Genomic DNA, 72,089 nt, shown 5'->3' on the forward strand with positions numbered 1-72,089 from the left:
ATCATAATTCTTGCTTTCCTGGGTTGGAAATCTTCTGAATTTTCTATATTTAGTGCAGATTTGGTGAAAAAAGCTCAACTTTTTGAGTAATGCAAGTTTTCATACAAGTGTGACTTGCAGGCTGAAAAGCTCTCTTTTACGCGCATCTGCGCCTGAAACGTCCAAAAAAGCAATCATTTAATAATGACAATAACTTTTGAACCATGCATGCTAGAATCATAATTCTTGCTTTCCTGGGTTGGAAATCTTCTGAATTTTCTATATTTAGTGCAGATTTGGTGAAAAAAGCTCAACTTTTTGAGTTATGCAAGTTTTCATACAAGTGTGACTTGCAGGCTGAAAAGCTCTCTTTTAAGCTTATCTGCGCCTGAAACGTCCGAAAAAGCAATCATTTAATAAAGACAATAACTTTTCAACCATGCATGCTAGAATCATAATTCTTGCTTTCCTGGGTTGGAAATCTTCTGAATTTTCTATATTTAGTGCAGATTTGGTGAAAAATTCTTAACTTTTTGAGTTATGCAAGTTCTCATACAAGTGTGACTTGCAGGCTGAAAAGCTCTCTTTTAAGCTTATCTGCGCCTGAAACGTCCGAAAAAGCAATCATTTAATAAAGACAATAACTTTTGAACCATGCATGCTAGAATCATAATTCTTGCTTTCCTGGGTTGGAAATCTTCTGAATTTTCTATATTTAGTGCAGATTTGGTGAAAAATGCTCAACTTTTTGAGTAATGCAAGTTTTCATAAAAGTGTGACTTGCAGGCTGGAAAGCCCATTTTTAAGCTTATCTGCGCCTGAAACGTCCGAAAAAGCAATCATTTAATAATGACAATAACTTTTGAACCATGCATAATAGAATCATAATTCTTGCTTTCCTGGGTTGGAAATCTTCTGAATTTTCTATATTTAGTGCAGATTTGGTGAAAAATGCTCAACTTTTTGAGTTATGCAAGTTCTCATACAAGTGTGACTTGCAGGCTGAAAAGCTCTCTTTTAAGCTTATCTGCGCCTGAAACGTCCGAAAAAGCAATCATTTAATAATGACAATAACTTTGGAACCATGCATGCTAGAATCATAATTCTTGCTTTCCTGGGTTGGAAATCTTCTGAATTTTCTATATTTAGTGCATATTTGGTGAAAAATGCTCAACTTTTTGAGTTATGCAAGTTTTCATACAAGTGTGACTTGCAGGCTGAAAAGCTCTCTTTTAAGCTTATCTGCGCCTGAAACGTCCGAAAAACTAATCATTTAATAATGACAATACCTTTTGAACCATGCATGCTAGAATCATATTTCTTGCTTTCCTGGGTTGGAAATCTTCTGAATTTTCTATATTTAGTGCAGATTTGGTGAAAAAAGCTCAACTTTTTGAGTAATGCAAGTTTTCATACAAGTGTGACTTGCAGGCTGAAAAGCTCTCTTTTAAGCTTATCTGCGCCTGAAACGTCCGAAAAAGCAATCATTTAATAATGACAATAACTTTTGAACCATGCATGCTAGAATCATATTTCTTGCTTTCCAGGGTTGGAAATCTTCTGAATTTTCTATATTTAGTGCGGATTTGGCGAAAAAAGCTCAACTTTTTGAGTTATGCAAGTTTTCATACAAGTGTGACTTGCAGGCTGAAAAGCTCTCTTTTAAGCTTATCTGCGTCTGAAACGTCCGAAAAGCAATCATTTAATTATGACAATAACTTTTGAACCATGCATGCTAGAATCATAATTCTTGCTTTCCTGGGTTGGAAATCTTCTGAACTTTCTATATTTAGTGCAGATTTGGTGAAAAAAGCTCAACTTTTTGAGTTATGCAAGTTTTCATACAAGTGTGACTTGCAAGCTGAAAAGCTCTCTTTAACGCGTAACTGCGCCTGAAACGTCCAAAAAAGCAATCATTTAATAATGACAATAACTTTTGAACCATGCATGCTAGAATCATAAATCTTGCTTTCCTGGGTCGGAAATCTTCTGAATTTTCTATATTTAGTGCAGATTTGGTGAAAAAAGCTCAACTTTTTGAGTTATGCAAGTTTTAATACAAGTGTGACTTGCAGGCTGAAAAGCTCTCTTTTAAGCTTATCTGCACCTGAAACGTCCGAAAAAGCAATCATTTTATAATGACAATAACTTTTGAACCATGCATGCTAGAATCATAATTCTTGCTTTCCTGGGTTGGAAATCTTCTGAACTTTCTATATTTAGTGCAGATTTGGTGAAAAAAGCTCAACTTTTTGAGTTATGCAAGTTTTCATACAAGTGTGACTTGCAAGCTGAAAAGCTCTCTTTTAAGCTTATCTGCGTCTGAAACGTCCGAAAAGCAATCATTTAATTATGACAATAACTTTTGAACCATGCATGCTAGAATCATAATTCTTGCTTTCCTGGGTTGGAAATCTTCTGAACTTTCTATATTTAGTGCAGATTTGGTGAAAAAAGCTCAACTTTTTGAGTTATGCAAGTTTTCATACAAGTGTGACTTGCAAGCTGAAAAGCTCTCTTTAACGCGTAACTGCGCCTGAAACGTCCAAAAAAGCAATCATTTAATAATGACAATAACTTTTGAACCATGCATGCTAGAATCATAAATCTTGCTTTCCTGGGTCGGAAATCTTCTGAATTTTCTATATTTAGTGCAGATTTGGTGAAAAAAGCTCAACTTTTTGAGTAATGCAAGTTTTCATACAAGTGTGACTTGCAGGCTGAAAAGCTCTCTTTTAAGCTTATCTGCGCCTGAAACGTCCGAAAAAGCAATCATTTAATAATGACAATCACTTTTGAACCATGCATGCTAGAATCATATTTCTTGCTTTCCAGGGTTGGAAATCTTCTGAATTTTCTATATTTAGTGCGGATTTGGCGAAAAAAGCTCAACTTTTTGAGTTATGCAAGTTTTCATACAAGTGTGACTTGCAGGCTGAAAAGCTCTCTTTTAAGCTTATCTGCGTCTGAAACGTCCGAAAAGCAATCATTTAATTATGACAATAACTTTTGAACCATGCATGCTAGAATCATAATTCTTGCTTTCCTGGGTTGGAAATCTTCTGAACTTTCTATATTTAGTGCAGATTTGGTGAAAAAAGCTCAACTTTTTGAGTTATGCAAGTTTTCATACAAGTGTGACTTGCAAGCTGAAAAGCTCTCTTTAACGCGTAACTGCGCCTGAAACGTCCAAAAAAGCAATCATTTAATAATGACAATAACTTTTGAACCATGCATGCTAGAATCATAATTCTTGCTTTCCTGGGTTGGAAATCTTCTGAACTTTCTATATTTAATGCAGATTTGGTGAAAAAAGCTCAACTTTTTGAGTTATGCAAGTTTTCATACAAGTGTGACTTGCAGGCTGAAAAGCTCTCTTTTAAGCTTATCTGCGCCTGAAACGTCCGAAAAAGCAATCATTTAATAATGACAATCACTTTTGAACCATGCATGCTAGAATCATATTTCTTGCTTTCCAGGGTTGGAAATCTTCTGAATTTTCTATATTTAGTGCGGATTTGGCGAAAAAAGCTCAACTTTTTGAGTTATGCAAGTTTTCATACAAGTGTGACTTGCAGGCTGAAAAGCTCTCTTTTAAGCTTATCTGCGTCTGAAACGTCCGAAAAGCAATCATTTAATTATGACAATAACTTTTGAACCATGCATGCTAGAATCATAATTCTTGCTTTCCTGGGTTGGAAATCTTCTGAACTTTCTATATTTAGTGCAGATTTGGTGAAAAAAGCTCAACTTTTTGAGTTATGCAAGTTTTCATACAAGTGTGACTTGCAAGCTGAAAAGCTCTCTTTAACGCGTAACTGCGCCTGAAACGTCCAAAAAAGCAATCATTTAATAATGACAATAACTTTTGAACCATGCATGCTAGAATCATAATTCTTGCTTTCCTGGGTTGGAAATCTTCTGAACTTTCTATATTTAATGCAGATTTGGTGAAAAAAGCTCAACTTTTTGAGTTATGCAAGTTTTCATACAAGTGTGACTTGCAAGCTGAAAAGCTCTCTTTTAAGCTTATCTGCGCCTGAAACGTCCAAAAAAGCAATCATTTAATAATGACAATAACTTTTGAACCATGCATGCTAGAATCATAAATCTTGCTTTCCTGGGTCGGAAATCTTCTGAATTTTCTATATTTAGTGCAGATTTGGTGAAAAAAGCTCAACTTTTTGAGTTATGCAAGTTTTCATACAAGTGTGACTTGCAGGCTGAAAAGCTCTCTTTTAAGCTTATCTGCGCCTGAAATGTCCGAAAAAGCAATCATTTAATAATGACAATAACTTTTGAACCATGCATGCTAGAATCATAATTCATGCTTTCCTGGGTTGGAAATCTTCTGAATTTTCTATATTTAGTGCAGATTTGGTGAAAAAAGCTCAACTTTTTGAGTTATGCAAGTTTTCATACAAGTGTGACATGCAGGCTGAAAAGCTCTCTTTTAAGCTTATCTGCGCCTGAAACGTCCGAAAAAGCAATCATTTAATAAAGACAATAACTTTTGAACCATGCATGCTAGAATCATAATTCTTGCTTTCCTGGGTTGGAAATCTTCTGAATTTTCTATATTTAGTGCAGATTTGGTGAAAAATGCTCAACTTTTTGAGTTATGCAAGTTCTCATACAAGTGTGACTTGCAGGCTGAAAAGCTCTCTTTTACGCGCATCTGCGCCTGAAACGTCCAAAAAAGCAATCATTTAATAATGACAATAACTTTTGAACCATGCATGCTAGAATCATAATTCTTGCTTTCCTGGGTTGGAAATCTTCTGAATTTTCTATATTTAGTGCAGATTTGGTGAAAAAAGCTCAACTTTTTGAGTTATGCAAGTTTTCATACAAGTGTGACTTGCAGGCTGAAAAGCTGTCTTTTAAGCTTATCTGCGCCTGAAACGTCCGAAAAAGCAATCATTTAATAAAGACAATAACTTTTGAACCATGCATGCTAGAATCATAATTCTTGCTTTCCTGGGTTGGAAATCTTCTGAATTTTCTATATTTAGTGCAGATTTGGTGAAAAATGCTCAACTTTTTGAGTTATGCAAGTTCTCATACAAGTGTGACTTGCAGGCTGAAAAGCTCTCTTTTAAGCTTATCTGCGCCTGAAACGTCCAAAAAAGCAATCATTTAATAATGACAATAACTTTTGAACCATGCATGCTAGAATCATAATTCTTGCTTTCCTGGGTTGGAAATCTTCTGAATTTTTTATATTTAGTGCAGATTTCGTGAAAAAAGCTCAACTTTTTGAGTTATGCAAGTTTTCATACAAGTGTGACTTGCAGGCTGAAAAGCTCTCTTTTAAGCTTATCTGCGCCTGAAACGTCCGAAAAAGCAATCATTTAATAATGACAATAACTTTTGAACCATGCATGCTAGAATCATAATTCTTGCTTTCCTGGGTTGGAAATCTTCTGAATTTTCTATATTTATTGCAGATTTGGTGAAAAAAAGCTCAACTTTTTGAGTTATGCAAGTTTTTATACAAGTGTGACTTGCAGGCTGAAAAGCTCTCTTTTAAGCTTATCTGCGCCTGAAACATCCGAAAAAGCAATCATTTAATAATGACAATAACTTTTGAACCATGCATGCTAGAATCATAATTCTTGCTTTCCTGGGTTGGAAATCTTCTGAATTTTCTATATTTAGTGCAGATTTGGTGAAAAAAGCTCAACTTTTTGAGTAATGCAAGTTTTCATACAAGTGTGACTTGCAGGCTGAAAAGCTCTCTTTTACGCGCATCTGCGCCTGAAACGTCCAAAAAAGCAATCATTTAATAATGACAATAACTTTTGAACCATGCATGCTAGAATCATAATTCTTGCTTTCCTGGGTTGGAAATCTTCTGAATTTTCTATATTTAGTGTAGATTTGGTGAAAAAAGCTCAACTTTTTGAGTTATGCAAGTTTTCATACAAGTGTGACTTGCAGGCTGAAAAGCTCTCTTTTAAGCTTATCTGCGCCTGAAACGTCCGAAAAAGCAATCATTTAATAAAGACAATAACTTTTCAACCATGCATGCTAGAATCATAATTCTTGCTTTCCTGGGTTGGAAATCTTCTGAATTTTCTATATTTAGTGCAGATTTGGTGAAAAATTCTTAACTTTTTGAGTTATGCAAGTTCTCATACAAGTGTGACTTGCAAGCTGAAAAGCTCTCTTTTAAGCTTATCTGCGTCTGAAACGTCCGAAAAGCAATCATTTAATTATGACAATAACTTTTGAACCATGCATGCTAGAATCATAATTCTTGCTTTCCTGGGTTGGAAATCTTCTGAACTTTCTATATTTAGTGCAGATTTGGTGAAAAAAGCTCAACTTTTTGAGTTATGCAAGTTTTCATACAAGTGTGACTTGCAAGCTGAAAAGCTCTCTTTAACGCGTAACTGCGCCTGAAACGTCCAAAAAAGCAATCATTTAATAATGACAATAACTTTTGAACCATGCATGCTAGAATCATAAATCTTGCTTTCCTGGGTCGGAAATCTTCTGAATTTTCTATATTTAGTGCAGATTTGGTGAAAAAAGCTCAACTTTTTGAGTTATGCAAGTTTTAATACAAGTGTGACTTGCAGGCTGAAAAGCTCTCTTTTAAGCTTATCTGCACCTGAAACGTCCGAAAAAGCAATCATTTTATAATGACAATAACTTTTGAACCATGCATGCTAGAATCATAATTCTTGCTTTCCTGGGTTGGAAATCTTCTGAATTTTCTATATTTAGTGCAGATTTGGTGAAAAATGCTCAACTGTTTGAGTTATGCAAGTTTTCATACAAGTGTGACTTGCAGGCTGAAAAGCTCTCTTTTAAGCTTATCTGCGCCTGAAATGTCCGAAAAAGCAATCATTTAATAATGACAATAACTTTTGAACCATGCATGCTAGAATCATAATTCATGCTTTCCTGGGTTGGAAATCTTCTGAATTTTCTATATTTAGTGCAGATTTGGTGAAAAAAGCTCAACTTTTTGAGTTATGCAAGTTTTCATACAAGTGTGACATGCAGGCTGAAAAGCTCTCTTTTAAGCTTATCTGCGCCTGAAACGTCCGAAAAAGCAATCATTTAATAAAGACAATAACTTTTGAACCATGCATGCTAGAATCATAATTCTTGCTTTCCTGGGTTGGAAATCTTCTGAATTTTCTATATTTAGTGCAGATTTGGTGAAAAATGCTCAACTTTTTGAGTTATGCAAGTTCTCATACAAGTGTGACTTGCAGGCTGAAAAGCTCTCTTTTAAGCTTATCTGCACCTGAAACGTCCGAAAAAGCAATCATTTTATAATGACAATAACTTTTGAACCATGCATGCTAGAATCATAATTCTTGCTTTCCTGGGTTGGAAATCTTCTGAATTTTCTATATTTAGTGCAGATTTGGTGAAAAATGCTCAACTGTTTGAGTTATGCAAGTTTTCATACAAGTGTGACTTGCAGGCTGAAAAGCTCTCTTTTAAGCTTATCTGCGCCTGAAATGTCCGAAAAAGCAATCATTTAATAATGACAATAACTTTTGAACCATGCATGCTAGAATCATAATTCATGCTTTCCTGGGTTGGAAATCTTCTGAATTTTCTATATTTAGTGCAGATTTGGTGAAAAAAGCTCAACTTTTTGAGTTATGCAAGTTTTCATACAAGTGTGACATGCAGGCTGAAAAGCTCTCTTTTAAGCTTATCTGCGCCTGAAACGTCCGAAAAAGCAATCATTTTATAATGACAATAACTTTTGAACCATGCATGCTAGAATCATAATTCTTGCTTTCCTGGGTTGGAAATCTTCTGAATTTTCTATATTTAGTGCAGATTTGGTGAAAAATGCTCAACTTTTTGAGTTATGCAAGTTTTCATAAAAGTGTGACTTGCAGGCTGGAAAGCCCATTTTTAAGCTTATCTGCGCCTGAAACGTCCGAAAAAGCAATCATTTAATAATGACAATAACTTTGGAACCATGCATGCTAGAATCATAATTCTTGCTTTTCTAGGTTGGAAATCTTCTGAATTTTCTATATTTAGTGCAGATTTGGTGAGAAAAAAGCTCAAGTTTTTGAGTTATGCAAGTTTTCATAAAAGTGTGACTTGCAGGCTGGAAAGCCCATTTTTGCACTTCTCTGAGCCTAAAACGTCCGAAAAAGCAATCATTTAATAATGACAATAACTTTGGAACCATGCATGCTAGAATCATAATTCTTGCTTTTCTAGGTTGGAAATCTTCTGAATTTTCTATATTTAGTGCAGATTTGGTGAAAAAAGCTCAACTTTTTGAGTTATGCAAGTTTTCATAAAAGTGTGACTTGCAGGCTGGAAAGCCCATTTTTGCACTTCTCTGAGCCTAAAACGTCCGAAAAAGCAATCATTTAATAATGACAATAACTTTTGAACCATGCATGCTAGAATCATAAATCTTGCTTTCCTGGGTTGGAAATCTTCTGAATTTTCTATATTTAGTGCAGATTTGGTGAAAAAAGCTCAACTTTTTGAGTTATGCAAGTTTTCATAAAAGTGTGACTTGCAGGCTGGAAAGCCCATTTTTAAGCTTATCTGCGCCTGAAACGTCCGAAAAAGCAATCATTTAATAATGACAATAACTTTGGAACCATGCATGCTAGAATCATAATTCTTGCTTTTCTAGGTTGGAAATCTTCTGAATTTTCTATATTTAGTGCAGATTTGGTGAAAAAAGCTCAAGTTTTTGAGTTATGCAAGTTTTCATAAAAGTGTGACTTGCAGGCTGGAAAGCCCATTTTTGCACTTCTCTGAGCCTAAAACGTCCGAAAAAGCAATCATTTAATAATGACAATAACTTTTGAACCATGCATGCTAGAATCATAAATCTTGCTTTCCTGGGTTGGAAATCTTCTGAATTTTCTATATTTAGTGCAGATTTGGTGAAAAAAGCTCAACTTTTTGAGTTATGCAAGTTTTCATAAAAGTGTGACTTGCAGGCTGGAAAGCCCATTTTTAAGCTTATCTGCGCCTGAAACGTCCGAAAAAGCAATCATTTAATAATGACAATAACTTTGGAACCATGCATGCTAGAATCATAATTCTTGCTTTTCTAGGTTGGAAATCTTCTGAATTTTCTATATTTAGTGCAGATTTGGTGAAAAAAGCTCAACTTTTTGAGTTATGCAAGTTTTCATAAAAGTGTGACTTGCAGGCTGGAAAGCCCATTTTTGCACTTCTCTGAGCCTAAAACGTCCGAAAAAGCAATCATTTAATAATGACAATAACTTTTGAACCATGCATGCTAGAATCATAAATCTTGCTTTCCTGGGTTGGAAATCTTCTGAATTTTCTATATTTAGTGCAGATTTGGTGAAAAAAGCTCAACTTTTTGAGTTATGCAAGTTTTCATAAAAGTGTGACTTGCAGGCTGGAAAGCCCATTTTTAAGCTTATCTGCGCCTGAAACGTCCGAAAAAGCAATCATTTAATAATGACAATAACTTTTGAACCATGCATGCTAGAATCATAATTCTTGCTTTCCTGGGTTGGAAATCTTCTGAATTTTCTATATTTAGTGCAGATTTGGTGAAAAAAGCTCAACTTTTTGAGTTATGCAAGTTTTCATAAAAGTGTGACTTGCAGGCTGGAAAGCCCATTTTTGCACTTCTCTGAGCCTAAAACGTCCGAAAAAGCAATCATTTAATAATGACAATAACTTTTGAACCATGCATGCTAGAATCATAAATCTTGCTTTCCTGGGTTGGAAATCTTCTGAATTTTCTATATTTAGTGCAGATTTGGTGAAAAAAGCTCAACTTTTTGAGTTATGCAAGTTTTCATAAAAGTGTGACTTGCAGGCTGGAAAGCCCATTTTTAAGCTTATCTGCGCCTGAAACGTCCGAAAAAGCAATCATTTAATAATGACAATAACTTTTGAACCATGCATGCTAGAATCATAATTCTTGCTTTCCTGGGTTGGAAATCTTCTGAATTTTCTATATTTAGTGCAGATTTGGTGAAAAAAGCTCAACTTTTTGAGTTATGCAAGTTTTCATAAAAGTGTGACTTGCAGGCTCGAAAGCCCATTTTTAAGCTTATCTGCGCCTGAAACGTCCGAAAAAGCAATCATTTAATAATGACAATAACTTTGGAACCATGCATGCTAGAATCATAATTCTTGCTTTTCTAGGTTGGAAATCTTCTGAATTTTCTATATTTAGTGCAGATTTGGTGAAAAAAGCTCAAGTTTTTGAGTTATGCAAGTTTTCATAAAAGTGTGACTTGCAGGCTGGAAAGCCCATTTTTGCACTTCTCTGAGCCTAAAACGTCCGAAAAAGCAATCATTTAATAATGACAATAACTTTTGAACCATGCATGCTAGAATCATAAATCTTGCTTTCCTGGGTTGGAAATCTTCTGAATTTTCTATATTTAGTGCAGATTTGGTGAAAAAAGCTCAACTTTTTGAGTTATGCAAGTTTTCATAAAAGTGTGACTTGCAGGCTGGAAAGCCCATTTTTAAGCTTATCTGCGCCTGAAACGTCCGAAAAAGCAATCATTTAATAATGACAATAACTTTGGAACCATGCATGCTAGAATCATAATTCTTGCTTTTCTAGGTTGGAAATCTTCTGAATTTTCTATATTTAGTGCAGATTTGGTGAAAAAAGCTCAAGTTTTTGAGTTATGCAAGTTTTCATAAAAGTGTGACTTGCAGGCTGGAAAGCCCATTTTTGCACTTCTCTGAGCCTAAAACGTCCGAAAAAGCAATCATTTAATAATGACAATAACTTTTGAACCATGCATGCTAGAATCATAAATCTTGCTTTCCTGGGTTGGAAATCTTCTGAATTTTCTATATTTAGTGCAGATTTGGTGAAAAAAGCTCAACTTTTTGAGTTATGCAAGTTTTCATAAAAGTGTGACTTGCAGGCTGGAAAGCCCATTTTTAAGCTTATCTGCGCCTGAAACGTCCGAAAAAGCAATCATTTAATAATGACAATAACTTTTGAACCATGCATGCTAGAATCATAATTCTTGCTTTCCTGGGTTGGAAATCTTCTGAATTTTCTATATTTAGTGCAGATTTGGTGAAAAAAGCTCAACTTTTTGAGTTATGCAAGTTTTCATAAAAGTGTGACTTGCAGGCTGGAAAGCCCATTTTTAAGCTTATCTGCGCCTGAAACGTCCGAAAAAGCAATCATTTAATAATGACAATAACTTTGGAACCATGCATGCTAGAATCATAATTCTTGCTTTTCTAGGTTGGAAATCTTCTGAATTTTCTATATTTAGTGCAGATTTGGTGAAAAAAGCTCAAGTTTTTGAGTTATGCAAGTTTTCATAAAAGTGTGACTTGCAGGCTGGAAAGCCCATTTTTGCACTTCTCTGAGCCTAAAACGTCCAAAAAAGCAATCATTTAATAATGACAATAACTTTTGAACCATGCATGCTAGAATCTTAAATCTTGCTTTCCTGGGTTGGAAATCTTCTGAATTTTCTATATTTAGTGCAGATTTGGTGAAAAAAGCTCAACTTTTTGAGTTATGCAAGTTTTCATAAAAGTGTGACTTGCAGGCTGGAAAGCCCATTTTTAAGCTTATCTGCGCCTGAAACGTCCGAAAAAGCAATCATTTAATAATGACAATAACTTTTGAACCATGCATGCTAGAATCATAATTCTTGCTTTCCTGGGTTGGAAATCTTCTGAATTTTCTATATTTAGTGCAGATTTGGTGAAAAAAGCTCAACTTTTTGAGTTATGCAAGTTTTCATAAAAGTGTGACTTGCAGGCTGTAAAGCCCATTTTTAAGCTTATCTGCGCCTGAAACGTCCGAAAAAGCAATCATTTAATAATGACAATAACTTTGGAACCATGCATGCTAGAATCATAATTCTTGCTTTTCTAGGTTGGAAATCTTCTGAATTTTCTATATTTAGTGCAGATTTGGTGAAAAAAGCTCAAGTTTTTGAGTTATGCAAGTTTTCATAAAAGTGTGACTTGCAGGCTGGAAAGCCCATTTTTGCACTTCTCTGAGCCTAAAACGTCCGAAAAAGCAATCATTTAATAATGACAATAACTTTTGTACCATGCATGCTAGAATCATAAATATTGCTTTCCTGGGTTGGAAATCTTCTGAATTTTCTATATTTAGTGCAGATTTGGTGAAAAAAGCTCAACTTTTTGAGTTATGCAAGTTTTCATAAAAGTGTGACTTGCAGGCTGGAAAGCCCATTTTTAAGCTTATCTGCGCCTGAAACGTCCGAAAAAGCAATCATTTAATAATGACAATAACTTTTGAACCATGCATGCTAGAATCATAATTCTTGCTTTCCTGGGTTGGAAATCTTCTGAATTTTCTATATTTAGTGCAGATTTGGTGAAAAAAGCTCAACTTTTTGAGTTATGCAAGTTTTCATAAAAGTGTGACTTGCAGGCTGGAAAGCCCATTTTTAAGCTTATCTGCGCCTGAAACGTCCGAAAAAGCAATCATTTAATAATGACAATAACTTTTGAACCATGCATGCTAGAATCATAATTCTTGCTTTCCTGGGTTGGAAATCTTCTGAATTTTCTATATTTAGTGCAGATTTGGTGAAAAAAGCTCAACTTTTTGAGTTATGCAAGTTTTCATAAAAGTGTGACTTGCAGGCTGGAAAGCCCATTTTTAAGCTTATCTGCACCTGAAACGTCCGAAAAAGCAATCATTTAATAATGACAATAACTTTGGAACCATGCATGCTAGAATCATAATTCTTGCTTTTCTAGGTTGGAAATCTTCTGAATTTTCTATATTTAGTGCAGATTTGGTGAAAAAAGCTCAAGTTTTTGAGTTATGCAAGTTTTCATAAAAGTGTGACTTGCAGGCTGGAAAGCCCATTTTTGCATTTCTCTGAGCCTAAAACGTCCGAAAAAGCAATCATTTAATAATGACAATAACTTTTGAACCATGCATGCTAGAATCATAAATCTTGCTTTCCTGGGTTGGAAAGCCTTTATTTGATTGCATAAACGCAACACAATGCTGTGTGCCGTTAAATGTTAGGAGAGGAAGAAATTATTTTTGTTGCACTTTAAGACCTACGGTCTGCTCCACAGTTCGGCTGCCACAGAGATCTTTAAGTTGGGGGTCAGAGCTGGCCCGCTGGCTCCGGTCTTGGTTTCTGGACTTGCCGGAAAGGTTCTTCTTCATATTGCCTGGCAGAAAAGCGGCCAGCCACAGACATTAACAAAAAAAAAAAAAAACACACAAGACAAAATAGACATTAAGAACCACATAATAAGCACATAGATAGCCCCACTCCTATATGATACTTTATTAATAATTTAAAAGTTTTTTGATTGCACAAGGTGCACTTTAGTACAACACATTAGAAATGCAGCTTCCTCAGGACTTGAAGTGCTTTAGACTCACTTTTAGTGAGGAAGTTGGGGCTGCTGTCATAGCCCCCAAAGGTCTCTGCCCTCCTGGGTAGGATTCCAGAGCTGTTCCCTTCAATTTTCTGTGATGACAGAAAGGCATACCTCGCACCAGATTGGAGCAAATTTTGGAGATCTTCCACTGGTTTGACACAGGGAGAACGTTTTGCTTCACATCTTGCCACAACATGAATTTCACGTTGGGGAATGCGTTTAAGAGTTTACTTAGAGCAGTGCTTTACCATCAGTGATGGTTCCTTTAAGCAACGACTCCCCCAGCTTGAGATCTGAGCCGTCGCCTCTTAAAAGAAGCTTGGAACAGGTAGCTGTGTCCTCCACACCTGGCACAGATTCTGCCATCTTGGCAAAAAGTTGCAGTTTCTCGGAAAGTGCTTGGACAATCACCGCATCCTGCTGGCTCAAACATTCTAGGATAAAAATAGAAATCAATTAACTCGGATTCCTGTACACCTTTTTTTGTTGGGGGGGATTTTGCAAGGTTTATTGTTCTATATTCTTTATCAATTATCGGTCAAATCATAATACACTACAAAGCCAAGAGGCTGAAACACTTGCTCTCAGCCAAGAGGCAGAGTCAAGCTCCCAGCCACAGAGCCACGCAGCAATCAGTGCGAATGCAATTCTAGAGTCATAGCTGGCATCATGAATGGAAAATGATACCCGTAATTAACGTATGATGCAGACTTGTAAAGTCCAGGACCCGTTGAAAGTAATCCAAGGAAACGAAATGTATATTTCCAAAGTTAAGGGTGGGAAAAATATATACCCACTATTGTCCGCTGCGACAAGAGACAGATCTACCGGTAACTCAGCTTTACCCCAAATCCCATTAGCCCGCGTGTGCTCCGCCCTTTCTTTTTGATTCGTCCGTAGAACACATAACAGAATAAATCTCAAAAATAAATACATTACAAAAATATACAGTTGCAAATACATATTATACATGGTTACACATATTTACGAAGAAAGACGGTATACCGAGAGAGTTTTCAAAGCTTTAATAATAATAATAATAATATAACTTTCATCCCAAACCGTGCCTTTGAAAGGTACCAACACTGGTAGTAGGATCACGCTCGCAATGTATCAAACGTGCCTGTTAAAAAAAAAAAACATCCCGTAATTGTGAAATTCACGGAAGATCGTCCTCAACTTCCTCCTCATAACTATCGCCATCAAGGGCGTCTTCCTCATTATCGGAACGTACCTTAACTTTACAGACAATGTATGCTTAAACTTAGAAGTTGCAGTCTTTCTTGGCGCCCATATTCTACTGGTCTTAATCTTACCTTTTATATTCTAGCGCCGCAGGTGGCCGTTAGAAAAATTCCATAAATTGGCCGCTTCACTGGATAAGCCGCAGGGCTGAACATTTGGGAAAAAAGTAACTTTGGAAATATACATTTTGTTTCCTTGGATTACTTTCAACAGGACCCGGACTTTACAAGTCTGCATCATACGTTAATTACGGGTATCATTTTCCATTCATGATGCCGACTGTGGTTCTAGGATTGTGTACTATTGACTTTTGAATTGTGTCGGTAGGAGGTTAGGAGGCTAGGACCTTGACTCAGCCTCTTGGCTGGGAGCAAGTGTCTCGGCCTATTGGCTTTGTAGTGTATCATGATTTGACCGATAACGGATAATGGATAATTGCTAAAGAATATAGAACAATAAACCTCTACAAAATCACAATCGTGGAACTAACAGCCTGGTCTGGGTTAAACTTGTGATCGTGTCACAAGTTTTAATGGGTGCGGCTTATAATCAGGTGCGCTCTATAGTCCGGATTTTACAGTACATATAGATTATACATATATACATATAGATTATATATATATATATATATATTTATATATATGCAGTGAAGAATAGGTATTTGAATACACTGCTATTTTGCTATTTTTCCCACTTGGAAATCACGGAGGGATCTGAAATTCTTATCGTAGGTGCATGTCCACTGTGAGAGGGATAAATTAAAAAGAAACATCCAGAAATTACAATGCATTATTTTCACAGGAGGGATGGTGTTCTTTGGATTATACTCTTCATTCTTCTTCCTCCAAACACGCTAAGTGGAATTATGACCAAAAAGTTCTATTTTAGTCTCATCCGACCACAAACCTTTCTCCTATGACTCCTCTGTATCATCCAAATGGTCATTTGCAAACTTAAGACGGGCCTTGACATGTGCTGTTTAAGCAGGGGAACCTTTCAAGCCATGCATGATTTCAAATCATGACGTCTTAGTTTATTACCTACAGCAACCTTGGAAACAGTGGTCCCAGCTCTTGTGGACACTGACCAACTCCTGTCGTGTAGTTCCGGGCTGATTCCTCACCTTTCTTAGAATCATTGAGACCCCACGATGTGATATCTTGCATGGGGCTCCACTCCGATTGAGATTGACCATCATGTTTAGCTTCAACAGAGGACCTTGTTTGCCCAAGTTGCATGGCAATTTCCCCGTGGCCCTTTTCCAGCCTTGTGGAGGTGTACAATTTTGTCTCTGCTGTCTTTGGGCAGCTCTTTGGGTTTCACCATGTTACAAGTTAGTTTTACTGATTGTATGGGGTGGATAGGGTTCTTTATGCAGCTATAAACCTAAAACAGGTGCATCTAATTCAGGATGATACATGGAGTGCAGAAGGACTTCTAATGGGCAAACTAACAGGTATTTTAGGGTCAGAAGATGATACACAGGTGTTCAAATACTTATTTGCAGCTGTATCACACAAATACATTGTTAAAAAATGTGAGTGCTGGATTTTTCTTTTTTTCTCTCACAGTGGACATGCACCTACGATGCAAATGTCAGACCCGTCCATGATTTCTAAGTGGGGGAAATAGCAAAATAGCAGGGTGTTCAAATACTGTTTTCTTCACTGTATATACATGATTCCTTTAAAAAGAGTTGTAATTTCTCTTACTCCCACAAGGTGGTAGCAAAACATTTTTTTCTTTTTAAGAAGGCTCTTGGGTGGACGCCTTTTTACTCTTTGGATGTTTTTTGGCTCAACTCCAAAGCATTTTTTTCAGTTACTTGGATGTCTGTACCTTGAAAATCCTTCAACCTTGATGCCCGATATTCCTCCTCCTCACTGAAGAGCCTCTCTTCATTACGAGGGCAGCTAAGAACAGGACCAAAGTCCGTAATTATCACCATTGGACTACACTTTCACAGCTACATTGGACTAAATGGCTACCTCTCGACAGCTTGCCGTATTTGTGTCATCCAAGTGTTTCTTTCTTCCTTGGAGGCCGTGTGGATCTCGTACATCTCTGGCTCATTGGAGGATGCGCAGATCAGAAACATAGCTCTCTCTGCGTGGGCCACCTCCCGAACAATCAACTTCTGAAGAGAGATGACGGATGGCTTGTTGTCCTAGATGGAATAAAAATCACAAGAAAATGAATCGGGTTATGCTCAAATTAAATTATGTATAAATAAAAGTATTAATTGACTCACCACGGCCGCAAAAACATATCGCTGATCTTTCTCTTGTAGCAGCAGCAACACATCAGAAAGGAGAACTGCAAGAATATCTTTGAGGGGTAAAATAACAGAATGAGTTGAAGAAAAAAAAGTTTCTTCATGGTGTTCCCATCTAACCTTTGAGTCTGCCAGATGCAGCTTTCCAATTGATTGTACCCTCGAGCAGAAGACGTCGTCGACCTTGCGCCAAATCTCCCCTATGAAACACTCGGCCGTCTTTGATTTTGCCAAGCACCTTCGGCTCCATCTTGCTGTGTATTTCTCGAAGGCGACACGTTTTCTCATGAAGGTTGACCAATGAGTCGACTTGAACGATTGTGTCTTTAATCAAGCCTAGTGCACGGGTAAGCTCCATGTGCTCTTCAGTGCCCTCTGGAAAAAAATAAAACAAAAAAAACAAACTTTATGTTGAGAATTAGTCATCAACCCAGCCCCAAAAATGATGGGATTCTCACTGCCCAGTCTAAGGGACATTGCCAGATGCACTATTTTCAGATGTACTAACAATTTAGGACAGTCTAGAAGAAATACCTCATAAATATTGCTTATACATCCTAGTATCCTTTACTTTTTAATCTTATTTTCGTTTTTTTTTTAACATCTAATCTTGCTGAGAACAATCTACTGTACATCCTGACCAATGGGAAAAAAAGACAATTCTATTCTTGTATGAAGAAAATTAATATGACCAGACCTTCAGTGCTGTGCAGGATGCGCTCCACAAGTGCTGGGTATTTGGTGATGCGCTGAGTTACAAGCAGAATACACTCAGGAACTCCTAACCTTCGCACAATGGACAGGTTGCCGATTTTCTGAGACAACAAAAGACAATAACCAAACACAAGGTTAATATTTGGGGATGGGGATTTTTTTAAGGTCCAGAAATGACCTTAAGTGCATTTTCAGTTTTGATGAAATAAAAATGAAATAAAACTGAAACAACACAAGTTTTAGCAATATTAGATTTTCTCAAAGGTTTGTGGGTTTTTTGCCACGCTTTTTTCTTTAGCAGCTTGCTGAACTTTTGCTGCTACTTACATCCTAACATTACGGAGCTGACTCACTAAAGTTTAGTAGCTTCTTTCATAAACACATATTTGTGTTTGTTATTCAATACATTTATGCCTGAAGTAAAATGTCTGGTTTTAAGCGATGTACGGCGAAAGTTTTTGACTATTATTATTTTGCTTTGGAAAATATGAGACAGTGACTCATTTGTTGCATTAGACAGCACCAACTACCGCTAGGGCTGTGTATTGATGAGGTTTTAGCGATTCTGATTCCTTAACGATCCCTGCTTATCGATCCAATTCCTTATCGATTCTCACTGCGGAAAAATAAGCACTATGTGACTACAGATATAGTACAAAGGGTTTTATTAATATAAAAATGATTTAAAGATGGGCTGGTATAGGCAGTAGGACAGGAACATTAAGTTCTGAATAAACAATATTAATCACAATTCAGTAAGAGTTCAACTTAAAGTAATGCAATACCTGAGATCAATTATAAGTCATGTATCCAGTAAGAATATCAGAACATCATGAATGAGAACAAACAATTCTGCGAAAGGAAATTAGAAAATTAACCATTCTTTTTTCTTTAAATTAGCTGGTCAGCTTTGTCAGCAAGGGGGCTAGATCTTTCTGGCGTAATGTGTCTTCAGCTGTGGAAAACACCCTCTGACTTGGGGTAGAGGACGCCTGGACACAAAGATGGGTCGCAGCCAGACCCGACAGCAGCGGCATAGTGTCTCTCTTTTCCCACCACCACTGTGCGGCGTCATTCTTGGTGGGGATGCAGGCCAGGCTTCTGTAGAGCTGGACTTTTTGTTCCACCTTCTCGGCCATGGGCACAGTGGGGACGGTTCCTTGCAGGGACAGAAGCTCAGAGTCCTATTCTTCAAACAGTTCCTCCAAGGCAGTCTTTTTAGAAAACAAACCTCATGTCACGACTAAACTTGGCTAACGTAGCTAGCTAACGTTTGGCTAACGTAGCTAACAGTTAGCAGGCTAGCTACGTTATTTATCTGCTGTGGCTACACTGTCCTTGTGTCGTCGGAGCGCCTCAAACACGGTGCATTCTTTCAGTTTGATGTCATGTTGGCCAGCCAGATGTTTAAGCATGTTGGTGGTCTTACCCCCTTTCGCCGAGTTGGCGTTTTTGCATGTATGGCATACTCCTGCATCGTCTATTTGAGTGAAATACAGCCACACCTTAGAACGTTGACTGCCGGCGACATCTCTGTAGCTGATGATTGGTCGAGCAGCGACAACAAATAGCACGTAGATCGACGTCACCTGATCCTGCATTGGGGTGTGTTTGTTTGCTATGTTCGCACCGCAGCCCTGGCGGGATTGATAGTGCAAGCAAAATTGAATTTTACTACTGATTCCAAGGAATCGTTTGACAGCGGAACAGATTCCAAATTAGAACCGGTTACCGATGCAAGCCCTCATCGTCATCATCATCAGTCATCATTAATCTCTCCCTACATCAGTTTTATTGTCACTATTCACTTTTCTGTCTATTAAAAGCTAAAATACATAAAAAATTATGTACTTACCTTCTGTGTTGTTTCATGACAATTGAATACGTGAAACAGTAAGAATCAGCTTCTAGAACTGGAGTCTCCAATGATGTGCCTCCGGGCACCAGGGTGGCGGCCCCTTAGGATAGCTGAGGTGTCTGACGAACTGTTTTGGAAATTTCTCTCTATTGCTGGGTCATTATGATTTTCTAGTCAACGATTTTTTTTTTAGTAGTTGACAGAGTATATTTAACCCTACTTCCAATAATTAATCTGCTTATAACATAGTTGCAACATAATAACAACAAGATAAGTTGTGATATTAGAAATGCATATAAAACTAAAAAAAGACCCATGATCCATTAATATGCCTGTCAGATATTTATTATCTTATATTGATTATATAAATATTATTATATTTATTAGTGAGTCAGAGCATTTACTATTTTTTGGTTTTGGCTCCTAATTTTCATTTTAGTGCATTCCTGATTATTTGATATAAAACCCGGAAATTATTTAGTTGTCTCACCCGTATGATGCTGTGGAATCTTTTGTTCGTCTGCATCTGTTCTTTATAGTAACTGACAGCCTCCGTGTGGTGACTGCAAAAATCGCCGTAGCTGTCCTTCATCTTCTCACCTGCGTCACCTGAAAACTGGAAGGTTTTATGGAGCAAATTAGAAACAAAAAAAAACCAACAAAAAACAAAAAATAGAAACGTGTTTGTCTTTTCATGTCCTTTCTTTACTTGTGCAATCAATATGTCAGCTATGCTTTCCACTGTGTAGTTTCCCTTTGCAGGTGAAACAATGCTCTCTCGCCGGCGTTCTTTAAGGCAGGACAAAAAATGTGTGTGCATCTCCAGGATGTTTTCCAAGCGCTGGAAAAGACATTCCAGTCGGCTCAAGTCCATCTGAAGGTTTTCCCTCAACTCTTTGGTGTAAACACGAAGCATTATCTTCAGTGTTCGCACGTGGTGCATTTCCGTCTGCATCAGCTCTGTCAAAGAAATTGACATATGACAATCATTTTTTTCTAAATATTAGCTGTGCCAATAACACATTCTGTGTTGTTTACTAGGGCTGCACGATTTTAAGAAAAAACCTAATTGCGATTTTTTTTCAGACCAGTTTTGCAATTTCGATGCAATTTTCGATTTTAAAAGAAAGGTGCATTATCTGTGCTATTTTTATTTTTTTTATTTTCATAAGTACTTAAACCCTTGAATGCATGACAATGAGTGGAGTCGGTTATTAGTGGGGAAAAGTATAAAAACACTCATGGCATCATATCATACACGTTTTATGAGAAATAAAGTACCTCCTCCAAGCCCTCGCCATCTCTCATATCTCAGACCCCTCCATCCTCTCCATTAAATTTTATATTGCGGCCTTCCCCCCTATAAAACCTATACAGCTGATATGGTTATCAGCATGTAACCTCCCAGGCAATGACTTAGCACAGGGGTCGGGAACCTTTTTGACTCAAAGAGCCATAAAAGCAAAATATATAAATTTTATTTTCGGAAAAAGCCACACCATATATTATAAGACAAATTTACTAAATTGCTAAACCCGCGCCCCAGAAAAAATGCTTAGTCTTCAGCACATTTATTTTTCATAATTTGATAAAAATAAAATAAATTAAAAAAATAAAATAAAAAGAGAATAATGCCATGTCTGAACAGGATTAATAGCTCATGTTTTGAAAGAGATGGAGAAAATTTGCATGCAATCAAATTTGTCTCTGAGCCACAGTTACTCACAGAAAGAGCCATATATGGCTCGTGAGCCATAGGTTCTCGACCCCTGACTTAGCAGAAGAGCAGGCCCAACTAGGCTTTGCCTTTTCACAGCCAACTACCCCGCTTGAACCACAAACACGGCTCGCCATTCTTTGCAGGAGCTGTAAATCCCCACCATCATCATATACCTGAATCATCTCTCTTACCTCTTCCCGCGTCTTGGTTTAAGATTTCATGTGAATCTTACAGAGAATAAATTTAAGTTTACAGCGCCCTCTTCTGGGGAGCTTTGTTAGGTTTGCAGTCTATAAATCCTTGTAAAGAAACGGGGTGGTATGCAATTACACAATCGCACTACGTCACATGGCAATGTCGATTCGATTCTGGTTAAACATGAAGCTCTATTGTCTGCAGTCAGGCCATTTCACATTGACAAACAAGACAATGATTGAGAAATATTTGTTTTCAACACTGCTTCTCACTCTTCGGTTTTGAGTTAATCCAGAAGCTTGACTGTTATTGTAATGACCTAATAGCAGTATGTTTTGTATTGTTTGAGTCAGTTTTAAACAGAGTGCATTCAAACAGACAGACCATAAATGACATCCTGTCTCTTCACAGCCTCTTTTGAGTGTCTCTTAACAAACTGTGGGTCGACTGCCCAACTCCAGGACTCTGCTTCCAGGTCCTGCGCATCACACTCAAGATCAGCTCGCACTGCAGCATAGTGATCATCTGGGAAAAATGAGAAAAAAAATGAGTCTTCTTGTTGTTACATTTTCATGCAAGCAATAATCTGCCAGTGTTGCGATTATGAATGAGAACATATTAATCCACCTAAGTTTTCCAACTTGAATGGTTGTGTTCAGGACAGAGGTCAGGGAACCTTTTGGACCCAAAGAGCCATAAAAGAAAAAACAAAAAAATGTTTTTAAAAGAGCCACACCATTAATATTTTAAGTCAATATTCAACCAAACCAAGAAACCCACTCTCTAGCTAATTCTTCAGTTCCTTTTAATACACTGTGGGATGTTTGATGATTAAATAAAATCTATAAAATTATAATAATAATGCCACAGCCTGTGTCCCATATCAACATATATATAAACCACTTAAAATGTGTCTCCCTCCCGCAGTTGTGAGGCCTCTTTATAAGGTTTCTTAATTCCCTCATGTTGAGGTTTAGAGTTTTTCCTTGCCCGCATGTTGGTTTTAGATGAGGGGATGGTGTAATTGTGGCCTGTGCAGTCCTGAGACATTTTGTGATTAATGGCCATACAAATAAATGTGACTTGACTAGACAGCCTCTTTAGAGTGTATAGGCTCATTATAATTATTTGTCCTAAATAATGATTTCAAAACAAGGTGCAAGCAAAGTTATTTTTGTAAAAATGTCAGAAAATACAGCAAACAAGGATACCAGTTTATCTAATTTTAGATTAGAAGGCTCTGTGCAAGAAATAAAGTGTACACGCCCTCTTTATAGGTCCGCCCATTCCTACCACTCATCCAATCAAATTACCCCTGGTGCTTTGTTACGGCTTATAGGTAAGGAGTTGGTTTTCGGTCAAAGTTGGATCTGTAGCTTTTCGTCATAAAGTGTCTCAAAGATGAACATAGATTGTTGTAATGAGCTTCCAAAAAGATAACTTATTTAGTGTTTTACAGCCACATCAGAGTCTGTTAACTGTTGTTAATATTGTGTCCTAAATATGCTAGACCAAACCCTTTACGGTTCAATATTGTCTTGGCATCACATGTGCAGCAGTCGGCTCTACATTTAACAATATATGAATTAGTTGTACACGTTTCATTTTGTCCCTGAGGCCATATATAGTCAATGAAAAAGCCATATATGGCTTGCGAGCCATATGTACTTAACGAGAGAGCCATATATGGATCGCGGGCCATATGTACTTAATGAGAGAGCCATATATGGATCACGAGCCCTATGTATTGAACGAAAGAGCCATAAAAGGTTCGAGAGCCATATTTACTCAACGAAAGAGCCATATAAGGTTCGAGAGCCATATTTACTCAACGAAAGAGCCATATAAGGTTCAAGAGCCATATTTACTCAACGAAAGAGCCATATAAGGTTCGAGAGCCATATATACTCAATGAAAGAGCCATAGGTTCGCGAGCCATATTTACTCAATGAAAGAGCCACATATGGTCCGCGAGTCATATTTACTCAATGAAAGACCCATATATGGTCCGCAAGGCATATTTACTCAATGAAAGAGCCATAGGTTCCCGATTAGACCTTTCATTTTGTGATTACTTGTGCTTGATACGCATTCAAGGTATCGGCTTGTCTATGCAAACACAGAGTGTCCCTGGTCTGGATAATTTTGTGTTGCAAATTCTGGAAAATATAGTCAGTACGGAATGAAACATACAGACTCCAGCTTACTCGCTAAAAGAGCCTCATGTGTATTGGTCGATTTCTTCAGGACATTTCCATTTTATTTTCTGTAACTAAGGTGAAAATCTACCTATAACTAGTGGATGCCAACAGTTTTATCTATCAATATATATAGGCTGTTTTTGGCTACCCACGTATAACCACATCTTGTGACCACAGGGGACACAGGGGCTCACTTTAGGGGCAAGCAAGCGCAGTACTTTGTTGAACTTGGTGAGAGTCACATGAATTAAATGCTCCTTTATATAATGTCAAAAGATAAATGCGTAAAAAAAACGTCTATTTGTCTCGTGACCTCGCCCTTGTCATCGGAATATTCGCAAACGGCATGTTTATGAGGTTATTCGTTTATCTCTAGTCATAAAACCAATTCATTTGGATTGCTCCAGAAATCCAATATTCTGCTTCCAATAGGATTATTGCCTGAATGTAAGCATTTAAAAGATGAGTCGTTACTCCAAACAGTCAGCAAATAGGCAAATCTAATCCCTTTTTCATAAAATGTGCCATAAAACGTATTTATTTTTCAAAAAAAAAAAAAAAAAAAAGGTGAATGTTTTTCAGTCACACAATAAACGAAATAAAGTCAACAAACCTTCAACTATGATGGACTCAGTCATGGAGGGAACGAGGGAAACAGTGTCATCATTGTAGCGCTTTAATCGAAAAGTGTCAGTTTCATCCATCCCCCCGGGAGAGATCTGCGTACATAAAAAGAAGGTTTACAGTCTAAAAAAAGACCCCAATTAATATTCTGATGACAATAATAATAATCCAAGTACGGGACCCTGAGGTGTGGTGGCGCAGGCTGTGGCTGAGGTATGATGCGGGCAGTCCGGGAAATTTTTGTGTTACAGTGGCCTGGGTACTTGTTCCTCGAGGAAACACAGTAATACCAGGAGCTGCAGGAAAAGTTGTGTGGCCATTGAGGCTCTGTGATGAAGTTGTGCCCGACTGTTCCTGCTCTCGATGCCGGCTTTTATTGCTAGAGGCCAAATACACATAATACAAATGTTAGTAACGAAAGGTTTAGGAGATCATCAGGAAAGAAGTCAAAGACAACAAAGTTGTACCCACTGCTCATCAATGTTTGTTAAGACTTTGGGGATTTATTGCTGTGCATGCGTTAAATAATCTGTAGGGACTTCCTTAATTGTTTACTGTAGAACATTTAATATAAGGCTGCGTCAAATTGACCTGAGCCATCTCTCAGTTATGCATAATATCAGATGCAAACGACCCGGACATTGGACTATCAAGCCTCACCCTACCTTAATCTTACAGTTTTTTCTTCTCCCTCTTATTCAACCATGTGAGAAGTGGTGATAAATGAAAATAAATTGACTTATACTTGGGCAGCACGGCGGGGCAGTGGTTAGCGAGTGTGCGGCACAGTTCTGAGGTCATGGGTTCAAATCCAGCTACCAATCTTCCTGTGCAGAGTTTGCATGTTCTCCCCGTGCTTGCCTGGGTTTCCTCCGGGCACTCCGGTTTCCTCCCACATTCCAAAAACATGCATGTCAGGTTAATTGGCTGGTCCAAATTGTCCCTAGGTGTGAATGCGCGAGCAAATTGTCTGTCCCTGTGTGCCCTGCAACTGGCTGGCAACCAGTTCAGGGTGTTCCCTGCCCACTGCCCGAAGATGGCTGGGATGGGCTCCAGCACCCCCGCGACCCTACTGAGGATAAGCGGTGCAGATAATGGATGGATGGATGGATGAATTATACTCCCGGGCCACGCGACGGAGCGAGTTCGGCGGACACGGCGTCACCCTAATAAGGATAAGCGGTGTAGATAATGAGATGAGGTTTTTTTTGTTCTTTTTGAAGGGTCGTCGCTACTTCGCAGATTTTCAATTTTTGCGGGTGGTTTCGGTCCCCATTAACCGGGTCTAAAAAAAAATAATAATTAAAAAAAAAATTTAATTTTTTTTTTTTTGGAAGGTGCGCCGCTACTTCGCGGATTTTCAGTTATCGCGGGTGGTTTTAGTCCCCATTAACCGCGTTAAACGAGGTCTTACTGTACCTGGGATCTACTGTAGGGAAAAAAAATAATAACATTGTTCGTGAGCTGAAAAATAACGAAACAACGTAAATTTGGTACTTAGCTACACATTCTGAGTGTAGGTCAAACAAATCCACTCATTACTATAAAACCTTCGACTTCAGCTAGGTCATACCTCTGGATTCTTTGCAAATCAACTGAAATACTGAAAGCCTTTTATGATTTTAATTTTGCCGATGATGGATTAGAGCCAACGGTATAAATTTTCATGATATGGTAAAACGGTATATTTAAGTCTTCACATGTTGGACATTTTTCTTTATTGTAATTGTAGTACAGAAAAAAAGAAAAATAGATATTACAATATTATAATTTTCTGAGACAGTCCTGCATTTGTCCCAGGTTTTATGGACTGTATTGAAGCTAGAGAGTAAAAAAAAGGATGAGGGGGGGAAAAAACTGAGAAAATGGACAATATATATCAAGTTATTTCGGGAATGGGTGTCCTATAAGCAAGCCCGTGGCTTCCACCAGTCTTCCATTGTTTCTTTTCAGGTGATTTAATATAGTGATGTTATCATGCGACAAGCCTTAAAAGCGAATGTGAATGTGAAATAAAAAAAAAAAAACGTATGAAGCGTTTCTGGCCAATCTTAATGAAAAGTCAACACAAGACGGCTTCTGAATAAGTCTCAGCAGCAGTCATTACCTGAACTTTTATAAATTGCTCTTGTAATACTCAACCAGCATGCGTTGAATTTATAGATTATTCATTTAGTTTAGCTGAAAAAAACAAAACTAATATTAACATCAGTGTCTTTGGATCACAGACACCGGAGAAGTTTTAGTCCTTCTGAGTAGATTCAACAGCAACATGGAACACCCAGATTGAGAAAGTTAATATTGTTATTCCAGGAAGGTAGAGAAAATACTCGAGTCTCCAGTTAACTATAGCAACATTATCTTGAACAGAATCCCCACAACAGATAAACAATTTAAAAAGAAAAACAAAGATAAAGAGACCGTGGGAATTTAGAGGTAAGCTGTGCCACACAAAAAAACATTGAGACATAAATTTCAGCGTCACCCATGACAAGCCCAAAACGTAAACTAATTCACTTCAGGAAGATGAAGAGGACAGTACACAAATTACTACGACGGGAATTCCAGTTGCTCCAAGATTAGCAAAGCATAAGTGAGGACAGGCTGTTTTTTTCTTTTTGCTGATATCACAGCTCTTATCAGCACACAGACCACTAGTTTTTGCATACTTAGATGACCCACGCAGGAAGCTCAACTGGCTAAATAAAAAAATTGAAACAATAAATCTGTCACTTTTAAATATAAAAAGACCCATGTAGATGTGTTGGCTCATTTACTACGAAAAATTGCTTAAAGCCAACCAAAAAGTTAAATTGTATATTTGATTAACATGAAGGAAAAATTTGCTACAAAAGTAAAGTTTTTCAAGAAATGGCAACAAGAGGAAAAAAAGTTGACCATTGTCATCTTTACCTACTTAGGTGGGCTCAACAGCTCTCGACATAAGGAATCCCTTTTTATGAGCGAAACTTCACTGTGATGACATTTGAAAGATTTTTCTTTCTTTCATTTTCCTTTAATAAGGTAAATGAAACGTTCCAGGTCTGAAGGAAAAGCCGCAACAAAAACGGCATGCAAGTCCTAACTTATTAGCGTTTTTTTTCCAATTTAAAAGTAACGCACATAAATGTTTAGCATGTGCCAAAGTCCAAGTGAGACAGTAGACCGTGGGATATGGCGTCCCCGCCTTACACCTTTAAAGTCGCCAATATATGTTTTTCGGCCCCTTGTTACAGCATTTTCACAACTATGCGATATGTGTTGCATTAGGGCTACACAATAAACCGAAATCTAATCGTTATCACCGTAATGTAGTGCGATAAGCTAACTGCAAAACACAGTGGTTTTTTTCAGTGATTCATAGTTACAGTTTATATTCTAGTGATGGAGTGTTTGGCCAACAAGAATTGTCACATTTCATGGTTTTAACAGCGCCAGGCAATGAGAAGCAGGTTTTAATGGAGGTCACCATAAAGCAGGGGTCGGGAATCTTTTTGACTCAAAGAGCCATAAAAGCAAAAAATATTAATTTTATTTTGGGAAAGAGCCACACCATATATTATGAGACAAATTTACTAAATTGCTAAACCCGCGCCCCAGACAAAAGCTTAGTCTTCAGCACATTTATTTTTCATGATTTGATAAAAATTATGAAAAGAGAATAATGCCAGAGCCCCTGTCCCAAAATCAACAAACATACCACTTTAAACTTGTCTCTTTCTTGCAATTACTCAAGATCGGTTAAACTCCTTTTGACCCTTTTTTTCATACATATTGGTTTCAAAACCAGATGCAAGCAGTTATTGTGTAAAAACGTCACAACATTCTGCAAATAGGGAGCCTGATGAGCTCACTTTTGGCGCAGACGGCGTAGGGCGAGAGATAGGAGGGAGTGCTTGCACTTTTTGCATAGCTCCACCCATCCCTCCCACTCACCCAATCAAATGACTAAGTTCTCTTCCGGTGTTTTGGCGTATTTACAGTTCTGTGGATTCATCATAAGCTATCTGAACACTGAACACAGATTGTATAGTGAACTTTTATATAAAGGATTCTTTAGCGTTGTACAGCCAAAACGAGGTTTTTTCCCCCCCTTTTTTGTGTGACACCTTGACTGTAAATTGTAGTGAAAAACGTGCCCTATATATACTGCGAAGTAATACCATATTATTTAGCTTTGGTTTGGCTTTGCGTGAACCTGAACAGGATAGACAACTCAACTTTTGAACAAGATGGAGAAATTTTGCATGCAATCAAATTTGTCTCTGAGCCACAGATACTCATAGAAAGAGCCATATATGGCTCGCAAGCCATAGGTTCCCGACCCCTGCCATAAAGTGAGGCAAAGTTTGCAAGACATGTTTGCACGACTTGCTGGTGTAAGCTGCCAGTCAGTCAAACAGCCCTTGCATAAATGGCCACCAAAACAAAAACCACAGCTCGTAGCTTTAGAGGCTCGTTACATTGAAAATAAATTCATTTAATTAAATTGGACGCTGAGGAAAGACAGAAAAGCGCAAAGAAAAGCTGATAACCAGTAGGTGCTGCCTGGGTTTGTATTGCGTCCGGGAATTGGCGACCGTGGCTAGTCACCAACAGACGACTTGGAGCTACTACTCGTGGAAACCCACTACCTTTGTGACTCTGGTATTTTAATTATCACAAAGACCTTGCAGAAGTCACTGTTACCAGTTACTAGCGTGTAGGTAGCTAACCATCCGCTCACTAAATCTCTTTCTTACACTGAAAGGAGAAGCCCTCCAATTTTGTTGTCCTTTTGTATACTGACAATAAAGACAATTTATTTAATTGCAATTCTGTTTTTATTTGTGGATCAATAGTTGTTATTTTATTACAGTCGTATACTCTCAGTCTCTAAGGACGTCATCTTGAGGTAAGTTTGCATGTCGCTATGTTTAAGTTCTCCCTAAAAACAAAATGAGCACAGAAATGCACTTTTCTTTTGAAATTGAAAATCCCATCAAAATTGCAATACAGGTCTGAAAAAAAAAATCGCAAGTAGGTTTTTGTCCAAAATCGTGCAGCTCTAAACAAGTCGCCGATACAATACCTCTATTATATTGTATTTATTTACGATTGGTGCAAAGGATTGCAGTGATGTTAAAGGAACAAAAACCTGATAACTCGAGGAACGAGTACCCAGGCCACTCTAACACTAAACTTTACCGGACTGCCTGCATCACACCTCAACCATAGCCTACACCGCCACAGAAGCTAAGGGTCCCGTGCTTGGAATATTTTTATTGTGATCAGAATATTAACAGATAAGAAAAGTGAGGAATCAGACCGGAACTACACGACAGGAGTTGGTCAATGACATGAAGGGAGCTGGGCCCTCCGTTTCCAAGGTTACTGTAGATAATACACTAAGATGTCATGATTTGAAATCATGGATGGCATGAAAAGTTCCCCTCCTTAAACCAGCACATCTCAAGGCTCCTGGTACCTTAAGTCATGTGAGAACGTTTTGCGGTCAGATGAGACCAAAATAGAACTTTTCGGTAATGATTCAACTAAGTGTGTTTGGGGGGAGAAGAATGAATAGTACAATCCGAAGAATACCACCCCTACTGCGATGCATGGAGGTGGTAGCATCATGCTTCGGGGGTGTTTTACTGCACATGGGACAGGACGAGTGCACGGCAATAAAGAGAGAATGACTGGGGCCGTCTATCGTGAGATGTTGGGGGACAACCTCCTTCCCTCAGTCAGAGCATTGAACATGGGTCGTGGCTGGGTCTTCCAACACGACAACGACCCGAAGCACACAGCCAGGAAAACTAAGGAGTAAGAAGCATAGCAAGGTTTTAGGATGGCTAAGCCAGTCTCCAGGCCTGAACCCAATCGAAAATCTTTGGAGGGAACTCAAACGCCGTGTTTCTCAGCGACAGCCCAGAAACCTGACTGATCTCAAGAAGATCATTCCTGCAAAGTATGCAAACCTGGTGAAAGACTACAGGAAAACGTTTGACATTCATTTTACTGACTGTTGAAATACTTATTTGTAGCTATATAACACAAATAAAGCGGAGTCCCCCCACAGAACCAAGTTAAAAATTACAAATACATCTCTCTGAGTTAAAAACTTTATGCTAACTCATAATGCTAACAACTCAGCGCTACCGGTTCTCTACCAACATCTGCCAGATCAATCACAACTCTTACAATTGCCACGGGAATTGTTTAGTTACTATATCTATCTTCTGACAAAAAAGTTTGTCGGGTAACTCCTCCCAGAGCTTTTGGACTAGCCCAACGATTCATATACCCAAAATTCCGGCCCGGGACTCTTGAGCGACAATATGGATAAGCGATACGGCGGGGCCCCGGAGACCAAAAAGAGTCCCCATCCGGACTAATGTATTTTGAGAATCTCCCATCCGGAATACATTGGCCCATTCAATTCAATGGGTAGCCTTGGAAACGAGGGCTTTGCCAGAGGTAGTAATCAGGGACTGTCCAGGGTGGCTTGAGGGGGCCCGACCTACATTACCTTTAACCATGGGTAAATGATGAATTCCAAAGTATTCGCGCAAGCAAGCTGTAACACTGTCGGCAAAGGGTTGGTCTGGCACAGCCAGCCCAAGTATTAGCGCAAACTAGCTGTAAACACTGTCGGCAATGCTAACTTATTCATAGTAAAAAATTTTGGTAATGGCTATATTTTAACAACTTAATATTTACAAATTATGCTAATGGACTCATGTTAATGAGTTATGCTAACGGGTACATGCTAAAAAGTGATGCTAACGGCTAAATGCTAACTTCTTCATGCTAAAATTTTTTGGTAATGGCAATATTTTGAAGACTTCATATTTACAAAGTATGCTAACGGATACATGTTGATGAGTTATGATAATGGGTACATGCTAAAAGGTGATGCTAACGGCTAAATGCTAACATATTCATGCTAAAATTTTTTGGCAATGGCTATATTCTAACGACTTCATATTTACAAATTATGCTAATGGACTCATGTTGATGAGTTATGCTAATTGGTACATGCTAAAAAGTGATGCTAACGGCTAAATGCTAACGTCTTCATGCAAAAAAGTTTTGGTAATGGAAATATTGTAACGACTTCATATTTACAAATTATGCTAGTGGACTCATGTTGATGAGTTATGCTAACGGATACATGCTAAAAAGTGATGCTAAGGGCTAATTGCTAACTTTTTCATGCTGAAAAATTATTCTAATGCTAACATGCTAACGACTCAGCAAATTGAATGGGCTAAATGCAGTCCGGATGGGCCAATTCAAATAGAATGGCTCATTCCTTTCGAACATGTACATTTTAAATTTTGTAATGTGTAATAACAGTGATATTACTATGTTTTTACCAAGAATGTGATTTTTAGACCTCCACAAGGCATATCCTTGTTGCTAACGGTTGTGGGCCGATCTCAAATGAACTTGCCAGTACCGGGGGTGTGTGGGGGGGGCGAAGAAATTACAAATACATTTCCTGAGTTAAAAACTTTACTCATAATACTAACAACCAGGGTTATATATACATCCCGGGATCATCTTCCAGATCAATCACAATTACAATTGTCTAGTTTCTTTTAGTGTTTCTGAATGCCTATATGTTGCACTTTTGAATCACCTTGCCATTGTTTCATGTTTGTGATCTGAGTTTTTTCTACAGAATGAAATGTCTGAGTGAGGGCTTTCCTGAAACTGGTGATTTCCTACAATTTGCTAGGGGTTGTATATTGGAAGTATGTTGCTCCTAATGTCATTTCACTGTTGTTATGATGCACCTGTAACTTTAGCCCAGTCTACAAGCACTACCATATAAATATTTGCCTATCCATGATAATATTCTTTTTTCCCCTTACAGTATTTTATTGCATGTTATCCTGGAGTACCACTTCCAATCTCATTATAAACACTGTATACTACAAGTTTTAATCAATGATGACAAGTGCAATTTTAGTCCAACCTAAATACAAATTGATTGACTACGGTTAAACTGCCAACAAATATAATCAAATATATTTCTAAATTGTTAGTTATAGAGAAATATGTAAAGTAATTCATTACAAGCTGATTTAGTATCAATATAAAGGAAAACGGCAACAAACACCTATTGATCTTCAAGCTGATAAAGTTGCCAAGAACACTAATGACACAAAAATGACTAAGGAATACTTTGACAAAAGCAACTCCAACAGTAACTTTGTTGACACGAGTCCAGATTAAATATAAAAAAATATGTTTGCTGCAAAAATTGAATTGCTTTTGAGATAGCTAGTTTGCTTGCAATAAAATACTAAACAAGAATAGAGTACTAGTGTTATTGGTTACTGGGAGCAGTAACTGTCAAGATTTGGGTATTGGTAGGAATGTCATGAATATGACATATTCATCGAATTGTGAATATTTCCCATATTTGCGAATAGTTTTCAAATTCCCGATTAGTCTTTTTTTCTCTCCACCTTTTGTTACCACCCTTGAATGAAATGAATACTGTAGACATTAACGTGCAGCGACGCACACATGGAAGTAGACAACACTGGTTCTCTGTGTGTGGTTTTCACTACCCGGTCTGTTTTTAACATCACTTCAGTATTTTGGACACATTTTTTATTTACACCGAACAACAGCACTAATCCCTGAAATACCGAAGAAGTGGTCTGTTGTTTTAATAAAAGGAACAGAAAGTTGAGTTAATAATGATTTCTTGACTATTAATTAAATTTCTCTTCTTTATTAAGGTGTCCAATGATATCTATTAGTATCATGGTTGGTTGGTTCCCTCAACCCTAAGGTCGTAGTAAGGACACCATTAACTGCGGTGTGTCTTTGGCAAGCACAGCCTGGTAGAGCCCACGCAGAAGGGGAAAAATTGCCAACATATCGGTCACTTTTGACAATTTGCGTGACAATTAATCATATCCAGAAATTCTTAATCATAACAGTAAGTATCGGTATCATAAGTATCGGTCTGTCAAATGTTTGTGTCAAACATGCTCACCGCAAACCTGTCATCTTGGCAAAGAGCGGGACAGCCTAACAACAGTAGCTGAAAGACGAGCACTGAAAAAGCTGAGGTCAATCATGGACAATCCATCGCATCCACTACACAGCATTATCTCCAGACAGAAGAGCAGTTTCAGCGACAGACTGCTGCCACTGTCTTGTACTACGGACAGACTGAAGAGATCTTTTCTTCCTCATGCCATGAGGCTCTTTAACTCCACCCGGCAGAGTAAAGGCCCACATTAAACCACACCACCTACATTGGATATTACCGAATCTTACTGCAATATGTATTCTGTGTAGCACTATTTAGTTACTCTATATAACACGCTACAGTGGGCATTTGCACGTCACACTGGGTATTTGTATATTGTATTCTTTTGGCTTTATTATTGTACTGTTCTCAGCTCAGGGATGCTGCTGGAAATGTGAATTTCCCTTCGGGGATGAATAATGTATCTATCTATCTATCTATCTATCTTATACGTTTCAAATTGTGTACACTGTAAAGCCATTTTTGTACGGATTTTATTAACTCTTGCCTTGCCCATTTGAGCTCTAATTTGGATCATCTCGGTGACTGGTAACAATGGTAAATGATCTGCATTTATATAGCGCTTTTCACGGAGGAACCTGCAGACGACAACATCATTATAGATTGCTCAAACTGTTCGTGATATTCTGCGTGTTAGAAAGATTTATAATCACTTAATAAGGGAAGCAATTGGATGAGGTTGACTGGTGTGTCAGATTTTTCCCCCATTTTAAAAGTAAACACTGATTATGTAAACAAATGAGAAAGTAATGTTCTTTAATTTAGATTCATGTAAAATATAAGGTGTGTATTTATGAATACAATTTGATTGTGTAAGTTTGAATTACCAACAAATATCATCAATTATGATTAGCATATTGATATTTCTATAGACAGACATGCACTAAGGAATTGCAAGGAGCTTTAGTATAAAAATAAAAGCAAGCTAACAAAGCTGCCGAGAACGCAAACACTAAAAGTTGAAACAAAAACGACAACAAGGGAGATTTGTCGAAAGTATCCTCACTCGTGAGGTTATTAAGAGTAATCAGACAATTTAATTTTTAATGTAATAACTTTGCTTTATAATTTAATTTACTCTCTGGAACGCGAAATAGCTGGCAACAAGTTGCTATCGCTAGCTAGCATTGCCGACAAGAAAACGACGAACAGTGTTTTTTTTTTATTTTTTTCAACTTGAACAGTCACCTTAGTACGAACACAACGCGGACTTAAAAGTTAAAATAAAATAAATAAAACAAAGTTCCAACTGAATGGGAAGCGGTCATCAAAGCCTATTGAAAGAAAAACAAGAGGAAGGATCCACCTGATCCTTTTTACGGCGGCCGCTTCTTACCGTTACGAACACGGAGACTCCGGTACGGTTCTGTCGGTTTCCTCCGAAACGACACCAGAGGCGTGTTCAGGAGAGTAATCAGACATGTAGTCGCTTGTTAATCGCTTGCCGCGCACTGCTGAACGGTTGTAATCGCTCACTGTGATTGCCTTACTGATCCAAAATGGCCGACGACAGTACAATGGATTTCGTTCTACAGCTTGCTTTGAGCGAGTTGGCTGATATGAGCGACAGTTCGCATATTGACACAGTTAAGGTTATCCTAAACGCAGTGGAAGGGTCATACCTGTCTTGCATTGTTCACAAACATTACCAGGCAATGTAAGACGATAAATTATATCGCCAACAGCACTCGTCAGGGTGAGATCCTCCATGTACAGCACTGTCGACGCCATGTTGGAAATCAAAGTAAGCGGTCTTTCTCCCGTGATTACTCGGGCACGCGAGCGCTCAATAATCATTGGCCGTTCAGAAGCTAGCGATAGCTAGCGATAGCAATCGCTCACTCTCCTGAACACGCCTCAGTTGGTAGATTGAATACCCGTATTTTTGGACCAATTTGTGTTTTGGTGGTATGTTGTTGCGCTTCGGAGGTTCTGCCCCCTTCGGCACAGACAACTGGGCAAAAACGATTAAATTCCACAGGCAGGTTCAGGACCCGAACCGCAAGTCCGCTCCAGTTAAAGGGACATTACGCTACCTTTTTTTTCCCTCCGCCAAAACCTCTCAGAAATGAAATAAACGAACGAACAATGAGACAAACAAATAAAAAAAATCAACTGGAAACAATTTTTTGAAAACTAAATTTAATTGTTGTAGATTTATCGTATTTTAATAAGTTACAATTTATTTTTCAGTTGATTTCTAAGGAAAGCCAAAAGTGCCACAAAGTAAATATAATAATGTTTAAAGAATTTAAGTATCCCTAAAAAAACAATAACAAAAATACAAAACAAAACAAAAAAACATTTCATTTTTATGTTTCTTTTTAAAAGGTGAAAAAAATGATATAATTTAAACTTATTGTTTCAAATGTTCATTTGTCCTTTTGGAAGGCCAAGAGGGAAAAAATAAAATGACGTTTAATTAGATATCAATTTTACTAAAACAAGCAACTATGTAATGCTCTCACACTTCCTTGCTTCAAGTAAAACAAAGTTTGAAAAGAATGCATGTAAAAAATGAAACATGTTTTGGGATATATCATGTCAAAAGTTTACTTGTATGTTATGGAATCTAGAGAGGGACAAAATTATATAAATGATATGATTTGGGCTAACTTGTGTTCTACCGAAGCCCAAGAATGCCAAAATAAAATGACATTTAAATAAATGTTACTAAAACCTGGCAATCATGTAATGCTTTGGGGCGGCAGTAGCTCAGGAGGTACAGCGCTCGTGTTGGGATCAAGGGATCCCAGTTCGAATCCCGGCTTGTCCGTGTTACATGTCGAAGTGTCCTTGGGTAAGACACTGAACCCCTAACATCCCCAATAAGCAGGTTAGTGTCTTACATGGCTGCAATACAAGGCCGCTATTGGGAAATGTGAAGCACACTGTAAAGCGCTTTGGGAAGTCATTGACTTGAAAAGCGCTACAGTATATAAATGCAGATTATTTCAGATCATTTCATTTGCTTTCATCCCAAGTTTCAATTTTTTAAAAGTTTTAAATAAAATATTGAAAAAAGATTTATCTCAGTATTTATCATGTCAAAAGTTTACTTGTATGTTATGGAAGCCCGAGAGGGATAAAATGATTATAATATATATATATACAGTAAACCTCGGATAAGTCGGATCCAGATGGACCGGTCATTTTCATCCGACTTATCCGAGGATCCGACTTATCCGAGGTCGCAAAATTTCGAACTAAGAAGAAATTTAACTCTTAGAAAAGTGCATACTTGTATATGTAAAATGAAATACCAAGCAATGATATCTTGTAACATGAACGTGATTTATTATCAAAAAAGTTCTTAAAATGAACATGAACATGGTTGATATGAACTATGGTTTATGAACTATGAATTATCCGGCAAAAGCAGCCAAAAGAGGCCCGTCTCGTCCGCGTTATAAATATCCTTTGGCTCATAATTCTTGAGTATTTCTCGCAGTTTTCCGCTTTTCCATTCTTCAACAACCTCTGTATCCACTCCGCCCGACTCCCCGGCTTTAGTAATCCGCCCAAGTCCATATCGTTTTTTGAACCTGTCGATCCACGCTGGTGCTGTGCTGATTCTTTTCTTGGAATTCAATGATAGCGAGCTTTTCTTCATACGTTCTAGTCTTGAGACTCCTGCCTTTGGTTTTAGAACTTGAGGCCATCGCCACACCGTAGACCGCACAGACCGCAAGGAAGTCCAAAGAAATTCACACAAATTCAATTTGAATGCTAGCACTACTGTAATAAGAAACAATGGGATTATGATTACGAGGCTTTGTTCTATGACCGCGTGCTGTGATTGAGAGTGCTATCATTCAACACTGAGGAGGAGTTTGATGAATAGCCTCTGCCAATCACGGAACGCCACGTCACATCAAGAAATCTTCCCGGAAAATCTGGGAGGGGTGAAAATCTTCCCGGAAAATCTGTGAGGAGTGAAAATCTTCCCGGAAAATTCCATCGCTTACTGCCACTGGAGGCTGAAATTTAGAGCATTTGGGAGATGTCCTAGGCGACCTGATACCGATCCGACTTATCAGAGGCGAAAACCATTAAAAAGGGTCAATTGTACGGAAAAATCCATCCGACTTAGGCGAGGATCCGACTTATAAAATCCGACTTATGCGAGGTGTAATACTACAGAAAAGCCTAGAGAACAAACGTTCCACGCAATTTGTCCGACTTATCCGAGAATCCGACTTATGCGAGTCCGACTTATCCGAGTTTTACTGTATATATATATATATATATATATATATATATAATTATTTTATCCCCAATGAACAATATATATGCTGTTTTGCGAAAAGTTTGAGCACCCAGATTTGTGTCATTCGCAATCGAAACATCTCAATGAGCCCGCTAGTCATTAATCAACAGATGGTTCCCTCTGAGACCCCGTTTTTCTCTTGTGATTGGTTACTGCGCATTTTTTGGAGATTCCGTGTTGTAGACTTTAAATTTGTTGAGCATAAAAAGTTGAAATTGTTTTGTATTTTATCTTTGATGTAGATTTATAAATATAGTAATTCTATTTTCTTATGTTTTTCAGTGTTAATGTGTTTATACAAAAATTTAAAAACATCTCTCTTTTTCCTTTTGTTATCGTATTTTTTTTTCATTTACCCCCCTTTTTTAAGTCATTCCGTGCATATGTATTGTTAGATTTTGAATATTAAAAATGTATCGTTCACCAAATTGTTCAAATTAGTTATCTGACTCCATTAACCAAACAAAACCAAATAAGCGAAAAAGACAACGGCCAGGGGGGCACTTCAGCTGTTTGGAGGTACTTTGGAAATGGTTGAGTCCCATAAAAAGAAAAAAACAAGCGACAGTTTCAATTGCAAACTTCGGCAAAGCGACAAATTTTAGGGCAGAAGATTTCAAACTCTTTGACATACAAAAACTTATTTTAGAAGTTCAGAAATTGTTACTTTTCTTGGTAACTAGAGTAATTCAGTTACTAAGTCAGTTACTCTTTCGAAGAAGTAGTGAGTAACTATAATTACTTTTTTCAAGTAACGTGCCCAACACTGGTGGTGACCCATGTGTCAGAAATGGTCAGATGTCAGACTGGCTGCCCTGTATTTTGATCAAGAGACATTTTTTTATAGTGAAAGGGTGCCTCAAAATTGGTGATCGGATCTCATCAGTGACCGTGTGCATCTGTGACGACACGCAAGGGCATTACAGACGCTGCCCGACTTATGAACAAGTTAGTTCCCGGATGATGGTTCATAAGTTGAATACGCTCGCAACACAGTAAACGGGTCTGTTAAAAAAAACATACCGTACTTGTAAAAATCACGGTAAACCGTCCTCATCTTCCTCCTTAGAACTGAAGCCATCAAAGTCGTCTTCCTCAGTGTCGGAAGGAAACTTTGTCATATAGACGTCGTCCCACGCTCCCGCAGCCGGTGTTATGCCAAGAAATGCCGAGAATTGCATCCCCTGTCGCGGGAGCGCACACACGTCACTCCCGCTACTACAACCACTTTTACGTACCTTGTTTTATCTCACTTTTATATCTGTTGATGATTTCAGCAAAATAAGCTTTATGGGAGAGGGCATAACAGTTTAAATACGAGCGATTTGAGTCGAAAAAGCCAAAATAAACACGTTACATGCTCAAAAGTGGTATATATACGGTGTGCATTACTGTTCGATTACATTCACAATAAATACAAGACAGAATGGTTTAAGTTGTATTACATTCCCAACAAATGCAAGACGAAGTGGTCTTGGATATATTTTCGCCATTACATTCCCGAAAAGTGATATAAAAGTGAGATAAAACGAGGTAAAAGTGGTTGTAGTAGCGGGAGTGACGTGTGCGCGCTCCAGCGACAGGGGATGCAATTCTCTGCATTTCTCGGCATTACACCGGCTTTTCGGAACCCGTTGGTGACGGTGGATTTTTTGATGCTGCCCCACGCTGTCAGGATCCACTGGCAGACTTGTGAAAAAGTTGCCTTTCGCATGCGGCCAGTTTTAGTGAAGTTGCAGTCTTCCTTGGGGCATATATTCCACCGGTCTAAATCTTACCTTTTGTACTCGAGCGCCGCTGGCGGCCATTAGAAAAATTACATAAATTGGCCGAATCACTGAATAAGCCGCAGGGTTGAAAGTTTGGGGGAAAAGTAGCGGCTTATAGTCCGGAATTTACGGTAGTTCCAAAATATGTGGAATTGTAGTTTCAGGTCGGGTTACATACAGTACAGAAGAATGTCACCTGCGTACAAGGAAAACTTTTTGCAAGTATGTTCTGTGTTATAGCCATGTATGGCAGGGTCTTCTCTAATTGTTTGTGAGAGGGGCTCCAGAGCTAAAGCAAACAACAAAGGGCTCAATACACATCCCTGTTTGCAATCCCTACCTAGTAAAAACCATAAAAAACCTAGTAACCATAAATTTGCGGGCTTAAACGATGTGTAACGGGAGCTACCCCGACCTGCCTCTTCTCAGCTCACTTGTCCAACCGGAAACCCAAACGGACAGTATAATAAAATAACAATCTGCAGGAAACAATATAAAGTGAGTTTAATAAACTAAATTTAACTCTCACAGTCTGAGACAACTGGTCAAGTGGACAGCCTGCTGTTCACCACAAAAATCAATTGTAAGACAATATAGATTTCACAATCTGTAGTCAGACATCTGCTCAAGTAGACATATGCTACTGTACTTCAAGTATTATCACGCAACAGAAGGAAACAGATCATAAATAAAGTGTGTTTAACACTTCAGCGTAAAATCAATCAATCAATCTCTCACAACATGAGACGACTAGACAAGTAAAAATAAGTAACTGCACCTCAACTATTTTGTGCACAACAAAAGTCAACAGTACGACAATATAAAGTGACTATCCAATCCCCTTTCTACCTCTCTCACTCCCTCCGCTCCCTATCAATTTCTATCCCCTCCCCTCTCCATCTCTCTCCCTCTGTCTATGATACCTGACAAAAATCTTTCTCAGTGAGGAAAGAGCAGCACTTTTGGAAAAAAATAGGGTTTAAAGATGCAGGAACTACTGAAAAAGAACCACAGTGGGACCTCGCTACTTCGAGCTTTGACGTTCGCGGATTCAGAGCTTTGCGGGCCTAAAAAAAAAATAAAATAAAAAAAATAATTATCTATTTATTTATATATATACTTTTTAAAGCATTTTTAAGGGGTGTCGCTACTTCGTGGTTCCACGTTCGCGGGTTTAGAGCTTCACAGGTCTAAAAAATAATAATATAGAATAAAATAATTTTATAAATAAAGTTCTCCCCGTGCTTGCGTGGGTTTCCTCCGGGCACTCCGGTTTCCTCCCACGTTCCAAAAACATGCATTTCAGGTGAATTGGCCGGTCCAAATTGTCCCTAGGTGTGAATGAGCGAATGAGTTGTCTGTCCCTGTGTGCCCTGCGATTGGCTGGCAACCAGTTCAGGGTGTCCCCTGCCCACTGCCCGGAGATGGCTGGGATGGGCTCCAGCCCCCCCGCGACCCTGATGAGGATAAGCGGTACGGCTGATGAGATGAGATGAGAATTTTTTTTTTTTTAAGGTGCGCAGCTACTTCGCAGATTTTCACTTATTGCGGGTGGTTTTGGTCCCCATTAACCGCGATAACCGAGGTCCCACTGTATACACTGGTTCTCCCAAATTAGATGTTAAGTATTCAGTGTTCTCGTTTGCCCGCGTCCTCGACGCATCATTTTTGCTGGGGACGCATAGTGTTGAATCAACGTGCGTCCCCGGGACGCAACTTTTTTGACACAAAATTGACATTATTACCCGATTACTTTTTTTTTTAACAAAGATTTATCGCACTCCAAACTTTTCGTCAGGCAGATCCGCCATTGTTGTTTTGGTCTCGCGGTTCGAGATTTCGTCTGCAAGCCGATCTCGGCAAACGAGATTTCGTTGCTTCCAGATTACGTCATTGTTGTGGTGCTTGTCGTTGAGTGAAGGTTAAGTATGCCTCCGAAAAAACAGTATTATTTAACAATCAACACAAAATTGGTCATTCATCAGTGTCAGTATAAGTCAAAACATAATGCAGAGAGTGATAACAACGGCAATAATTCCGGCAAGGAAAGCACGTGTGTTGAAGCGAACGATTCGACGAAAGAAAATAAACAAAAGAATACTTCTAGCAAGAAAATTACTTTTCTGCCAAAATGGACTCAATTATATTCCTGGTTACGCTATGAGGATGATAATAGAGGCTACATGTTCTGTGTTGTGCGTACCCAGCGTGACAAAAAAACTGGATTGCATAAATAATTTCACAATACTAACTTTCAGAAGAGCACATTTGATCGGCACCACGACAATGAAAACCACAAATTAGCTATGGAAATTCCGTTGCTGCAATTGGACCTTAAGAAGGCATTACAACTGTGGCGGGACAGCAAACCACGAAGAATATATGAACTGAAAACCTGAAGTCATAACTGCCTTGTATTACCAATCAACTGTGATGATTAAAACTGCATGAATATATAGACTAATATTTCAGCAATATTATTTTGTATAATGTACAATATTTTTGTGAACTTAAAACTCTTGAAGTGATAACTGATTTGTATTACAAATTAACTGTGATGATTAAATTTGAATGAAAATATAGATTCATATTTCAGCAAGATTATTTTGTATAATGTACAATATTGTGAACTGAAAAATCTGAAGTGATAACCGCTTCGTATTACCAATTAACTGTCATGAATAAAACTGAATGAAAATATAGATTAATATAATTATTTCAGCAATATTATCTTGTATAATGTACAATATTGTTGTGAACTGAAAACTCTTGAAGTGATAACTGATTTGTATTATCAATAAACGGTGGTGATTAAAACGGAATGAATATATAGATTTACATTATATATTTGTCGCCGATTTACAATTTCAATATGAGACTAAATTTTGGGGACCCATAGATATCTGTTGGGACCCATAGATTTTTAAACATGCGAGTCCCCGGGACCCATCACTTTTCAGAGGTAAAATGAACACTGTGTATTGCTAATTTAATAGCGCTCTTACCCGTGATATTACGGTAGGATGTTCTCCATTGTGTACACAACAGAACACATTGCTTTGTTTAATTTTTAGATGGCTCTCGTGTAAGGTAAAAATGATAGCCGTGTTCACGTTAGCGTATTGTGCGTGAATAAATATGTTGAAAGGCCAACCGAGAATGCCCTGCTTTTCTTTCTTACGCATAAGAAGAATGCACACGCTGACATAGCTTTAACATGAAACAACCAGCTGATTTGTACTTGACCATCAGTAATGATGACGTTGTGGAAGAGGCTGTAGAGAAATTGGTCTAAATCATATTTATATAATTCAGAATCTAGTTCGGTGGTTACCAATTTGGTCAGCAGGTAAATTCTTACTGTTTCCAACACAAATAGTCTCATATTATGCCTTGCATTTATCATGAAGTACGAAATACTCAAAACATATTTTAATTTTAGCTTTAAATGGTCGTTTTTCTATTACTGTAATTGATATAGGTAATGATTGATCAGTCCAGAAGGAAAATAGTAGACACAAATAAATAATGCAAGTGGTTTGATACTAACTAACTATGTTTATTTATATGACAAGGAAAGTTGTATCAAACGAAAGAATAAAGGACATTGTTGACAAGAGAAAGTCACATTTGTCATTAACAAAGGAGAAACTGTGGGGGGTAATAGGAGTCTTCAGTCAGGGAATATCTTTACATCTTTGAACGCTGTTTGGTAACAGCGTTATTTATAACGGCGTCATTCCTAACACTGGCAATGATAAAGCACATCAAACATGGTAATTGAGACAGAAGTTTAATGTATAATACACTTCTGTTAGCCATCTAATTACACTAAAAAATAACTAGCATTGTTCCAATGCAGATTCTGTACTATTTTAAGGTATCGTATCGGCGAGTAAAAAGATCAAATGAAAGATATGGGTTTTAAATTTAGTTTAGTGTAACACTCATATCGTAATGTGGTGATTTACAGTATTTCATATCAATACCACTGCTTTTGTGATTGCTGGGTATTTTTTGACCCCTAGATGTAGCTGTATTAGGTAGTACAACCGAAAACAAGTGCTTCAAAGCACAAGGAAAAACAGAAACTACACAGACTCAAAGTGACTAAGCTACACATTTTTTCTTATCCTATTTTGCCCAGACATTAACAAGTTTTTTGTTTAGCCATAAGATGAGGGACAATCATAGATTCCTCTAGGTGAGCCTCATGTTGTTTAAAATATATACAAATTACTTGATCAAGTGGGCGTAGGCCTAGTTAACTGGCTTAACCGCTGACACACTCAATGTGTCAAATTGCAAAGATTAAGTGGCCAAATAAACATTGTATAGAATAGAATATACCTTTATTGTCATTGTTACAAAATGGGTTAACATATTGTGACAACGAAATTGGACATGACACTCCAGTGTCACACTCTCACAGTGAGGTAAAAAAAAACAAGAAGATAATCGGACGAGACGCAGGATATTAAAAAAATCACTGGACTTTCTTGTAAACAAATTAAATGACTTTTATAAAAAAATATATGATACTTGATCTGTTGATGAAGGGGAAAGAGCTGAGGATGCGTGCTGTGGAAAGAGACGGAAAAATAACCGAGCTCGACCTGGAGCAGTATTTAAGAATGAATTATTTCATTGTGACTGGGCTGAAGATCAAACCCCGCTCGTATGCAAAAGGCAGCAGCTACCAGCCTCTGCAACGAGGTGAACCACAGCGAGTTGGCGGCAAAGTGCGGAAGAACTGGTGGTGGCGTTCCTAACAGCTAAAAACATCGAACTGAACATTGACACGATTTAAGATTGTCACCTCTTCCATTGAGACTGAACAATATCAGAGCTAGATTCTTAAAGAAACAAAATAAAATACAGAACATGTCAAATCAAGTCAGTCAAGTCACATTTAATTGTATAGCCCTTAATCACAAAAATGTCTCAAAGGACTGCACAGGGTTATAATTTCACCGTCGCCTGATTTTAAACCAACATGTGGGCAGGGAAAAACTCAAAACCTCAGCGTGAGGAAAAAAGAAACCTTGAAAAGGGTGGTAATCCCCCTTTCAGGATGACCAGGGTGTAATAGATTTAGCACTGGGTAACAGTATACAAACATAGTAAACATCAATAAAAGAGAACAATAGATAACATGTCGAAATTTGTCTAAAAAGTCCATAACAGCGACGACGCAGCTTCCTATCTCTGCCGGCTGGTCAATGCAGGTGTTGACATGCTTTAGGTAAGACGGTGGTTCGCTGACTCATCTCAAATCGTCCTTCTCCCAAGTGTCACCACCGGCCAAACATTCAGAAAAAGACAGGACAATACAAAATATGAGGTGGGCATCAATCGTACGCTTTTGAATAGAAATGTGTCTTAAGTCTAGATTTAAAAATTTCCACTGAGGTTGCAGATCTTATTTCTGGAGGCGCAGAGCATTCCACAGCACCGCGACCCGGATTGGAGATCGCTCTCGAGCCTGCAGACTTCTTTTTGGCTCTCGGAGTCACAAGTAGACCGGCATTTTCAGAGCGGAGGCTCTGTGCAGTAACATAGGGAGAAACCAAATCTGAGAGATAAGAGGGCACAAGTCCATGCAAATATTTGTATGTTAGTAAAAGAACCTTAAAGTCACATCTTAGGTGGACTGGGAGCCAGTGCAAGTTGGCCATTACAGGAGTAATATGCACAAACTTTTTTGTCTTAGTCAAGGGTCTCGCTGCCGCATTCTGAACCAGCAGCAAACATTAGATGCTAGACATCGGGAGACCAGAAAGCAATACATGACAGTAAATCAAGCCGAGAATTAATAAACGCATGAATTAGAACCTCTGCATCTAATTGGGACAGCATCGAACAAATCTTTGCAATATTACGGAGGTGTAAGGTCATATTTTTCATGTGTAACTGACAGATTGGGATAAAATATAACATGTAGATTTTTGACCGAATCACTATGGGTGATATTACATTTGTCTAGGTTCAGGGCAGTGTTTGAAAACAACTCACGACAATGAGCTGGACCAACAATCAACATTTCAGTTTTTTTCTGGGTTTATCTATCTACCTATCCTGGTCATATCCCTCTAGAGGGGAGACCGACAGCAAGACAAACACATACAAAAACAAAGAAAATAAAAAGGGAAAACGGAGCAAAAACACACACAACATTTTTTGGACCATGGCCAACCCAAATGCCCAAACACCTGGGTTAAGGCGCAAAAAATTAAGTGACATCCATCTTTGAATCTCAGTAAGCCAGGCCTCCAGATTTCTACAATTTAACCGTTGAGTGTCATTTGCATAGCAATGGAAACTATTATACTTGCAGATAATATCACCTAGCGGAAGCATATAAATACTAAAGAGAAGGGGGCTAAATACAGAGCCCCATGGAACGCCACAGGGGACATCAAAATGGCTAGAGGTCAGATTGCCGTAGTTAACGCATTGCGTCCTGTCTGACAGGTAGGACCTAAACCACGAGAGTACAGTCCCCAAGATACCGATGCATTCCAGACGAACAAATACCATGTTTTGGGCCACAGTATCAAAAGCAGCACTGAGATCCAGCAGCAGTAACATTGACAAGGCACCAGAATCTTTTGCAAAGAGGTGATCATTGGTTACTTTAGCCTGGGCTATCTCAGGAGAGTGATTTTCTCTAAATGCTCACTGGACAGTCTCAAAGATTAATTTCCGGCATAAAGTCATAAAGCTGCATTGCAACGACCTTTTCAAGTAATTTTGCAAAAAATGGCAGATATGACACTCGCCTATAATTACCTACACTTTCCAGGTCAAGGTTAGGTTGCTTAAGCGTGGGTTTAATGACAGCAGACTCAAAGGCTACAGGAACAATACCCCAGGATAGCGATATATTAATCATATTTAAAACTGAAGGTCATGAGATCCCAAACAGATCTTTCACCAGTAAAGCCAGAAACGGATCAAGAAAGCAAGTAGTTCGTTTGACCCTACTGACCATCTTGTTAGACCAGTGTCTAAAATAACGTCTGCCCGGATGCCCGGGGCGTGCATCTTTTACGTCGGGCGTACAACTTACAAAACATCTCCGCCCGGGTGGCCGACAACTTTTTCAAGGGAAAAAAAGGTTGTTTTTTTTTAAATCAAACTTTTGCTTTATTCAGATTTCAAAATCTTTGTTCGGTTTGGAAATTTCGGTTCATTTGGCAATTTGCATACTCGGCAACCGATCAGAAGCCTGCATCAAATAACTTCGTGCTTCCGGACTCTCCCGAGCGTTATAAGGTCGTGCATTTGCATTTCATTTTCTAAAATACACACAACAGAGAACACAAGAAAAATGGATAAGTGGTTAGGAATCAAGCCAAAACCTCAGTCCCAGAAGAAAGATTCAAAAGAAGCTAAAATTTATGACGCTGCAAAACGTAAACGTACATTAAAAGCATCGTGGAAAGAGTTCACGTGGCTTGTAGAAGACGCAACACAAACATTGCATGAATGATGACGAGTAAATACAGCAGTGGCACGTGAGGGGTTACCCAGTGGCACGCGAGCGCACGGCAAAATAATAATGATTTTTTGTTTTTCGCGCATTTACCTGAAATTTAGACATTTTCAGTTGTGCGGCGTGTTGTTTAGAGGCTTTACGGTCACGCCCCTCCTCCTCTGCTCCGTTTGTGAGCGTGTGTCTGTGCGGTGCCGAGGAGAGGGGAAGAGATCTGTGTTGTAACCCAGCCAACGAAACACAGGCGCGCGATAACCGAATGAATCATGGCGGCTTTTCCAGCAAAAAATGTTGTTCTTTTCAGCCAGCATGGGCAAATGACTGGGGCCTTGTGCAAAAAATGACCATGCTCTTTGTGCATTATGCCTTGAGAGTGTTGTACCTCGCACATCAAGTATTAAACGTCAATACGTAACGAATCATGAACATGAATTCAAGGACGAGTCTGACAAGGCGGTGACATTGAAACGCGCTGTGTCCAGGTTACGGCAAACAAACACAGATCCTGAAAACCACTGTCACTTCTAAAAGCGCCATTGCTCACTATATAGCAAAGCATGGAAAATCTTTTACTTAATGCGAATATATCAAAGAAGCGTTGTTTTTGAGCTCGGAAGTTTTGTTTGATGGCTTGCATAACAAATAGACAATCAAAATCAAGAGTAAAACACATCCCCATTCATACTAACCCTAACCCTAACTTTCTGAGATTCTGTGATTAGTTTAGGCTTTCCAATTTTATAACAAAGTATTTCAGTGACTAGTGACATCGTAAAGACAAGACTTTATCAACAGTCTGACGGCAGACCGGTGGAACATTGAAGGGTTTAATATATTTTTGTTGAATTTTTAAAAAAAACATCCTTTGCAAAATGTCCAGACAAGAATATCTTATTTCAAATCAGATTTTATGCAGAGTAGTAAAGACTTGCAGTTTTTGCCTAAAATTTGCTGTTCATAGTGCTGTGTTTTTACTAACTTGTATGAATGCCACAATTCAGTATTTAGTAACTATTGGGGGGGTTAAGGGTTATTGTTCTATTTTTTCTATTAATCATCCATTATCCGTTATCAGTCAGTTCATAAAACGCTACAAAGCCAAGGAGCCGGGACTCTTACTCTCAGCCAAAAGGCCAAGCTAAAGAAGCGAGGGGGTGGGGGGTTAGGGGGTGGATTTTTTAAGGGTTATTGTTGTATCTTCTTTATTCATTATCCATCATCGGCAAGTTCATAATACGCTACAAAGTCTAGGAGCCGGGACACTTACTCTCAGCCAAAAGGCCAAGCTAAGGTCCTAGCCCCAAAGCCGTGCTGCGATCATTGCGAATGCACCGATCCCGGAGGTACTACAATACCAGGCCAGTGATCGTATACAAGATCAGAACCACAACTGACCAGGGGGGGGGGGGATTTTTTAAGGGTTATTGTTCTATCTTCTTTATTCATTATCCATTATCCGTTATCGGTCAGTTCATAATACGCTACAAAGCCTAGGAGCCGGGACTCTTACTCTCAGCCAAAAGGCCAAGGTAAGGTCCTAGCCTTAAAGCCTTGCTGCGATCATTGCGAATGCACCGTTACTGGAGGTACTGCAATACCGGGCCGATGCGTGGAGTGGACAAAGCATGACCGTCTCCTCCCAGTTATATCAGAACCACAGGAGGGGATTTTTAAGGGTTATTGTTCTATATTCGTTATTCATTATCCATTATCGGTCAGTTCATAATGCGCTACAAAGCCTAGGAGCCGGGACACTTACTCTCAGCCAAAAGGCCAAGCTAAGGTCCTAGCCTTAAGCCTTGCTGCGATCATTGCGAATGCACCGTTCCCGGAGGTACTGCAATACCGGGCCGATGCGTGGAGTGGACAGAGCAAGCTCTTATTCCATCTCCGGATTGCAAAAATCAAAGATCATGGCTCTTCATAGATTGTTCACAAATCTTGAACACGATTGTAACTGCATAGTTGGTTACAGGAGGGGGGGGGTTTAAGGGTTATTGTTCTATCTTCGTTATTCATTATCCATTTTTTTGGGTTTAAACAATTTTATTGACACTATTAACAACAAATAAACAATGTGAGGTTTGAACAATTTTTCTCGATAATTTTAGCAGCAATTAGGCATATTCACAATTTCGTTATATCTGACAATATGACATTTTAACAATTTTTTCAACATTTTTAACAGCAATTAATGGTTTGAACAAATTCATTGACACTAATAACAGAAAACAATCTTGTCAATCTCAACAGCAATCAAGCACATTCACAATATTATATTTCAATATGACGTTTAACAGCAAACACAATGTGAGGTTTGAACAACCCTTCTCTAAAATCTTAATAGCAATCAAGCGTATTCACAATTTCGTTGTATAACATCTTTGTTAGTGTCAATAGATTCGTCCAGGCCAAAGTCGATTGTCTTTGTTTTGAACAAATCCACCGACACCAACAGCAGCAAAACAAATACGACGATCTCAACAGCCATCAAGCATTTTCACAATTTTGTTATATCTGACAATATGACATGACGATATTTTAACACTTTTTTCTGACATTTTCAACATCAATTAAACAATTTCAGAGTTATTATCTTTTAATAGTAGTTAACCAAAGTGTAAAGGGCAAAACTATTGTGCAAGGGCATAGCTCTGTCATCCCACCCTCCCAAGCAGCATCCTCCAGTCCTCTTTGTGGGTCCTCTCCCTTCTTACTTCTACTTTCCACAACCCAGGCCGTTGCTTCCGGGACCCCCACAGTGTAGCCCCGGTTCCCCACTCCGGGTGGGTGCAGACGATTCTTCTTTATGGTTGCGTCCTAGGCCCGCCGCTCACAGATTGTATGGTATCTACAGCCATTTGGAGCACAGCCACTGGGGGGATCTGCCTGCACCTCCATACCAGCAGGTTTCTAGAGGTCCAGATGGCGTCCTTGATGGCGGCGAGAGTGAGCCAATCCCTGGCAAAGTCGTTCCGAGACCTCCTCGACCGACTCATCCCGTAAAGCACATACTGTGCATCAGGGACCTCCCCTGCTGGCAAGTCCGGGAATTTTCCTAGTTGGTCGGCCATTGTCCACAAGTCCTCGGCAGCGCTGCACTCACAAAAAAGGTGCCTCACCGACTCCTGGGCGCCACAGCCAGGTCGAGGGCACGTCGAAGTCGCTGACATTCCTCGGTGGTGCATTACGGCTCTGACTGGGAGAACCTCATGAGCCACCATCCATGACAAGTCTCGTAGTCTGTTTGGGAGGGCAGGATGATTCACGTTGCTCCAAACCGTTGTAGGTTCGCCAAACGCAAGCCCCCGCACAGGACTTACTGTTGCACGCTCTTGCACAATAGCAATAAGGGCCCTGTGGTTTTGTAAAGTGTGACTTTCTTGTGTTTCTAAATCAAACTTCTTTAAAAAATCCCGAATAAAGAGATGTGTTGGTGGCAAGTTAAATGAAACTGGAATCAAACGATTGTTTGGTACAAGCTTTAGCTTCCGCAAATATGAGCCCATCCAGAACCGGGTCATCGCTTGACTTTTCGGGTTGTTGGGTGGGCCCACAGCGTTTTGGAAGTGGAGAGAGACATATTTGCTTCCCAGGAAAAGCTGTAGATCAGGCACTCCTTTCCCCCTTTTTCCTTTTTCTTTTTCATTGTATCTCTTTTTATCCTTTCCCACTTTGAGCCCCAGACAAAGCAAAAGAGGGCTCGGTCCAGTTGTAACAGCACGTTTCTTTTGGGCATAAAAACTAAACTGATTGATAAAAGCAGTGGGAGGATGATCGCTTTGATGATTAGGACCTTCCCCTCTATTGTCAGTTTTCTTAGTGACCAAAAAACAAGTCTTTGCTTAACTTTCCTTGTCACGTCATCCCAGTTGGTCTCGCCTCCTCCATCTGCATTGAATTTTATCCCTAGGATTTTCTGGTCTGTCTTTAACACCGTCAGTGGGAGTCCTGCCTTTTCTGTCTTTTTCCACGTTCCATAAAACTTCACTTGTGACTTTTCTCTATTTAGCCTTGACCCAGACGCCTTCCCAAACAGGTCAGTCAAGTCAAGGGCTCTTCCAACAGATGCGCGGTCAGTACATAAAATATTAAAATCATCCATGTACAAAACACACTTGGTAATTTGTCCCCCACTTCCTGGGATATTGATCCCTTCGACAAATCTATCTTTTCTTAACATTTGTGCCAAAGGTTCAATGCAAAGAACATAGAGAAGGGGAGACATAGGGCAACCTTGACGTACACCGCAGTTGATCTCGATTGCTTCCGATAAATTCCCGTTAATCATGAATTTGCTGTAGATGTCTCGGTATAGCAGTCCTACCCACTTGATGTATTTTTGGGGAAAACCACATTTTTGCAATACCCTGAAGAGGTATTGGTGCGAGACTCGATCAAAGGCTTTTTCAAAGTCTAGGTTTAGGACCGCTAGTCGCATGTTTCTGTCTCTCGCATAACAAATGGTGTCACGGATCAGCATGAGACTGTCGCTGATCTTCCTTCCCACAATGGCACAGGTTTGGTCTGGATCAACCAAGTCTCCCAAGACTACAGACATTTGTGTTGCTAGAAGCTTGCTGAAAATTTTACAGTCCACGTTTAAAAGCCTTATGGGTCGCCAGTTTTTTAAGTCAATTTTGTCTCCTTTTTTGTGCAATAGAGTAACTATCCCTATTCTGAAACTGTCTGGCATGTTGTCTCGAATGGAAAATTCGTTAAAAACAGTAATCAGATCTGGTGCTAAAATATCCCAAAAAGTCCGGTAAAATTCGAGGTTGCCCGTCCTCCCCGGGTGATTTGCCTTTTTTCATAGTCTTTATGCAATCATTCAGTTGGTCCTGGGTAAAGTCCGATGTTAAAAAGGGGTCTTGACGCACTGATCTTGAAATATGATCTAATACATGCCCCATTTAATTCTCATGTGTTTCTTTCTTTTCATATAATTTTTTGTAGTAGTCTTCAACTAATTTGGTTATTTCACTACTTTCCTTTGTTATTTGCCCGTTTTCGTTTTGAAGTTTAAAAAGCCCCTCATTTTTGCTCATATTTTTTTTTTAAAAGTAGCGTGTACATTTTTCCCCTTCTTCTATTTCTCTTTCTCTGCTTCTTATTATGATGCCTTTGCTCTTTATTTCCGCCAAAGCGTTTAGTTCTTGTTTGGTCTCTTTGATTTCATCATTAAAGTCCATCCCCTTTTCTGTTAGGATGAAATACCTCTTCTTTGTAGTCCCGACATGCGTTTCATCTCTTTAAGTTTCTTGTTTTTCCCTGCATTTCTAAAAAAGGTCTGTGTTCGTTTCTTTGTCATTTCCCGCCATTGTGCTCGTGAATCATACGAGTCTTGAAGGGTCTGCCAGTCTTTGTACAGCTCCCTGTATTGTGCGGCTAGAGCCTCATCCTCCAGCAGGGAGCAGTTTAACTTCCACAGACCCTTCCCAACAATCATACCTGAAGGAAATGAGAGGGAGCAGGACAGTAGCAAGTGATCCGAAAAAAAAAACCAGGAATTAATCTTGCATCACTTAGTGCTAAACCCCTTGTAAATATGTAGTCTATTCGAGAGGCTCTGGCATTGTCACTACTGAACCAGGTGAAGCCCTCCTCTCCTGGATGTATGGATTTGAAACAGTCCTCCAGTTTAAATGTCCGGCACATGTCTTGTAATAGAGTTGATGTTTTATCTACTTTAAACTCCTCATCGGTCCTCTTTCTATCCTTCCTACTTAGGATGCAATTAAAATCTCCCACGATTAGTGGTTGATGGCCTAGCATATGCGACTGAATGTCCTCTAAGAGTTCGTACCTGAGTTGTCTGTCGGCATGGCTGTATATGTTAATGAAGATAAAATCATTCCCTATATAAGAAAGTCTTGCTAAGATTGCGCGTCCGTCTCTCATCACAGTACTCCCCTTTATGATGAGTTGAGGGTTGTTTATTAAATGGCTACCCCATCGTTACGGTTATCATTCGAGCCACTCCATAATGACGGATATGGCCAAATCTCTTCCCACTGTTTATAATTTTTTAGAAAGGGGATGCAGCATTCTTGTAGTAAAACACATCCGTTCTGATAGTTTTTAAGAACGATAAAACACTGTGAGCCTTAACCTTTGATCTCACACTTCTCACATTGATAGTAGAGAATGTAATGTTGATGATTGTTGTTAAAGTATTTAAACTACTTAGACAAAACCGGGGGATCCGAGTCCATTCTTTGGTGATCATCGAGAGTGTCACCTGTGTGATCTCACACTTCTCACATTGATAGTAGAGAATGTAATGTTGATGATTGTTGTTAAAGTATTTAAACTACTTAGACAAAACCGGGGGATCCGAGTCCATTCTTTGGTGATCATCGAGAGTGTCACCTGTGTAAGACACATCATTTAAGAGCAGTACCTCATTTGGAGACTCACCGGGGAAAACTCTGGAATCCTCTGACTCTCTGTCTGTGGTTCCAGGTCTTCCCCTTTTTTCTGGGTTAGGGGGTGAGCCAGAGGACCTATCAAGGGGTCTCTAACTTCCCTGCCCACAAAGGGTCAGATTTTTTCCCTCCCCTACTTCCTCCGGCTCAACTTCATACAGTTCCCTTGTGGGCTTTTTCATCGGCAATCGGCTTTCTTCTAAATCTCTTCTCTTTGTTTCCGGTGTTTTCACCACCCCCAATTTTGTCTTACTTTTACCCCTCTTTCCAGTGCCCGTATGGATTTTTGGAGAGTCGTTCGCCTTTTCGATTCATTTGTCTTCTCCAAATCCCAGCAGTGGCGTAGCAAACAAATTTTCTAATTTGGACTCTCTTCCAGGCCCTTCCTGATTAATATGTGTTTTTGGAGTGGCAGTTGCCTTTTCTATTTGTTTGTCTTGTCCAAATTCAAGTATTTTATGAGAAATCGAATTAGAATTCTCAGGTCCTTCCTGATTCAAATTTGATTCTCTGGTCTCTCCTCCAGGGGTTTTGGTAGGGACATCTGCATTTTCAATTTGTTTGTCTTGTCCATTTTCTTTGTGCATTTCTTGATCAAATTCATTGGGTATTTCCATAACTTTATTCATTTCCTGTTCATCTTCATTGGGTATTTCCATAACTTTATTCATTTCTTGTTCGTTTTCATTTGGTATTTCCATAACTTTATTCATTTCATTGTCTTTGTTATCTTTATTCATTTCATTGTCTTTGTTACATTTATTCATTTCATTATCTATGTTGTCTGACATCATTTAATTGTCTTTGTTGTCTTTGCTAACTGCCTTCCTAGCTTTCAATTTGTTAGCAAACGATTTCGGGCAGTTTCTATAGAGGTGGTTCGTTTCTCCACAGAGGTTGCATTTTCTGCTATTGATACATTCCTCAAAGGAATGTCCAATTGTCCTGCACTTTCCACAAAAAATTCGACCACATACCTCAGCCAGATGCCCATGCTCACCACATTTGCGACAGAGATTCGGTTGCCCTTGATAGTGGATAAAGCCACGGTTTTCCCCCAGGAATATAGTCGACGGGAGGTGTTTCAGTCCCTGAAAGCCCTGAGGATCTTGCCATTGTTGGACGGGTACCCTCCAGGCACCAGTCCAATAGCCTTTCTCATCCCTCACCTTCATAGCCTGGTCTTTTACCGAGCAGTATCTACTCAACCAATAACAGACGTCATCTGCACTCACCACCTCACTAAACATTCTGACAATGACAATCTTGTTAGCATTATCAGTCAGCTTCTCCACTGTAAATCCAGAAAACTGGGGCCTCACTCCCTCAAAGCGCCGTTACAAAACTTACATCAAAGCCCTTGCCAGAAGGCATTTTTATGACAGCATGTATCTCCTCCTTTTTAAACTTCAGAAGCTTTTCAATAAACTTGTTAATAAAATCCAGCCTTGACATTCCCTCCGAAATTACCACAACATCTTTGAGCAAGAATCGTACGCAGTTATGTCTCCGCCCGCCGGTATAATGCCCGGCCATGGCAGGACTCGGCTGCTTTACTTCTAGCAATGTCAAAATGGTTAGAATTGTAAAATTAATAATTATAATAATAATAATAATAATAATTTCCTTTGTATTGTCATTCTTTGTAACAATGTACACAGAACGAAATGTCGATACACCTGACCCGTTGTAGCGAGTCGATGCAGCCGCAGCCAGAGGGCGCCGCCATTATACCAATTAGGTATGTCTCGGTCGAGCCGCGAACCAGCGACCTCCCAGTCTCAAAGCGGGCACACTACCAACAACACACTTAAAACCGACACCAATGAGAGTATAAACGCATAGAACGAGCAGTACTAACCTGATGCGTCCGCCATCAAAGCCAATAATAATGTTTGAACGCATAGAACGAGCATTGCTAACCTGATGAAAACAAACAGTGTGAGGTTTGATCAACTTCTACGCTTTTATCCCTGCGAGCGTGTTAGGTGTAGCGTGGTGGTACCTTTCACAGACACGGTTTGGGATGAAAGTTACATTATTATTATTAAAGCTTTGAAAACTCTCTCGGTGTACCGTCTTTCTTCGTAAATATGTGTAACCATGTATAATGTGTATTTGCAACTGTATATTTTTGTCATGTATTTATTTGTATTTATTTTGGACACTTGTTCTGATAAGTCTTGGACTGACCAATTAAAAAGAAGGAGCGTAACAGAATTTATGGGAAGTAGGGACCAGTAAAGGTGAGTGTTTGTGGACACCGCAGACCAGGGTGCATATATATTTTTCCCACCCTTACCTTTGGAAATATACACTTTTTTTCCCTTGGATTACTTTCAACGGGTACCTGGACTTTGCAGGTCTGCATCAAACGATAACAACCGGTATCATTTTCCGTTGAATCAGCCATTTATGAGAATCTAGATGTGTCGGCATGTGACGGTCAGGACCTTGATCCCCCCCTCCACTTAAAACAAACGTTTCAACCTAGTGGCTCAGAGGTGTAATATGATATGTCTGACAATTAGCAAGCAACAGAGAAACATCAAATCTATACAAGTTCTCACCGTTAAAACTGTTCAGTTAAAAAGGACTTCTGTTCTCAATGTGGATACATGCGGCTAATATACCGGTGCGGCTTGTGTATGTAATAAATCTGTTTTCCTCCCGAAATGTGGGGGGTGCGGCTTATAATCAGGTGCGCCTTATAGTCCGGAATTTATGGTAGGTAGGTAGGTAGGTAGGTAGGTAGGTAGGTACGGCGGTCGGTCAGTCGGTCGGCCGGTCGATCGGTCAGTCGGTCGGTTGGTCCTAATATAATTATTGATTTATCAGGATTCGAATTTGTGCCAAAAAGTACAAGAAGACATTCTTTGAAAGATGATGAACGCTCTGTGAAAGATAGCTGAAAGTATCAAAAGGCAGCACATATGAAAAAAATCTATTTGCCGTAATGGGGACACAGCTAATTAAAACATGACAGGATAATGGAGTCATTTTTTAAATGGACACATTTTCCGAGCTGGAATAAAGATTCCTGTGGTGGGGAAAGCAACAACCTATCAATGGATTACAAGTGGACAATGAGGCACTTCGTTGCATGCAACGAACCTTCTTATGGAAAAATAAATTACAGACAGATACGGAAGTTACTGGCATGGAACTTGAAAAACTATACGTCACAGTCCGTCACATCAAAACTGAGACATTAAAGACATTAAGGGCTAAGCGTCTGGACTTAAAGTGACGTTGGGTCATGCAAATGATAAAATGTTTACATACTTAAGGAAAAATTGTTGAATTATAATGTTTAACTCACCCACTGTTGCAAAATATACATAATTGCTAATTATAAATGAATAGTCGGAATAATGTCAATATGTACTGGGTAGAATCATTTCAATTTTATTTTATTTTGGGAAATTAAAATAAAAAAGGAAAAAATCTTTATATATTATGCAGCTTCTACCAAATAAAGTGATTATGATTTTTAAATTACCTTAAAAAATATTTTTACAGAAACCGTTGTATTGTGTATTTGCTACAGAATTCGCTCACCATTATTACAATTTTGGGGAAACCTGTTTGTGTTGTTTAACATAACACATTTTAGAAGATCTTACATATTTGGCAGATTCACTAGCATCAATGTAATTATGAAGAAACATGAAATAGGAAGGGCAGCACGGCAACGCAGTGGCTAGCGCATCCGCGGCACACTTCTGAGGTCACGAAATCAAACCTTCCTGTGTGGAGTTTGCATGTTCTCCCCATGCTTGCGTGGGTTTCCTCCGGGCACTCCAGTTTCCTTCCACATCCCAAAAACATTCATGTCAGGTTAATTGAACGGTCTGAAATTGTCTCTATGTGTGAATGAGCGAGTGAGTTGTCTGTCCCTGTGTGCTCTGCTACTGGCTGGCAACCAGTTCAGAGTGTCCCTTTCCCACTGCCGGAAGATGGCTGGGATGGGCTCCAGCACGCACGCCACCTTACTGAGGATAAGCGGTGCAGATAATTGATGGATGGATGGATGTAATAGGAAAAATACTTTTGACTTTGATTAGACTATCAAAGGCACTAAGCATTTACATTTGTTAAGTTGTACAATCAGAACCCTGTAATGAGAATTACAAAATACTGATATAAGGTGCTTATATTCAATTCAACTGTTTTAATTGTCATTGATATCAACGTTGGAAAAAAATTTATTGCAACGAGATTAGGCATGGCACTCCAGGGTAAACAGGAAATTAAGACTTTAAAGAGAGGGGAAAAAGATGAAAAGACTGTCAGAATAGAAAAGCAAAAATATTTACAAAGTAGTGTTTAGAGACTAGCCTAAGATAATAATGCAATGTTTATGAATGAAAAAGAATAATGCATTGTAACAATAGTGCAATCAAAGGGTTTATATTGATATTTGGTGACTTCAATTGGGTAATTTTGATGATGCTATTGTAGTAGACAAGCAAATCAGTGACTTAAACAGCATAACCAGGCCAGTTTCTTTACTTATTTGAGACATAAAAAAACATATTCACAATAGGACTATTTGGCAACATTTTCCTTTTGTAGAATCATTTGAGAATTGGATGTTCGTTCTAAAGTATAAGAATTTAGTGTACAGCCTAACAAGGCAAATGCAATTTTCATTTTAAATTGCTGATACTGTACGACAGGGGTCAGGAACCTTTTTGACCCAAAGAGCCATAAAAGCAAAAAATGTTTTAAAAAGAAATTGAGGGAGCCACATCATATATTTTCAGACAAAATTGAAAAAAACTGCCAAACACGCTCCCTAGACAAAAGTCAATTCTTCAGCACATTTTATTTCACTGTGTGTCATTTGATGATTTAATCAAATGTATGAAATGATAATAATGCCAAATCCTGTGTCCCAAATCAATGTAAATATGCCATTTACAATTCAGTTAAGAGTGTTGAGGCAATTTTTTTTCCATGAAATTTGTCCTTAATAACGGTTTCAAAACAATGTGCATGCAAAGTTATTTTGTAAAAATGTCACAAATTACTGCAAACGATAAGCATATAATCATATTCACTTTCGGTGTAGACTGCACTGAGCGAGAGAGAGAGAGAAGGAAGTGCCTTGCGCTGTGTGCAGGGATCCGCCCACCTGTACTGCTCACCCAATCAAAGTCGTTTGCCAGCGTTTTTATTCATCAGTTTAAATGGTTTCTTATCGAACTTCTCCATTAAGTTGTTTCGGCTCTATATGGACCAATATTGGGACGAAATCACTTGACTTTGGAACGCCACAGAGAGATGTGCAATAGTTACATTTTATTTCAGAGCCATATGTACTCATGAAAAGAGCCATATATGGCTCCCGAGCCATAGGTTCCCTACTCCTGCTGTACGAATTAGAAAATTAAAAAAAATAGCTGTTAGGACAGAATATTTGTCCTGACTCCCTCACCCACATTGTACAAAATAGATTGCAATTACAGTCTATGTGATTTTTTTATTATCAGGTATGACTTGTTAACCTGACTGCCCATTTTGCACATCTGGTTAGCTACTCTTCTTGCACTATCGGCACTATGGTAAAATACTATACGTAGCCAAAATACAATACAACTTTATTTATATCTGTACATTCAAGGAAACTGTGGGGGTCAGATGCATCGACATTTCGTTCTGTATACACGTGTACTAGATAGATAGATAGATAGATACTTTGTTCATCCCCGAAGGGAAATTCACATTTCCAGCAGCATCCCTGAGCTGAGAACAATCGAGAACAATCGAAAATAACACGGGAGCTGCTGGAGTGGCTGCCATTCGTGACGGCGCCGGAAGAAAAGATTCGAATGACAATAAAGTAGATCTGAATCTGAATCTGAATTTCTAAGATCCTGGTTTTTAACGGGGCAACATTGTTCTGAACTTGGCAAAAAAAACAGGCAAAATATGGGAATACTAAGCCTATGAGGCGGCTGAATCAAGACTTCCCTAGATTATCATATCCAACTGGGTTGGTCCGCACAGACCCAAAAGGAGATTTGTGACACCTTTTCTGATTACTAAGCATCACTTTATTCTTCACCAGCATCAGTTAAGAAAGCTGCTGGGGTGGTATCCACGGCCTAAGCTAACCCTGGTGGTAATAAGCAGTGCAGAAAATGAATGGATCTGCAATTGGCAAGCATATAAACCAATCTCCCTCTTAAACACCGACTTAAACATTCTATCAAATGTTCCTGTTATCCGGCTGCAGTAAGTAATTCCTACACTAATAGACCCAGATCACAATGGCTTAATGTCTGGTTGTCATTCCTTTGACAATGCTAGATGTTTAATAAACAACATCAGTTCATCATCAGAAACCAAACAAGCTGAAGTAGTTCTCTCGCCAGATGCAAAAAAGGCATTTTACTGTGTAGAGTGGATCTACCTCTTTTTATTTCTTATGAAGTTGGGATTAATTCAGATTTTAAATCAATGGTAAAGCATATTTACTCTTCTTATCTTGCAAAAAATTAAACAATTCATTAATATTAACCCTTTACTGTTTCTGTCAAATTTCCCTAAAATTCGATTCCAAGACATACCCAGAGTAAATTGATTGTTGTTCTTGAACCCTTTGGAAAATATGCCTTTGGTCTCTTTAAAAAGGTAGAACTAAAGCCCTAAAAACTTTGCATTGGAGTATTTTACTTTAGTCAATTTTTGAAACATTGTGAAAGAGTTTTAAGTCATTCCATGATTGCCCATTCATACACAATCACACCTAAAAATGGATTCAGAGTTGCATTTACCCATGTTTATTTTCAATACAGGCCCTCATTGGTTGTCACAGGCTAAGGACCGTGCAGAAAAGCTCGACATTGAACAAGAGTGGTGTCAATCAAAATGTCATATCGGAAATCATATGACAAGTCTGTTTATTTTTAAAGGGTTATGGAGCAAGACAGATTACAACAACGATCTTAAAACAATACAGGAATGCTTTCAGGTGGATTTTTTTGTAATCTGTCAGCATTACCATGCGTTTTGGAGTAATATCTTACATGGTTGGACTCACTGGACTGTCCTGAATGTAATAAGAGGAATCGTTGGCTAACTATGAGAACTATTTATCTGTGAGCTATGTATGATTTTCGAATATCTTGTTTCAGGCTTGTGATGAGTTAATTTTGAAAATGGTGTGAAGTCCGTCTCTTTTCCTCTATTTTGTGGTACCCATCAAGGATGACACATCTTGCATTTCCTTTCACACTCTCTGACGAATCTTAAGCACTGTGGCTTTGTAAAAAAGAGACGTTTCAAGGAATCTCCCGCTTGAATTTTATTAACACATTTTACCTTTATACTCATGACCTTTTGCTTTACATTTCAAACCCAAATACAGTGGTACCTCTATATACGAGCACCTTTAAACACGAGAACTTTGAATATACGACTTTTATTTGTAACAAAAATTTTCCTCACAATACGAACGATATTACAAGCTCTGAGCATTCCCAGAGGCTACCACTAGAGACTAGAAACCGCTCATGCATGCACTTCCCACTAACAAGTTGAAAGAAAGTCAAAAAAGAGCTGCAAAAAGCATGTGTGTTCATTTTTTTTAAAGTTACAGTACATTTAGTAAGTGCTTATGTATCATCAACAGTTGTGCACCATCAGTCCTCTCACACCCCTCTCCCTGCACCCCTACGTTACGGTGACTCCACTCATGGTACGTGCTCTTAATAAACTTGCAATTCAAGAGTATTATCCCACTTATCTTATTACTGTGTTTGCTATGTTGAATAACTTTCTTAATGTGATTGTAATGATCAGGAATATGTGTTTATTGGCCCCTTATGGTTAACTTGGATTATTTTGGGGGGTCAGGAACAGAACAATTAGTTTTTAATTATTTCATAACAGGAAAATTCACCTGTTAAACAAGCCACACGAGCTATGATCACAATCCTGAACCGAATTAGGGCTGATATGAAGAGGTACCATGTCACTTCCTGCAATTTTGGATACAGACTGAACTTACATAAATATGAATACGTTCCCATTAACCCCTTAACCGCAAGCCGTGGGACTGTTGAGAAGCAAATGTGTCCATACGATGTCACCAGTCACTCAAAGACATCATCCCACATGTAATTGGAAAGCTTAAATTCTTGGATTCAAGATATACTGACCATTTCGAAACGTACTCATCACAGAAAGGTCACCAACAGTCTGAAACAAGATCCCCAAAAACTATAAATCCTGCATAGTTCACTAGTAACGTCCCCTGTCAGTCAGATAATGATACAAATCTCCGCAACATGCTCTTGATATATCCACGAGAGTCCAGTGAATCTAACCTTATAAATAGTTTACTCCAAAACACACAATAATGCCGACAGATAAATAAACATGCCGAAAATAATGTCGGCATCATTGGACTTTATTTTTTGCAACCCATCTGTTTTGCCCCATAATTCTAGTTTAATTGAACAGACTTGTAAAATTATTTCCAATATGGCAGTTTCCTCTGAACTTTTGATTGACACGGGGGCCTGTATTGATAAGACCGACATTGTCCCTTTTATCTCTGAATATCTTAAGCCAGCAATGAATTATTTAAATTATTATTGACACATTGGTTATCCAAACGAAATTCCCAAATCAAACGTATGCAATGTTACAATGTGTATTCAAAGCGGAGCCAAAAATAAACGCATGCAATGTTACGATGTGTATTAAAATCGGAGCCGAAAATCAACGTGAGTTAATGCAACACTGTATACATTTCTACACAAATTTCTACACGGTTTAAGAGGTTTAGAGCTGTGCATTTGTTATCTCCAAATGGCCAGAAACATAACCTCAGAAAAATGTATTGAACAAAAAGTATAGTTTTTTTTGATATTGTGAACAAATTCGACCAGGAATAAGGTAAGGCTTTTTGCTTTTGTTACAGCTTTTTTTCCAGTGACGATGCCCATGCTACTGTCTTTTGCAGGCATGTAATAGCAAAAAAAAAACATTTAGGCGAGAAGGAAAACCCTCTATTTCTGTGTGTTCAAACTAAGATTATTTAATCTTAATAGCACTTGCAGTACCTATTTCAGTTGGGGACAAATCTTCAGAGTGTTATCGTTCAAAAGCGACCAAAACCGTCCATATTATCTAAAGGGTTCAAGAACAGCATCCAAACTACTTTGGGTATGTCTTAGATTGGGATTTGAGGCAAATATTAGAGGATTGCGGGCAGCTCCGCGGCGCAGTGGTTAGCGCGTTTGCGGCACAGTTCTGAGGTCGTGGGTTCAAATCCAGCTACCAACCTTCCTGTGCGGAGATTGCATGTTCTCCCGTGCTTGTGTGGGTTTCCTCCGGGCACTCCGGTTTCATACCATTCCAAAAACATGAATGTCAGCTTAATTGGCTGGTCCAAATTGTCTCTAGGTGTGAATGAGCGAGCGAATTGTCTGTCCCTGTGTGCCCTGCGACTGGCTGGCAACCAGTTCAGGGTGTCCCCTGCCCACTGCCCGAAGATGGCTGGAATGGGCTCCAGCACCCCCGCGACCCTACTGAGGATAAGCGGTGCAGATAATGGATGGATAATTAGAGAATTGCTAAGGGTTTAATTTAGCCGCCCAGGGTCTTTTTACTGCTATATTAGCTTTTACGATACCGTCTAAATCGAAGTACCTTGGCATAACTGTAAAAAGCTGACCCAAAGAATTGGATTCTCAGAACCCTTTGAACCTTAGAGGTAACTTCCACAATATTTTGCTGCCTGTCCAGGATCTTGTGCCTTGAATGGCTGCAGGATTTCACACCTCAGGAATTGTCTAGACATGTGAAGTAACACACACAAGAAATAATAGTAGAAAAAAAGTATTTTTTCTTCTTTGTCATAATTTAGCAGAGAATTCAGACCATAATAAAGACCATAATGGTAAAGGTTCCGAGGTTCGAACACAGAAGAGGATCTTACAGAGGAAAATAGTTCAAGTTGTGTTTTGCAGGCAATGGAATGCTTTAAACTACAAAAAATGTGAATTGCATGAATCTAGCATAGCGCTAGTTAGTTTTAGCATTAAAGACTCCACACCCAAGGCTACAGGCTCACTAATCACCTGTGACCTGGCTTGCACTTGCGTACCCTGTCATGGAAGGCTTAAACAATAATCTATATTTCTAGAAAGAGTGAGGTTGCCATCCCAGTTAGAGTGTAAGACGTCCCTCCTCAGCAAATCAGGTTGACCGCAGAAAGAGGGCCAGTTGTCCACAAACCTAAATCTCTGTTGGCTAAGAAAACCAGCCCACCCCCAGTTATGCAAGACTAGTCTGCCAAACCTCCAATCATTGCCTTTTACAGGCCAGAGGCAAGAGACATTTACTCAATGCCGACTCCTCTTTCTGGCAAGATTTCAAGACCTTGCAATATTTTCTTTGGAATTTCAAATTGCCTCATCGTAGTATCACTGGAGCCAATGTTAGTGACTATATTGGTGTACCCAGCCATGTCCTAGTGTCTAGGTTTGCATGTCAGCTCAATGTCGGGTTTAGACAAGAAACTTGAAGTGCCTTCAGAGTCAGATTTCAGTTTAATAAATGTTAAAACTTTACAGTTTTTGGTGACCCACGACGTGAGTCGAGGGAAGTTTAGAAATCTGAGGGGAGACGAAGGATTAATAATAATACACAGATAGACAGATATTGTCAACATAAAATATAGGTTATTCATTATGCTATAGAATAGAAGTGTGTTTTAAGCTTAGATTTAAACATTTCCACTGAGGTTGCAGATCGAATCTCAGGGAGGAGAGCATTCCACACCACAGGGGCCCGAATGGAGAACGCAACATTCCATGTCCCAAAAGCCAGATTCTGTAGCCGGGGATCGTCGCACCAAGGACCCCTCCCTTGGCTGCTACCCAGCTCTCTACACACCCGACCCCTTTGGCCCCTCCCACAGGTGGTGAACCCATGGGGAGAGGGACCCACGTCGTCCCTTTGGGATTCTAGACCCCATGAGAAAACGCCACCAGGCGCTTGCCAGCGGACCCCACCTCCAGGCCTGGCTCCAGAAGGGGGCCCCGGTAACCCCTGTTCGGGCGAGGGAAATTGTGGACCAATGTTTTCTTCTCATCTATGTTTTGTCTGGCCCCTCACCTAGAACCTGTTTGCCCTGGGTGACCCTATCAGGTGCTTAAAGCCCCAACAACATAGCTCCTAAAATCATTGGGACATACAAACTCCTCCACCACGATAAGGTAGCAGATCGTGAAGGAGCAAAATTGTTTCCGGGTTATCTTAATATATATCTACAATTGATCTTTGTAACATATGTATTGGTCTTGCTCTACTCTTAACGACTTTTAGACTGCAATTTTTAAAACATACTTTGGCTTCCCAATAAACCCAGATCATTGCTCTTTTTGGAGTACCACCACCACTTTTCCAATCCAGATTAGCACAAACCATAATTTTCATTATCTACCTACCTACTGACCGACTAACCGTTATCTGCACCGCTTATCCTCAGTTGGGTCGCGTTGGTGCTGGAACCCATCCCAGCTATCTTCAGGCAGTGGGCAGGGGACACCCTGAATTGGTTACCAGCGAGTCACAGGGCACACAGAGACAGACAACTCATTCGCTAGTTCACAACATTTTGAACCAGCTAATTACCTTGACATACATGTTTTTGAATGTGGGAGGAAACCGGAGTGCCTGGAGGAAACCCACGCAAGCATGGGGAGAACATGCAAACGCCACACATTAACTATGCCGTGGACGCGTTAACCACTCAGCTGCCATGCCATCACATACCATTTGAGTTGGTTTTGAAATGAAATGAAATTAAATCATCTGCATTTATATTGCATTTATATAGCGCTTTTCAAGACTTACCAAAGCGCTTTACATTGTGCTTCACATTTCCCAATAGCAGCCGGGCAGCCATGTGAGGCGCTAACCTGCTTATTGGGGATATTAGGGGCTCAGTGTCTTACCCAAGGACACTTTGACATGTAACACGGACGAGCTGGGATTCGAACTGTGATTTCTTGATCCCAAGACGTGCGCTCTACCTCCTGAGCCATAATTTCAATAAAACAATTCATTCAATTGCAATTGTGTGTTTTGTGTTATTCTGTTGATCTAAAGTTGTTATTTAGTAACCTTCAGTCAGCAATGACGTCATCGAAAGATAAGTTTGCCCCTTGGGGGATTTTTTTAAAGTATCACGCTACTTCGCAGATTTTTACTTTTCACGGGGGGTTCTGGTCTCCGTCAACCGCAAAAACTGAGATATCTCTTTATTCCTATCTTTATGTGTGGGCACTCCAATTATTTGATTAAAACCAAATGTTTCAATCAGCGAATGAAATGTAACCATAGGCGAATTAGCTAATGATAACCTTAAAATAACCCATACATATCACTTTGTCTGCATAAGTTACATGGTCATTTAACAGTTGCGAGAATTAATTCAAAAAAATGGAATATGGTCCAGGTGGGCGATACACATTTATTACATAAACTGGCAGTGGCATTTGATAATAGTGCATTTTGTCTTTGTGCTGTGTTTAGGATTACTATTTTATCTATAAGCCATTTCAGGTTCCACAACAGAGTGGACATTATTGAAGTCTGGTGGGTGTTAATTTGACCCTTTTATTCTTTTCCTTGTGCGCAAAAGCTTTGTTTACATCCATCATATCCGTTCATTCCTTTCCCCCTCCTACCGCAGAGCTCCCCAAATTGCCTGACTACAAAACATGACCAAATGACCAAACACGTTGCAAAACAAAAAAACAGAAAAGTGCCATTTAATTGAAAAGCAACTAATGAGACAACATAAACAAGTATGAACAAATGAAATGACATGAAATTAAATGATCAATGCAATTCAATGCCTGGGAGCTTGTGCCTTTCAAGTATCCATTCAATTACACCATGTTTTGTCTAAAATTCAAGTCAAGTCAAGTCATTTTTATTTGTATAGCCCTTAATCACAATTAGTCTCTAAGGGCTTCACAAGTTATTACATATAAGAAGTTTAGGTTATTCGTATGCTATAGAGTAGAAGTGAGTTTTAAGCCTAGATTTAAACATTTCCACCGAGGTTGCAGATCGGATCTCAGGGGGAAGAGCATTCCACAACACAGGTGCCCGGATGGAGAACGCTCTCGAACCAGCGGAACACTTCTTGGCTCTTGGGATCACTAGGAGACCGGCGCTCTCAGAACGAAGGCTTCGGGCCGGGACATAGGGGGAGATCAGATCTGAAAGATATGAGGGGGAAAGTCCATGTATGATTTTGTATAGTAGTAGGAGAACCTTAAAATCGCATCTTAGGCTAACAGGGAGCCAATGCAGGTTAGCCAAAATTGGGGTGATGTGATCGTACTTTTTTGTCCTTGTTAAAAGCCTCGCTGCAGCATTTTGTACCAGCTGAAGACTCTTGAGTCTGGTCATCGGAAGACCGGAAAGTAGTGCATTACAGTAGTCGAGACGGGAGGTAACAAACGCGTGAATTATGATTTCCGCATCCGACTGAGAAAGTATAGGACGAATTTTAGCAATGTTACGAGATGGAAGAAAGCGGTTCTAGTAATTTTCTTCACATGTGTTTGAAAGGACAGATCGGGGTCAAAAATGACACCTAAATTTTTAAGTGAGTCCCTCTGTGTGATGTGGCAATTGTCTATGTTCACAGCGGTTTTAGAGAATAAGTCACGGGACTTAGATGGACCAATAACTAACATTTCAGTCTTTTCAGAGTTAAGACGCAGGAAATTGAGTGACATCCACTATTTTATCTCAGTGAGGCAGGCCTCCAAATTTCCACAGTTTAGTGTGGCAGATTCCTCCATCGGGAGATAGAGTTGAGTGTCATCTGCGTAGCAATGGAAACTGATATTATACTTGCGAATAATATCACCTAGTGGAAGCATATAAATGCTGAAGAGAAGGGGGCCAAGCACTGAACTCTGCGGAACACCACAAGTAACACTAAATGGCTCAGATGTCAATTCGCCATATTTAACGCAGTGTGTCCTATCTGAGAGGTAGGATCTGAACCATAATAGGACGTTTCCTGAGAGACCAATCAATTTTTCCAACCGTTCTAGCAAGATATTATGGTCCACTGTGTCAAATGCAGCACTGAGGTCCAGCAGCAGCAAAAGTGATGATGCGCCCGAGTCCATTGCCCGTAGGAGATCATTGGTTACCTTAATCAGAGCTGTCTCAGTAGAGTGGTTAGCCCTGAATCCTGATTGCATTGATTCAAAGAGATTGTTCTCGGACATGAAATCATTCGGCTGCTGTGCCACTACTTTTTCAAGTATTTTAGAAAGAAACGGTAGGTTTGACACAGGTCTATAAATACATAAGTTTTCTGGATCTAGGTTGGGTCGTTTCAGTGTGGGTTTAATGACAGCGGACTTAAAAGCAGCTGGAACTACACCTGAGGCGAGTGATATGTTTAAAATATTTAGAACTGAAGGTGCAAGAACGCCAAAGAGACCTTTGATAAGTGAACCTGGAAGTGGGTCGAACTGGCAAGTCGTCGGTTTGGCCGTATTCACCATCTGTTTAAGATTTTCGAGTGACAGTTCACTAAAACGGGACAAAATACCTAGACAGCCACCATGTCGTGCATCTAGAGATTTGAGTGCTTTAGTATGTGTTGAATTAATACTGTCTTTAGCAATTTCTTCCTGTATGCTTTGGATCTTCTTAGTAAAGAAGACCATTATGTCGTGGGCAGAATGGGTGGAGCTATCTGGGATAGTCTGTTGCCTTGTTAGCGATGCTACAGTGTCGAAAAGGACCTTGGGATTGTTCTTTTGTGACGCAATCACTTTCGAAAGGTAGGCTGATTTTGCAGAGGCCAGGGCCGCTTTATACTTCAACAAACTATCACACCAGATTTGATGGAAAACTTCAAGCTTGGTAGTGCGCCATTTTCTTTCAGATTTCCTGCATTCTCGTTTAAGGGATCTAGTTTCATCATTAAACCAAGGTGTGCGTCTTTTAGGTCGTGATTTATGCCGGATGGACGCAACTGAATCCAGGGCATTGGCCAGGGTAGCGTTAAATTCATTTAGGAGTGGTTCGATGGAGCCTATGTAGGAAGGAAAGGACGCAACTGCTCCTGGAAGAATATCGGAGAGCTCAGAAACTGTGCCAGTGCTTATATTGCGCTAAATCCTTCAGCTTTTTTAACACTACTTTTAGCTAGCACCTCAAATGTAACTAAATAATGATCCGAGATAACTGTAGTACACGATAGCACCGCCATGTTTGAGGTTGAAACTCCTCGAGTCAGAACCAAGTCGAGCGTGTTTCCATCTTTATGGGTTGGCAAATCAACCAGTTGATTAAAACCAAAAGCATCAATTATAGACTGAAACGCAACAGTGAGTGAACTGAGTGGGGAGTTCATATGAATGTTAAAGTCGCCCATAATTATAATTTTGTCTGCATAGGTTACTAGTTCAGACAAAAGTTCAGCAAATTCGTCTAAGAAAGTTGTGTATGGTCCTGGTGCGCGATAGATAGTTATCACATAGATTGACAATGGAGAGGACCTCATAACAAGAGCCTCGAACGACTTGTGATTATTAGAGGTACGAGGAGTAAATTTGAGCGTTTTTTCAGAAATGAGCGCGACACCGCCACCCTTTTTCAACGTGCGTGCTAAATGGCTGCTCTCGTAATCTGGGGGAGAAGCATAATTTAGAGCTAAATACTCATCCGGGCGTAACCACGTTTCACAGAGACCAATACAGTTAAGTTTATAATCGCGAATAATATTATCTACAAGTAAAGCTTTAGGAGCGAGTGATCTAACATTCAAAAGACCAAATTTTAGCTTTGAATCATTTGACTTAGCTGTAGCCTTTGTGGAGATCGTCACGAGATGCCGGTTGTGTGCGTTGGGCTTCGGGTGTCGGTTGACTCGCAGAATCGACGAAGAAATGATGGTTGGGTTAGACAGATCTTCATGTCGTTGCTTCATCAACTTCACACGCTTCCCTGCACGACATCCTCACTTCTGTTTTCTATCTTTTCGCCGTCTTCGTCTCCGATTTTTCTTCTTTTTCTTCGGTGGAGCGGGAAAGCAGGGCGAACCCGAGTCCCTTTGGAGCTCATTTGGGATGTCGTGGGTGGTATAGAAAGTGCCCGAAAAGTCGAAATTTAGACACCCACCTAGTCGGATGAGCTCCTCCCGACTGTAGGTCTTATTGGCCACGCATGTATCCAAAAAGGAAAGCAGGAGGACAGTGGTAAATAGTAGGATAGCCGGATAACAATCAGCCGCAACGAAAACTCGCGCCGCCATGTTGGAAACCGGTTGCAATGATTTTAAAGACACCCATCAATTCATGCTACACAACAAGTTAGCTGGAGGGTCATTGTGACGACCAGTCTGTTTACTCACCCTACAAGGGCACTGACTTTAATCCATGCAAATGTAAGTGCTATTTGTTGGGGGTAATAGCACAGGCATGAGCTATGAGCTGAACAACATCAAACGGCACTACTCTCTAAATGGTATTGCATAACTTGGATTATATTTTTAGCAAACTGTGATGTGCTCAAAGTTTGCACTAATGTTTTTTATTCTCATAAATGCTTCATTTTGGGGTTGTCTCAGCTTTTTTATGATCCAACGGGTGGGTTTTTCCGATTAAAGACAATTTCACACCTTGTGTTGATGGCCTCTGCAGTTATTGCTATTGTTTATGTCATGTTGACGCACCAGTGCCTTGCCTAAGTCATGAAATCTCGGCTAAGCTTTCTTTTAAGGAAGAATTACTCGCTAGATGGAGCTGCATAACTTGTTTTTAGCAAACTGATTTTTCAAAAGTTGCACTGGTGTTTTGTATTCTCATAAGTGCTTCCTTTTAAGATTGTCTCAGCTGCAAATGATCCAAAGGGTGGGTTTCTCTGATTCACAACAATCTGAATGAATCGTGTGGATGGCCACTCAATGTTCGAGGGGCTACATAATACTCCTGGACATTTGTTTGCATGGTGGGCGGGACACGTTTTTCAGATTGATAACAATCTCACATGTTATTGTTGATGGCCTCTGTATTGATGAAGGACTTCAGAATACTCCTGGACAGTTGTATACATGGAGGGCAGGTATGGTTTCAATGCCTTTAAAGACACCCATAATTTCATGCCACACAACGAGTTAGCTGGAGGAACCTTGTGCAGACCCGTCCGTTTATTCACCCAACATGAGCACTGACTTGAAATTATGCAATAATAAGTGCTACGTGTTGGGGCAATAGCACAGACATGAGCTATGAGCTGAAAATCATCAAACGGCACTTTTAGAGGTAATTTAGCATGGAAACGCATTAAATGTAACCTTTTGCTTTGGTTTTATTTTATTTCAATACCATTGGCTCATTTGTCATCAAAATTGCTCCGACTAAAGCACAAATTACCCCAAAAATGCTTATTGTTGGGGTAGTTTGTTGACTTTGTGCAAGGACTTGTCAGAAATTAACATGTCTTCTTCAGTGACAGGCTTCAATTGTCCGCAAGTGAACGTGTTCATCTTGAAAGGTTTCTACACACTGCAGGGATTTCCGATGTTTCACAGCTGATGTCATTTTTAGTTAACACAGCTCTACTGGAAGCACTGACTTAAACTATTTCTATGGTAAGTGCTTTGGTTTTGGTCATGTTTACGCACGATTACCTTGCCCCACTCAAGACACCTGGTCAAAGCTGTCTTTAAAGGAAGAAGTACTCGCTAGATGCTGCTGCGTAACGTGGATAATGTTTCACGAGTGGGCTTCTCCAATTGATAAAAATTTCACACGTTTGTGTTGATGGGCTCTCAATGGTCAAATGGCTGCATAAAAGTCCTGGACATTTGTATGCATGGGGGGGGGCGGGGTAAGGATTCAATGCCTTTAAAGACACCCATCAATTCATGCTACACAACAAGTTAGCTGGAGGGCCATAGTGCCGACCAGTCTGTTTTTTTTGTCCACCATATCTACACCTCTGCCAAATACTCTTGGTAAACCACTCAATTGCATTTAGTGAACAATAAGAGCTTTTTGTTTATGTAGTTTTTTTGACTTTGTACAAGGACTGGTCAGAAATGTTCATTTATTCTTCTGTGACAGGCTTCAATTGTCAGCAAGTGAACATGTTCATCTCACAAGGTTTCTACAAACTGCTGGGATTTCCGATACATAACAGCTCATCTCATTTCAGTTAACACAACCCTACTAGAAACACTGACTGAATTTATTTTCAGAGTAAGTGTTTTTGTTTATGTCAAGTTGACGCATTAGTACCTTTCCCCATTCATGAGAACTCGACTAAGCTGTCTTAGAGGGAACTTCTACTCGTGAGATGCAGCTGCATATTTTGGATAACGTTTTTCGCAAACTGTGATGTTCTCAAAAGTCGCACTGATGTTTTTGATTCTCATAAGTGCTTCCTTTTGCGGTAGTCTCAGCTGCGAATGATCCTCGGGTGGGTTTCTCCGATTGATCACAATCTCACAGCTTCGTGTTGATGGGCTTTCAATGGTCAAATGGCTGCATAATACTCGTGGACATTTGTATGCATGGAGGGCGGGGTAAGGTTTCAATGCCTTTGAAGAAACCCATCAATTCATGCTACAAACCAAGTTACCTGGAGGGCCATCGTGCCGACAAGTCTGTTTATTCACCCAACAGGAGCCCTGACTTTAAATTATTCAATAGTAAGTGCTACTTGTTGGGACAATAACAAAGACATGAACAGTGAGCTGAGCAACACCAAATGGCTCAATTGAAGGTTGTTCAGCATGGAAACGCTTTAAATGTGTCCTTTTGGTTCGTTTTTGTTTTATGTCCTGGAGGGCCGTATGTTCTGCA

General features: G+C 39.2%; 1 protein-coding gene and 1 pseudogene across 3 annotated transcripts; both read right to left on the reverse strand.

Moving 5' to 3' along the window:
• Positions 1–12,894: 12,894 nt before the first annotated feature.
• LOC148362009 (rho guanine nucleotide exchange factor 18-like) lies at positions 12,895–34,958 on the reverse strand. 3 transcript variants are annotated; one of them, XM_088342881.1, is made up of 14 exons: positions 34,869–34,958; positions 24,364–24,561; positions 24,172–24,277; positions 21,742–21,882; positions 20,152–20,402; positions 19,933–20,058; positions 17,568–17,685; positions 16,991–17,245; positions 16,847–16,923; positions 16,584–16,762; positions 16,435–16,508; positions 13,599–13,784; positions 13,352–13,498; positions 12,895–13,134 (listed from the first exon to the last, which is right to left on the reverse strand). In XM_088342881.1, the coding sequence occupies exons 3-14, from the start codon at positions 24,260–24,262 to the stop codon at positions 12,995–12,997; spliced, it is 1,785 nt and encodes a 594-aa protein (XP_088199007.1). In that variant the 5' UTR covers positions 24,263–24,277; positions 24,364–24,561; positions 34,869–34,958; the 3' UTR covers positions 12,895–12,994. The 3 variants fall into 3 exon arrangements, with proteins under 3 accessions (XP_088199007.1, XP_088199006.1, XP_088199008.1); XM_088342880.1 differs by lacking the exon at positions 34,869–34,958 and adding an exon at positions 34,583–34,751; XM_088342882.1 differs by lacking the exons at positions 24,364–24,561; positions 34,869–34,958 and adding an exon at positions 21,985–22,033.
• Positions 34,959–48,595: 13,637 nt separating this feature from the next.
• On the reverse strand, positions 48,596–48,735 carry LOC148362010 (U2 spliceosomal RNA; annotated as a pseudogene).
• Positions 48,736–72,089: the final 23,354 nt, after the last annotated feature.

The sequence above is a fragment of the Urocampus carinirostris genome, chromosome 8, assembly GCF_059441175.1.
Source record: "Urocampus carinirostris isolate Australia breed hairy pipefish chromosome 8, RoL_Ucar_1.0, whole genome shotgun sequence".
Lineage (NCBI taxonomy): Eukaryota > Metazoa > Chordata > Actinopteri > Syngnathiformes > Syngnathidae > Urocampus > Urocampus carinirostris.

What these genes read in the sequence shown, in the direction of transcription:
- LOC148362009 (XM_088342881.1), bottom strand. Translation starts at nt 24,262, where the DNA reads ATGGATGAAACTGACACTTTTCGATTAAAGCGCTACAATGATGACACT. An exon ending in CTGACATATTGATTGCACAA is followed by an intron (nt 20,059 to 20,151) that starts GTAAAGAAAGGA and finishes AAAACCTTCCAG; the next exon opens with TTTTCAGGTGACGCAGGTGA. An exon ending in TAAAGGAACCATCACTGATG is followed by an intron (nt 13,499 to 13,598) that starts GTAAAGCACTGC and finishes GTGTCAAACCAG; the next exon opens with TGGAAGATCTCCAAAATTTG.